We start from the raw sequence: 72089 nt of genomic DNA, 5'->3' as shown, positions 1-72089 counted from the left end.
CACTAACTCTCACAGCGCTTACCCACACCCTCCACCAAAGCAGAGACACACACCTCAGTGGGATGCAGATCTAGAGCAGGCTTGGGGTCACAATCTGGTGGTCACCGCACCAATACGTCCAAAGCAACAGGAGGCAGGTTCATGCGAGATCCCCAACACTGCTGGAGAAGAGACATCTGTGAGGTCTGAGACAGATGAGCCTTGAGATTTGGCTTTCCAACTCATCCTGGAGAGTCAGCAGAAGGCTGGGGAATATCATACAGAGATGTTGGAAGCCCTCAACAGAGTGACATATCAGTTGGAGGAGTGCGTCCGAAGGCTCTCTGATGAAGTGGTGCCCACATGTGCAAGTATGGAGGACTCCATGGGGAGGATGGCGGGCGCCATGGAGACCCTGGTCCAGCAGAATGTGGAGATGTGTGTAGATCTGTACTCCATCACAGGAGCCATGGGTGTGTTCCTACCGTGGTAATGTGAGAGGGAAATGTTGCACCTCGATGTCCCTCCAGGTGCTCCTTTCCCTTAAGGAGTCAGGCTGGGCCCCTGGACACCTGAAAGGAGGGAGAGGGGCAGCTGGACACCCCTGGTTCATCTATTCAGGGATTTCAGAGGCTGTCCTCTCCCTCCGAGTCCCCTTTGCCTGTGAGCCCCTCAACCTCGTCCTCTGTCACTGCAGAGGGGACAGCTAGCCAACTAGTGATTCAGGAGTGAGAAGTGTGCATGTGGCAGGGCCCTCGGAGTCTTGTGCAAGCACTCTCCCATGCATGTGGATTCTTCATGTATCATACTCACCTCAACATCCTGAGCATTTTGAATACTGCGTGCTGGGGTTCGCTTTCAGTTGTCCACCTGAGCTGACCTGCATCTCCGCTCACCCAATGATCACACTCCCATGCAGCACCTGACCTCGCCCACAACGACTCTCGTTTCACTTTCAATTTGGACAGCATGGTGCTCCTTCAGTTTCACTTTTGTTCTTCAGTCCTTTACACTCCCCCCAGTCACCCATTCCCTTTCCCTCATCACAGTTGACCCCCCTGGCATTACCGTTCACCTCCTTTCTGTGACTTATCAGCTACAACCCTTTTCCTTCAGGCATGTCCTGATGAATGTGCACTTTCCCTTCCTTCCTGAAAATCCCACCCCAATCCACATTCACCTCCCCGATCTGCTCCTTCCCATCCCCAGGGTCCATGTTTGCTTCCGGGGCCCCACCAACCACACTCACCAAACCATTTATCACTACCGGCAAACCCTCACTCTCCCACTCTACTGCCTCATTCTGCCCTCGGTCATTCTCACTCTTCCTCCATACCACATCCACCCTCAGTTCGCTCCCCAGGAGGCAGACATGGACTTATCAGGCCCCTCCCTTGCATGTTCGCCTGGACACCCCCACCTCCAGGCCGCTTCCCCTCACCCCCGGAATCTCTTTCGCTCTCTGGACCCCTTCCCCGCTCTGGACCCCTTCTCACCCCGCCAAACTCGTTCCCCCCTTGGAATCCCTTCCCCTCCCCCACTTAATCCTCCCACCCAGCCCCCCACCGGACTCCCCTCCTACTTAGCACCCCACTTTCCTGACTCCCTGAGACACCCTTACTTCTTCTGCCACCCTTCATTCTTCCTCCCCTCCCAACTCCTTCCTCCAGCCTTACCCCTTCCTCCAGCCTTACATCTTACTCCAGCCATACTCCTTCCCCCTTCCTGACTCCCTCAGACACCCTCACTTCTTCCTCCAGCTATATTCCTTCTCCATTCCCATCTCTTTCCTCCACTCTTACTTCTTCCTCCACCTTTACTCCCTCGCCTCTCCGCACTCCTTCCTCCCTTGCGGACTCCTTCCCCTCTTCGCACTCTTTCCTCTTCTGGGCTCCTTCTCCTCTCCGCACTACTTCCCCCCTTAGAACTCCTTGCCTTACATCTTTCACCCCTTTACATCTACCTCCCCAGTTGCCATTTTCTTCCCCGTTACCCCCTCCCCCATAATTCCTCCTCCTTCCCAACCTCACCTCCCCTGACACCTTCATTCCCCCCCCACCAACCTCACTCCCCAACACCTTCAATCCTCCCACTTCACCCCTCCAACACCTTAATTCACCCCTCTCAACCTCATCCACTGATACTTTCTCTCCCTCCCCAATCTCACTCTCCCCCGAAACATCTTCCTCTCCCAGTCAATCGTAGCCTCTCCCACCCTCTCGACCATCATCAGTTGTGAGCATCAACAGTGGCTTTCCAACTTCTGTTCGCTGCTTCATGACAGAGACATGTCCATGAGAATCCACCCAGCTTGCCATGGACATTCCTCCAGGGTCCTGTTGGTGTCGAGTTCCAGCATGTTCTGTTGCTCAGATGTCCGCGATGTGAGCAAGGCCCTGGCAGTAAGTCCCGATTTCTGCACATCACACTTGTCAAGATATGTTCTGCACTGATGTGTTTCCCCGATCCAGTGAGGAGGTTTGATTCCACCAGGCTGTCCTTATAATGATATGTGGATGTGTTACAATGAAATTCCTGATGTCCAATGGTGGGAAAAGCGGCCCGCCATTGATGGGCAGAGTGGATGATTGCAAACTGGTTTCACAATGTCTTGAAACCAATTTTTGGCCTTCTCGCCATATTGTCCTCTCACACTGCCAAACACGCTCGATGCCAGTGGGCACGGAAAATTATGCCCTGAGGTGTCCCTCTAGATTCGTAAGGACAACATAGTCATATCCCACCCATTGCACTGCATACCTGGTGTACCAGTCTGTGTCTCCCATCTTGCAACAAATCCCCTGATCTTGTCATTGGATTCACTTAAATTCTAAGCACTTTCACGCGTGCTAACAGTGTCTAGTGTGAATCTTGTGAGGAAAAACAAGCAAAATTAACCCAGATTATGCTTCTTCCACCTCAGCAGAGAATACTGCTGGTATTTCCTTCGACACAGCCACTGCATGTAAATTATGCCAACGAGATGGGGCCCAATGTCCCATCCAATTACCTGCTCTCTGACATTGATGTTTCTGAATCAGGAACCACTAGGAGAAAAGTGGCGGTAATCTCTGGCACCATGGCAACAGGCTGGCTAGTTCATTTACTGGAGCAAGAAAGCCTTGGAGTGTTGGCTCTCCCTCATTAAAGGCCCCAATCTCCATCCCCTGAAGGCCCAATCTTGTGCAAGGTTTTCATTAAAAATTTTCCCCAGTCTGCAAAATTTTTCTGCTCCCATCAAGATCAGCCTCGCCTCTTCACAGTGCTGCAGCAGTATCCCACTGGAATGCAGCACCAGCCCCATCCTCCTCGTCAGAAGCAACATGGTCCCTATGTGTGGTGGAGCCCACCCTGCACAGGTAATGCTTTCTCAAATGTGGAAACTGGGTCAGGGGCTCAGCAGGGTCAGGTTGGCAAAAGGAAATTAAGCTTCATCTATAATGAGAGGAATGAAATCCATTTCACTGCATTCCAGCTATAAAATAATAACATAGACGGCCCTATACCACTGTATAAACATTTCAAGGTTTCCCCTCCACTAAAACTACAACAATTCTGCTCCCCTATATTATACTTAATATTATACATGTTAATGTTGTTACAATCCCTGTAGAGACTGATAACTTTTAAAAATAAATTAATTTCCCAGCAGCGGACAGAAAGGGCCAAATGACAAGATTTCACGTTTAACATGTCTACTTTAACAAACAAACCAAAACCAACCTAGATCAAACATTTCTTGACAGGCAACTAATCCATCGAACTAAAAAAAAGATACTTTTGCATTAGCTAACTAACACAACTGAAATACATCTTCTGAAACACTTCTATGCAGTACCTCACTTCTGGCAGATATGTAGCATAACAAGAACAATTGCACAGTCCCTCCCAGCTCCCCTGCAGGCTCTCTCCTTCCTGCCACCCCAAGATTAGCTTCCAGTGTACTTCAACAATCTTTCCACTCAGCTCGAATTTTTCAGATCCAAACATCACCAGTCAGGCACATCTTGGTGACTCCCTTCCTTAAATCCCCAAGAGTCCCAGCTGTTCTGTTCCCTTCCTTTTTAACAGAAACTGAATTCACACCAATATCCTACTTGGCTGTTAAACAGCAGTTGACCTTTATTGAAATATTCCGAAACTGGCACCCAACAATTCATTGGATTTCAGTTTGAGTTTCTCTCCCCATGGTCACTGGATCACATGGGTATGTCTCCAAACAGGTAAACTTCCTCATCCTTGGAACCATTTTTGTGAATCTTTTCTTCACTTTCTCTAATACCTTTGTATCCGTCCTAAAGAGTGGCACCCAGGACTAGCTGAACCAGTGTTCTATACAAGTGTAACATCACTTCCTTACTTTATTACACGATGATCCTGCCATAACGTGGGAGTGGCTCTTCAACAGCTGCAGGGTTGCTTGGGTAAGGGGGAGAAGTGGCCTCAGGCAAGGGAAGGGGGTGCAAGGTGAAGGCTATCCTGGGGAAGGGGGGTATCCAAGGATGTGTGTCGCGGCATATATTAATCTGTGCAAGTGGCCTCAAGATGGTGATGGCTGAGGATGCAGTCTCCAACGGAGATCAGGCCAGATGGACATGTGAGGGTGTGTGCAAGGGAGTGAGTGATGATGTCCCTTGAGCTGGCAGTGAGTGAGATGCCAGTGAATGTGTGATGGGTTTGTGAGTGTGTAGGTTTAGAGTGATAAGATGGTTGCCTTATCCTGGCGGCATGGATGAGATCATTCATCCTCTTTCTGAACTGGATGTACAACCTATTCCATGCAGCATTGGCACTGATCACCACTGCCTCCACCTCCCAAGCCGGAATGATGAGTTTGCTGGACCTCCTGCAGCCACGGCAAGGGTAGAGAACATCCCAGTGGGTCCACAAAGGCATTGCGGTGATGAGTCACTGAACTCTTCTTGGCTTTCAGGGCCATGTCTTCACTGGAGCAGTCCTGGGCTTCAAGAATTGAGAACTGTGTGGACGGCTGCAGTTTAGATATGACACCCAGATTGAGGAAATGGTGAGATAACTTCGTGGTGGGCGATTCAGAGGCCGCCCTCCAGCGAGACAGCGTGCTTCTTGTGTCTGCATAATTAATGAAGCAGCATTTGGGCGATACGGTGTGAAAAGCCACTGTTGCGGCCGTTGGGCAAAACATCCTTTTTCCCACCCTCTACCGCACTTGGTGCAAATCTGGGATGATTCCGCCCACATTCACCTTAAGTTAAAGGGGGCATTTTCACAGAATTACAGGATAACAGAATCTTAATGGCACAGAGGGAGGCCATTCGGCACATCATGCCTGCACTGGCTCCCCAAATGAGCATTATGACCTTGCCCTGCCTTTTCCCGGTACCCCTGCACATTGTTTCTATTCAAATAACCATCTAATGCCCTCTTGAAAGCTTCGATTGAACATGCCTCCACCACACTTCCAGTAAAGCTTTTTCTCACATCACAACTGCAACTTTTGCAAATCATTTCAAATCTGTGCCCTCTTGTTCTTGATCCTTTTACGAGCAGGAATATATTCTCCCTATCTATTCCGTCCAGCCCTCTCATGATTTTGAACATCATTATCAAATCTCCTCTTAGCCTTCTGCTCTCCAAGGAGAACAGTCCCAACTTCTCCAATCCATCTTCATAACTGAAGTTTCTCATCCCTGGAAGCATTTTCATAAACCTCTTCTACACCCGCTCTCCAATGTGTTCATATCCTTCCTATAATGTGACACCCAGAACTGTACACAATATTCCAGCTGAGGTCTATCAAGTGTCTTAGATAAATTAGGCATTACCTCCTTGCTCTTGTTCTCTATGCTCTTATTAATAAAGTCCAGGATACTATATGCTTTATTAACTGCTCTGCTGACCTGTCCTGCCACCTTCAATGATCTATGCACATATACACTCAGGTCTTTCCACTCCTGCACCCCCTTCAAAATTTCACCCCTCATTTTATATTGTCTGTCCATGTTCTTCCTACCAAAATGCATCACCTCACACTTCTCCGCATTGAACTTCATCTGCCACCTGCCTGCCCACTCCACCAATTTGTCTATTATCACGAAAATATAATAATTCTCATTTTTATTGTGAATTATTGTAAAAAGTAGGTTAATAGTGGGGTTTGGATAATTTTTGTGTGTGTGCGTGTGTATGTGTGTGTGTGATTTAATTGAATTGGAGACAGCTGGTCTGGAGGCTTTGACTCATCAAAAGAAGCTAGGGGCAGAATCTTGCCCTTGGATGGCAAGCAGGCCCCAGCGGCTTGACGGCAGGCAGGCAGCTGACCCCCAGCACTGAAACGGGACCCGCAGCCATTTTAAATGGGTGGGCCAATTAGCTATGCGCTTCCTGTGCTGGGGGGGTTGGGGGGAGGGGGGGGGGGTGGGGAGTAAATTACGGTAGTTTGAAGTTCAAAGAGATGGTAGGATGTTACACCTAGCCAGAGAAGTTAGGCCAAGTAGAGTGTTTATTTTCCCCAAAGGTTACGGATAATACTAGCACCATGAAATGATTTATATTATGAGAAAGACAAAGTTCCAAAGACATATGGGAACAATGGGATTTATATTAAAAGGGAGAACCATGTATAAAGGATTGAGGCTATGTGTTAGCGAAGACATTGTAATATATATCAGAAGTATGAAAAGCCTCCAGTATTTGTGCATCAAGCTTGCTGTCTACAGAAACCAAAGCTGGGAAAAGCCATTTTGAATTCTACTGTCCAGGGTAATGTGTTGACTTGCCTGGATCTGTTTAAATCTATTTGTTTTAACTGTTGCTTAACAGGGCTGTAACTGGAAGCCAGATTAATTAGGGGTTTTAGAATTTATTATAGTAGTATGTATGTGCTTCAAATCTTTTCTTTTGTTCATAAGTGTTTTATTTAGTTTCGTAAAAATCTCTAGCGTCTTGGTGGACTTATTACTACTGAATTCAGGGTGCATCTCGAAATGAAGTGCAAATTGCAAAATGTTGTGTCCGCGTGATCAAATATCCCATGTGGATTTGATCTGCCTGGCAGACATCATCTGATGCATCATAACACTACATTCTTTTGAAGTTCTACACTGTCCCCCTCACAGTTTACAACACTCCCAAGCTTCATATCATCCACAAACTTTGACATTGTCCCATCCATGCCAAGGTCTAGATCATTAATATATATCAGGAAAAGCAAGGGTCCCAATTCTGACCTCTAGGAAACTCCACTACAAAACTTCCTTCAGCCTGAAAATATCCATTGACCATTACTCTCTGCTACCCATTTTTCAGCCAATTTTGTATCCACATTGCTACTGTCTCATTTATTCCATGAGCAATAACTTTTCTCACAAGTCTGTTGTGTGGCATTGTACCAAAACCCTTTTGCAAGTCCATGTACACCACATCAACAGCATTACCCTCATCGACCTTTTCTGTTACCACTTCAAAAAACTCCAGAAAGTTAGTTAAACACAATTTTCCCTTTAGAAATCCATGCTGGCTCATCCTTGTCAACCCATATTTTTCCATGTGACTACTAATGCTGTCTTGAATAATTGTTTCTAGAATCTTGCCACCACTGAAGTTAAATTGACTGCACTGTAATTGCTGGGCTCATCCTTACAACCTTTTTTGAACTAGGGCGTAGGGTTTGCAATTCTCCAGTCCTCTGGCACCTCCACTGAGTCTAGGGAAGACCGAAAAATTATGGCCAGTGCCCCTACAATTTCTACTCTCACTTCCTTAATATCCTTGGATGCATCTCGTCAGGTCTTGGTGTCTTGTCAACTTTAAGTACTGACAGTCTATTCAACACTTCCTCCTTATCAATTTTGAACCCTTCTAGTGACAGAGTTTCCTTGTCTGTCACCATGGCCTGGGTAGCATCTACCTTCTTGGTAAAGGTGAATGCAAAGTATTCATTTAATACCTCAGCCATGGCTCCTTCATCCATGAATAAATTCCCTAATTGGCCATACTCCTCCTTTTACCACTTTTTTACTATTTCTATGCATATAGAGGGCTTTGGGATTCCCCTTTACGTTGGTTGCCAGTTTTTTATCATAATCCCTCTTCGCTTCGCTAATATGCTTCTTCATCTCCTCTCTGAACCTTCTGTATTCCTCTTGGTTCTCGATTGTGTTTTCCACATGACACCTGTCATAAGCACACTTTTTCTTCTGTATCTTCATTTCCATCTCCCTTTACATCTGGGGTGTCTGGATTTGTTTGCCCCACCTTTCCCTTTCGAGGGAATATACGTTGATTGTGCCCAAACCAATTCTTTTTTGAAGGTTGTTCAGGTACAGTTTTTTCCACCAATCTTTCATTCCAGTCTATCTGGCCCAGCTCCATTCTTGCCCCATCAAAGTTGGCTCTTGTCCAGTTAATTATTCTTGCTCTGGATTATCTACCATCCTTTCCTACCATCATCCTAAAACGTACAATACAATGATCACTGTCTCCTAAATGTTCTCCACTGACACTTGATCTACTTGGCCCACCTCATTTTCAAGAACCAGGTCCAACCATGAGTCCTTTCTTATTGAATTGGGCAAATACTGCTGTAGAAAATTCTCCTCAACACAATCCAGGAACTTCTGCCGCTTTCTGCCCTTTACACTATCATAGCCCCAGTTGACATTCAGGTAAACAAAGTCACCCATTATAACTACTCTATAATGCTTGCATTTCTCTGTAATTTCCCTGCAGATTTGTTCTTCTGCTTCCTTCTCACTAGTTGGCGGTCTATAGACTACACCAAGCAATGTAATTGCACCCTATTTGTTCCTTAGCTCTAGCCAAATTGATTCTGTCTTTGAGTCCTCTGGGACATCCTCTTTCTCCAGCACTGAAATGCTCTCCTTAACCAATACTGCCACCCCATCCTCCTTCCCTTCCTTTCCTATGTCTTCTGAATGATTTGTATCCAGGAATACTTAACACCCAGTTCTGCCCTTCTTTTAGCCCGGTCTCTGTTATCGCCACAACATCATATTTCCACGTGTCAATCTGTGCCTGTTATTCTCCAATCTTATTTACTATATACCGTGCATTCACATTCGTGCATAGTAACCCTGATTTAGATTTTATTACTTTCTTCCTTACCCAGATTTTATCTATTAACTTACTATTCTCTATACTAGTGCTATCTGTCCCTCCCAGTATCTTGTGCATCCTGGTATTACTCTCTAATATTTTCTCTTGGTTCCCACACCCCTGCCAAGTTAGGTTAAAGACCTCCCAACAGCACTAGCAAAACGGCCCACAAGGAACTCAGTCCCGGCTCTGTTCAGGTGCAACCCGTCTGGTTTGTATAGGTACCATCTCCGCCAGAGCTGGTCCCAGTGCCCCAGGAATCTAAAGCCCTCCCTCCTGCACCATCTTTCCAGCCACACATTCATTTGCCTTACCCTCTTATTTCTATACTCACTGGCACGTGGCACTGGGAGTAATCTGGATATTACGACATTTGAGGTCCTGCTTGCTAATTTTCTACCTAGCTTCCTAAATTCTGATTGCAGGACCACATCCCCCTTGTTACCCAAGTCATTGGTACTAATGTGGACCATGACCTCTGGCTATTCACCCTCCCCTAAAAGAATGTCTTGCAGCCATTCTGTGACATCCTTGACCCTGGCACCAGGGAGGAAACATACCATCCTGGCGTCACGTCTAAGGCCACAGAAATGTCTGTCTGCACCCCCAACCAATGAATCCCTTATCACTATTGCTCTTTCTTTCTTCTTCCTCCCTTCCTGTACAGCCGGGCCACTCGTGGTGCCACAAACTTGCCTCTGATTGCACTCCTCTGAGGAACATAACTGTCTTGTAAAGTTCAGTGTTCATGACAATGTTAGTACTGATCATTATTTGTGATGTATCTTTGGAGGACAGTGCAGTATTTTTGTGCAAAAGTAATCGTAAATATGATTGAAAATGTTTGTTTCAAACAGAATTTTGCAAGTATATAAAAGATTGTGTAGTTTCTTATTCTGATTATCTGCAAAGTACTGATTGAGTACTTTGAGGGTTGAGAGGGAGGTCAGGAGGTCAGTGTGAGTGACTGGGGTGGAGCAGGCAGGTAGGGGTCAGTTGTACAGTTACCCAGGAGTGGACTAGAATATTTCTAACATTTTCAGGGTAACTATTCAGGCAAATAAGTCGGAAACTTCTGAAGTCTCCGGCTCTAATTCAGAGTCGGAGACCTTTTCAGAGGATCCTGGGAAGCAGGGGGATTGCCCATCAGCAGTTCACACTTCCTGAGCAATTCCCACAGAGACTGCGAGTTCCGATGTGCATCTTGGATTGTATGTCCAATCTCAAAGATCTGGGCCATAGTTTGTAAAGTAAACATAGCATGCATAGTTTGCATATCACTGATCTTTTGTGCAGCTATTGCTAAACCCAATGCAGCTGTAATGAGACCTTGCGGCTAAAAACAAATTTGTATCTGATTAAATGTTTGACCACCTTAAGGTTCACTGAAATTTCACCATTCGGGCATTATGACTGTATATCAGAGGTGAAAACCCTCAACTCTAAAAAACTATGCATTAAGATTAAAAACTGTGCCTGTATAAATCATACTTCAAATGCCTCTTAGCATTTATAATCAAAATTAAAACAACATCTTAATTCTAATGCTTGGTCTTCGATGGAATGATCTTGAAGGTACTAAGCCTCTTCAAGGTACATAGGTCTCATCTGTGCTTAGGGGAGATTGTTGTGTGGGGAACGTAAAAATGCAGTTTGAAAAATCTTAACAAAAACAATGAAAAATTTAAACCTCATTAAAAGTTGTCAAAAGGATTGTTTAAATTATATCTCTCAGCACGCTTGTTACAAGACTCACTCATGAAGTCCTGGATAGTGGGTTTGGTGGGTTTCTTTATAACTGGAATGTTTATCGACAGAAAGCATTGAAAACCACTTGCTATCTAACATTGTATGATAACTTAACCAAGTGATATTTTATGGGGTGAGAAACAGTGTAAACAACTCTGAAGAGGTTTTCCAACCGAAAGAGTGACTCATCGTTCTCTTTCAGCGATAACAGACTTGCAGTGTAGTTGAAGCATTTGCTGGTTTTATTTAAAGTTTCTTCTACTTTGTGTTTTCCTTTAGTCACTGAAAATTATTTTGAGGTCACTAAATAACTGATACGAGCTTGGCAAAAGATATCACTAAACTCAGTAGCTTGATGGAATCATTTTTAAACTATGGCCGGGATTTTCCAGTCCCCCCAAAGTTAATCGACTTCCCGTCAATGGCGGAGCTGGAAAATCACGGTCTGGGCTGAATTTTCCCAGAATTGCACCAATTGTGATAGCAGGCGGGTAAAATGGAGTCCTACCCGCCGATGAAAATGATGGGTTTTCACGCTGTATCTTCCTGAATCAGCCTCATTATTTATTCACTCCCGTGAAACATGCCGTTTCCATGGCGGGCGGGCTTTCATTTGCCCACTCACCATCACCTTGCTGTTGCATCACACCGGCCACCATCTTTAAAAGGCAGCTGCCAGCAGAGTGCTCATCATCACCAGCTCACCACCGCTGCCTGGGAGACATGGTCAGCAAAGGCTAAATGACTGCAGCCCCCCACTTCAACGACGAGTCCCTCGAGTGACTGCTGGATGTCAAAGAAGCCAACCAGGATGTGCTCTACTCCCGCTCTGACCACAGGATGGGTAGCAGTGTCACCAGCCCAGCTTGGGAGGCAGTGGCAGTGGTGGTTGGTGCCAACGCCCTTCAGAGGAGGACAGCTACCCAGTGTCGAAAAAGGATGAATGATCTCTTCCGTTCTGCCAGGGTAAGTCTCTCTTCACATCACTCCCAACTCACACACTCACAAGCCCATCACACATCCACAGGGCCCTCACTCACTGCCAGTTCAAGGGGCAGCACCATTCACTCTCTCACATACACCATCATTGTCCTCATCACGTCCATGGGACCACTCATCACCCACACAGGCCAGGCATGCTTATCATCTGACCCAGCAGGCGTCCTGATACACTCACCTCATCTCTATCCATGCAGGACAAACTGGCTCACAACAGGAGGGAAAGGTCGCAGACGGGTGGAAGGATGCCGGAATTCAAAGTTCTGACAGAATTTGAAAACAGAGCCATCCAGCTGGCCGGCGATGACTGGGACCGGTCCTGTGCTAATGGTGAGGTCAGAGCTCCTCTACCAAGTGAGGATCCAGCAGTGCAGCATCCATCAGACAACCATGTTGTGAGTGATGGGTCCTGTTTCACAGGCCACTGCCATGCACTAATTATCTCCCCTTGCTTTCACAGGCACATCTGGGAAGCAGCAGATGGAGTCCATGACTCAGCCTCCAAGCAAGCTCTGAAGAAACCTCCAAAGAGGAATCTGAAGGCAACCTCCCTGAATTCCCATCACAGCACTTACTCACACCCTCCACCAGCACAGAGACACACACCTCAGTGGGACTTAGCTTGAGAATAGCCTCGAGATCAGCCTGGTGAGCACTTCGCACTGTCTGATCCACAGCAGGCAGAGACAGGAACTTCCCTGGTTCCCAGCACTCGGAGGACTGCTGGAGGCCAGAACATTGCTGAGTCTGAGTCAGATGATGAGATTCTGGACTCGGTCATGTCACAGTTGATGGAGCTGCAAAGGCAAGCTCGGGAACATCAGGGAGGGATGTCCGCTGCACTCCTCAGATTTCAAGGCACGATGGGGGAGTCCATCCATCTTCAGGCTGAGGTGATAGTACCGGCAACGCACTGAGGTCGACACTTGCAGGATGGCAGCCGCCATGGAGACCTTGGTCCAGGATGTCACTCCTGCACTGCTGCGCAGGCATAACTCCATTGCTGATGCCACAGTTGGCCTCCAGCAGTGTGTACATGAGATGAGTGCTGGGCAGCTCAATCTCACTCCAGCTACCCCTTCCATTCACGGAGCCAGGCAGGGGCCCTCCAGCACCCATAGGCAGGAGGCCATCTGGGCAGTGCAGGAGTGACATCCTGGACCAAGGTCTCCATGGTGGCTGCCTTCCTGCCAATGTCGACCTCAGTGCATTGCCAGTGCTATTACCTCAGCCTGAAGTTGGACAGACTCCCCCATCGTGCCTTGAAATCTGAGGAGTGCAGTGGACATCCCTTCTTGATGTTCCCGAGCTTGCCTTTGAGAGTGACTGGCCCATCTGACTCCCCTCTTCCTGTGATCTCCATAGATCCAGCTTCATAGGCCGAGGAGGGTGCCACTGCCACACAGCAGGAGCCTGAAAGCAGGCCGGGACCCTCCAAGTGTCGGCTCTCCTGACGACGCCTGCCAAAGTCATCAAAGACAGGGCGTTGCAGTCAGCAGCCCTGCTGTGGATGTCTGGGGAGCACCAAGATGTAGCGGCAGGGTTAGGAAAGTTAAGGAGATTGAGTTGCACAGACTGGGCATGGGTGTTAATCACTTGTACATAATGTTCAGTATTGTCAATAAACTCCCAAGAATATCACCCTGCCCGTGGCTCCTTTTTGTGATGAGCAGTGTTCTTGTCACTCAGATGAAAAACCTTTCTGCACAAGATAAAAGGCAGGAGTCTCAGCCCAGAGCCTCTTCCCTGTGCTCTGTGAGGCCTTCAGATCACGTTGATGGCCCAGTCTCATACTCCATTGAAACATTACTGATGCCTGCACCTAGGCAGTGCTGGTCATTGCTGCTATAATGTAATGGGCAGGCACCACAGAGTTCTCTCATTCTCTCTGTATGCTCTCAGTACCTTTAAGGTGGGGCTGGCCCCCATCACACCAGCATCTGCCACCAGTGACGCTGTGCACCAGCTCCTGAAGGGCTGAGGTGCTGAAGGCGGACACAGAATCAGATGCATGGCTGCGTCTCTGAGCTAGCCTTGATCATGGAGTGCAAGCGAGCTGCCCTCGTCCAGACAGGAGCCAGACATTCTCAGAGGCTACGTGAAGATCTCTGGAGTGTCCTCACTGCATGTTGTCATCATCTTCCTGCGATCGACTGACTATCAGGGTCTCCACTGCATCCCCATGACAGGAGCATTCTCACAGAGGGTATTGACCCTGTCAAAAGCCAGACTGGAGTCAAACATTCACAACTGCGATGTGAGGATCTATGGGGACACTTCACTGCATATCGTCATTATCCTCCACAAATCTGGCAGCTACGAGAGCCTCCCGAGCATGCCTACCTCATCTAATCAGTGTGAGAGCTTATCTCCATTATCGTCACCACCAAGGACCCCCTCACCCTCATCCCTGTTGGCGTCCTCCTCATCGGAGGAGACATGCAGGTCCTCCATCCCCTCCTCATGGAATACAAGTGACAGTAGCAACATGGATACAAAGCTGTCTAAGTGGCAGGGAGCAGTGGTTAATGAATGTGCTTGGACTGGAGGAAGTTTATGGTGCAGTTTCCCAGGGGTCAGTGTTAGGACCCCTGCTCTTCCTAATATGTATTAATGACCTAGATCTTGGCGAACAAAATTCAAAATTTGCAGATGATACAAATGTTGGAAGTGTTTTGAATTGTGAGGAGGATAGTGTGGATGTTGAAAAGGGCGTAGGCAGGTTGGTGGAATTGAGGATAAGTGGCAGATGAAATTTAATCAGAGAACCATGGTGATTTATTTTGGAAGGAAGGAGGCAGAGAGACAATGCAAAATAAAGGGTACAATTCTAAACGGAATGCACGAGAAGAGAGACCATGGTATATACGTGCATAAATCATTGAAGGTGACAAGGCAGGTTGAGAGTGTGCTTAATAAAGTACATAGCATCCAGGGCTTTAATGATAAGATCATAGAGCACAAAAACAAGGAAGTTATGTTAAACTTGTACAGAACACATATTCAGCCAGTTCTGGCTGCCACACTTCAGGACTGATGAAGGTATTAGAGAGAGTGAAGAAAAGATTCACAAAAATGGTCCCGGGGTGAGGAACTTCAGTTACATAGATAGATTGGAGAAGTTGGGATTGGTTTCATTGCAGAAGAGAAGGTTGAGATTTGATATCGGGTTTCAAAATTATGAGGGGCCTGGACAGAATAGATAGAAAGAAACTGTTCCCATTAGTGAAAGGATCAGAACCAGACAGAACAGGTTTAAGATAATTGGCAAAAGATACGATGGCGACATGAGGAAAAGCTTATTCACAAAGCAAGTGGTTAGATCTGGAATCTGCCTGAGAATATGGTACAGGCAGGTTCAATAGAGGCATTCAAGAGGGAATTAGATTATTATCTGAAAAGGAAGAATGTATAGGGCCAAGGGGTGAAGGGGGGGGGAGAGGCATTAGGTGAATTGATCCTTCAGAGAGCCAGCACAGACATGATGGGCCAAAAGGCCTCCTTTTTGCTGTAACCATTCTGTGATTCTGCGTGATGCAAAACCTAACTTATTTCCTATGTATCCAAGGTATCCTGGGCCTGAATTTTTCCGTCGACGTGTGGGGGTGGGCCTGACATACTGGTGTGTAGAATGACGCATGATGACATCGGGCATGTGTCCCAATGTCATCGCGCTGTCTCGCAACGTTTTGTTCGGCAGGCATGCACCGGAGTCGGCTGCGCACCCGCTGATAACTGATAGGACTATTAAGGCCATTAAGGGAATAATTGATCTAATTGTTAACAGTGCCATCCAACCTTAAGGTTGGTGGGCAGGCAAAAAGGCCAAGCGGCCTTCACGTTTTTTAGGAAACCTCATCCATGAGCGGGATGAGGTTTCCTAAAGCTTTTATTAATTAAATTTAAAAAGTTTCTGACATATAAAAACATGTCATACATGACACAGTCACATGAGGGGACATGTTTAATTAAATTTTTAATCCATTTATTTTTTTTTAACAATCGCTTCAATCTCCCTGAGGCAGCTCCGTACCTCAGGGAGATTGAAGCGCTCTTTCACACACGTGTGCTGGCCCCAGCTTTCCCTTCTCTCCCTGCCCGTACAGGTAGCGCTGAGCACTACCACTCACCCGATGTCATCGCATGTCATTTTACACGCCACCGTGTCGGGCCCACCTCCACACGCCAACGGAGAAATTCAGGCTCATGATACCTTGGATATACAGGAAATAGTTTAGGTTTTGCATCATGCAGAATCATAGAATGGTTACAGCAAAAAGGCCTTAATTGGCACGCTCGCGTAAAATGGCAGCGCAGAGCAGATCGCGGGCGGCGATCAGCTTCACGCCCCTCCCGCTCCCACTGAGCCCGCCCGCCAACTGAAAAATGTCCAGGACATGTACCCATTCTAATATTTTTTGGTCAAGAAAGTGCATAGGAACATTCCTAGTAACCACAGGTCAGTCTGATTAACATCTGTATTGGATAAGGTTATAGAAACAATGATCAGGGAAATTTCAACAAGTACTTGAACAGGTCGGAGTTAATTAATGAGAGCCAGCATGGATTTGTAAAAGGCAGATCGTACTTGACTAATCCAATTGAATTTTTTGGTGAAGTAACAGAAAAGGTTGATGAAAGAAATGTAATGGATATTGTTATGATCTTTGTTGTGACTAACAACTTTTTAAAAAAGAAATTTGAATTTCCAGTGAATTGCTGGAAGGATCACCCAACAAGCAGCATTGACTAAACACTCTTTCTGTAGGCAACTTATATTCTAACTACAGAACAGAACTTTCCCCTTTTACTTTTAACACAACCAAAAGTCCCATTTCACAATTATACTTTACACTGTCCCTAAGGTGTACATTAAATTCTCCCGGAACAAGTCCAAATAGATTCTTAACTCCTGAAAGTTTACTTCTGTTCTTTTCATTTCCCAGTCTGGTAACTTTTAGCCCCAGAACTGTCTTTCACCTTGAGGGTCTTTCCTGGAAATTCTCACTCCAGCACAAGCTAGGGGAATCTTCCAGCCTCATTTCAAATACGCATGAACTTTTCAAGCCAAATGCAAGCTCCCCTCTGCATTCCTGCATTGTGAACTATAGAGAGTTTTGGTTTCTAGTTGCACTCTCCCAAATCATGGTAGTCCAACTTGTCTTTGAAATATTTTAGGAAAGCCTGAAACTCGATCCTTCAATGGTTTCCTAAGGGCCCTCCCCTTCTCAAAGCCCATCTCCATGACAACGTGAATTACATGGGCATTGTATCAAGGTAGAAATGTTGATTAGCTATTCTTTAGGCCCCAACTCTATTCTTTCTTTGAAGTAAATGGAAAGAATAACCATTTACAACCTGACATTCTCAACACCTTCCTGAGACTTTGGAGACAAGCAGTCTAATCACTGTAAACACAGATGCTGCTCCCATTGTCTCCAAGTGTGAACACTTTATACCATATTTCCAGCACAACAGCCTGGGCTTTCCTTTAATCTTTAACAACCACATCTGCCAACATGTTGCCAAGCAGAATTCAGAACAGTTCACACTGTCATTTCATTTTACCTTAAATTAAAGACAACATCCCAAAACATAATAATCTTATAAACTTCACATAGGTAATAATTGCTGCAAAGCTTTTCATCTTGCACTCATCAGGACAATTTTCAAAAATACCAATGTAAGGGAAAACAACAAATATTTACTGTATGAGAAGAGAGTGCTGTTTGGTCGGCAAGTGGACTCTGATTGATAGAGGAGTTGCCATGGAGATTGCACCATGCGTAACTGACAGTTAGCTGCCAAGCATTGTTTAACATTTAAACCAAGCAGCTTGACTCTGGTTGGCCAGGACATTGCCCTGAGGAATGAACCAGTGAATGGCCATCACTTAATTTGTTTAGATGAAACAGGTGCAATGCGTGTACCTGTTCTTTCCATCTGCAAAAACAAGGTCATGTGTACTAATATATGTAGCTTCCAGCACACGCAAAGACACTACATTGCGAGCCCGTCTGACAATCTTAAATTGGTTGTCGGTGTAATTCTTAGCACCCTGAGGGTTGTTTAGCAAATGTCCAGTCATGGAAATTAGTAACCCTATTGCCAAGCATTATTTGAAATTTAAGCCAGGCATTTAAGTCAACTGGTACATTCTCCATGGCAATACCTCTATCAATCAGAGTCTTTGAGAATTGTCCTGATGATTGCAAGATGAAAAGCTTCACCAAAAACATTTCTTTTATCAGCAACACTCAATTTGTCTACTACCAAACGACTATTTGTAACAATATTGTCCGTATGGATTTAAAGAAAACATATAACAAAGGACCACATTTAAAAAAATGAACAAAATTGACGCTATTGAATTGGAGGCTCAATGTCAGCTTGGATAAAAAAATGGGCTGAAGAACAGAAGATAGGGTGTCATAGTAAATGGTTGTTTTTCAGAATGGAAGATGGTCGACAGTGGTGTTCCCCAAAGGTCAGTGCTATAAGCACATATATAAATGATTTGGATATTGGAATGCAGATCAAAGTTTATAAATGTGCCAATGATACCAATTTTTTTTTATTTATTCTTTCACGGGATGTGGGTAGGCCAGCATTTATTGACCATCACCAATTGCCCTTGTGCAGGTGGTAGTAAGTTGCCTTCTTGAACCACTGCAGTCCATGTGGTGTAGGTACACCCACAATGCTGGTAGGGAGGGAGTTCCAGGGCTTTGACTCAGTGACAGTGAAGAAATGGCGATATAGCTCCATGTTGGGATGGTGTGTGACTTGGAGGGAAACTTGCAGATGGTGGTGTTCCCATGCATCTGCTGCTCTTGTCCTTCTAGGTGATAAAAATCCTGGGTTTGGAGGATGCTATTGAAGGAGCCTTGGGGAGTTGCTGCAGTGCACCTTTTAGATGGGACACATTAGTGCCACTGTGCATCAGTGGTGGCGGGAATGAATATTGAAAGTGGTGGATTGGGTACCAATCAATGGGGCTCCAGTCTTTAAGGATGTTGAGCTTCTTAAGTGTTGCTGGAGCTGCACTTATCTAGGCAAGTGGAGAGTATTCCATCACACTCCTGTCTTGTGCCTTGTAGATGATGGGCAGGCTTTGGGAAATCAGGAGGTGAGTTAATTGGTGCAGAATTCCAAGTCTTTGACTTACTCTTGTAGCCACAGTATTTATATAACTAGTCCAGTTCAGTTTCTGATCAATGGTAACCCCAGGGTTTTGAAGTGGGGGATTCAATGATTCAGCGATGGTAATGCCATTGAATATCATGGGAAGATAGTTAGAATACCTCTTGTTGGAAATGGTCAGATTTTCTAGGAGACCTTTATTCCTTTACTCAGTCAAATGCTCCCTCGATCCCAAGGACAGTCACTCTCACCTTACCTTTGGAGTTCAGCTCTTTTGTCCATGTTTCAACCAAGGCTGTAATGAGGTCAACAGCTGAGTGGCCCTGGAGGAACCCAAACTGAGCGTCAGTAAGCAGGTTGTTTCTGATTAAGTACTGCCTGATAGCACTGACATCTTCCATCACTTTCATGATTGAGAGTAGAGAGATGGGGTGGCAATTGGCTGGGTTAGATTTTCCTGCTTTTTGTGGACCGGACATTCCTGGGCAATTTTCCACATTGCTAGGTAAAGGCCAGTATTGTAACTATGCTAGAAAGCTTGGCTAAGCGTGCAGCTATTTCTAGAGCACAAGTCTTCAGCACTATTTCCAGTTTGTTGACAGTGCATTCAGTCATCTCTTGATATCACATAGAGTGAATTGAATTAGCTGAAGACTGGTACCTGTGGTATACGTACCTTAGGAAGAGGTCCAGATCCACTCGACACTTCTGAATTATGGTTGCAAATGTTTCAGCTTTGTCTTTTGCACTGATGTGCTGGGCTCCCCATCATTGAGGATGGAGATATTTGTAGAGCCTCCTTTTCTTGTTAGTTATTTAATTGTCCGTCACCATTCACAACTGGATGTGGCAGAACTGCAGAGCTTTGATCTGATCTGTTGGTTGTGGAATTGCTTAGCCGTGTGCATCGCATGCTGCTTCAGCTGTTTGGTACGCATGCAGTCCTGTGTTGTAGCTGACACGTCATTTTTATGTATGCCTGGTGCTGCTCCTGGCATGCCCTCCTGCACTGCTCATTGAACCAAGGTTGATCCTCTGGCTTGGTGGGAATGGTAGAGTGGGGGATATGCCAGGTCATGAGGTTACAGATTGTGGTTGAATACAGTCCTGCTGCTGCAATTGGCCCACAAGACAAGACTTCATCTCCACAAGGACTGTGCAGTGGTCACTCTTTCCAATGTTATCATGGACAGATGTGTCTGCAGCAGGCAGGTTGGTGAGGATGAGGTAAAGTAGGTTTATCCCTCTTGTTGGTTCCCTCAACACCTGTCGCAGACCCAGTTTGGCAGCTATGTCATTTAAGACGCAGCCAGTTCAGTCAGTATTTGTGCTACTGAGCCACTCTTGGTGATGGACATTGATGTCCCCATCTTTTAACATCCAGAGCACATTTATTGCCCTTGTCACCCTCAGTCCTTCTTCCAGTTGGTGTTCAACATAAAGCAGTACTGATTCATTAGCTGTGGGTGGTGGTGGTGGTGGTGGTGTTGGCGGTGAGGGGAAGCAGTCAGTGGTAATCAGCAGGAGAGCGGCTGACAGTGAGATGATACTAAACCACTGCAACTGGACATAGGTAGGACAGTAGAATGGGCAGCCGTGGCACATAGAATTTAATGTAGAGAGGTGTGAAGTAATGTATATTGGCAGAAAGAATAGGGAAGAGAAACTTAGACTAAATGCCACTGTTATAAAAAGTGTACAGGGGACAGAGTGACCAAAGGGTTCATGTGCATTGATCTTTGAAAATACAGGATATATTGAGAGAGAAGTTAACAAAGCATATGGGATCTTGGGCTTCATAAATAGGGGTATTGGGTACAAAACAAAGGAGGTTATGCTGAACCTTTATAAAGCTCTGGTTGAGCCACAACTTGAGCATTGCCTCCAGTTCTGGTCACTTCTTGAAGAATGTGAGGGTTCTTGAGAGGGAGCAGGGGAAATTTACCAACAAGGATCCTGTGATGGGAGATTTTGGCTGCAAGGTTAGAAGTTGGGCATGTTTTCTTTGGAGCAAAAGAGATTGAGGGGAGGCTTGATAGAGGCACACAATATTATGACAGGTTTAGATAAGGTAAACAAAGAAAAGCTGTTCCCATTAGCTGATGGTACAAGGACTAGGGGACTCAGAGTTAGAGTTTTGAGCAAGAGGTGCAGGGGGAATGTGAGGAAGAAGTTTTTACAAAGCGAGTGGTAATGACCTGCAAATTGTTGTCTACAAGGATGGTGCAAACAGAGACAATGAATGATTGGAAAAGGAAATTGGATGGGCACTTGAGGGAAATAAACTTACAGGGATAACAGGGATAGAGCAGAGGATAGAGCAGAGAGAGGGGACATATTGGGTTTCTGTACAGAGATCTGGCAGGGATTGAATAGGCCAAATAGTCTGTGTCTATGCTGTAATTACTCTATGGGCTGCATTTTGGCTACTGAGGCAGATAGCTCGAGTCGTGAAATTTCCCAAATTGCCATACCTGCCTCCGTAAAACATGTGCTGACTCGCAAGATTTTCACTCGGGGTGGGGGATGAAGTCAGGCCTGCTGACCCCGGAAGTCGATGCTAGGAGATGCTAGGCAGGCAAGTGCTAATACTTGCTGGTTAGAAGGCGCACCCTGGTTCTTTGGAACTTGGTCCCAATCGTTTTAGAAGATATTAGGCCCTCCAGCCCTCACCCATGACAACCTCTCACCCACACACCCCGCCGAACCCACCTCCCATGGCCCCTCATAGCCCCCATACCAACTCAATACAAACTCACCCAGTATCCACCAAGAGCAGACCGTGGCAGCCATGTGGAGATGAAAAAAAACTTCTAAAAATCTAATATAGTTCTCGCTATACGGACATGATAGTAAAAAAAGTCTCCCATTCATGAAAGCATCAATGCTTTTGAATCTCCTCAAGTGGTTAATCTCTTATAAAAACAAAACACATTTCTGCTCATAGCTCTAGTCCTTTAATAGCTTGTTTAAGCAGTCAATCAAATTATCCAGATCCCCCACCCCCACTCCTCAGATAACTGCAGCTCAATACCCTGAGAGTATTAAGACAAACTTCACACAAAAACAGAAAATGCTGATGAGAACACTCAGTTTGTCAGATAGCATTTGTGAAAGGATCAGGGATTTAATATTTCAGATGTGAAAATTTCGATAGAACAGAAAAAAATTTATTAAAAAACTGGAACAAAGTGAAGTAAGAATTCAAGAGAGAAGTAGAATGGCCTGTCAAGTGCTTAAATGGAAAACTGGGGATGGTTAAATGGCTGAAGTGATATGAACATAAGGCAATAGGGTCATCCCAGTGCAGGCAGGAAGCTACTACAATGTTTTTAAAAACTGTTTTGTTTTAGGTTGGACCCTGATGATCTGTAAGCTGGTTGCCAAGGGGTCACCTGACTTTTGCAACTTCAACAGCCTAGCAAGCTTTCTGGAAAGTTCCAAATTGGATTATAATGTGCAGGGGTCTCCCTTGAATGGACAGCCCTAAACAGCACCCTTCAGCGGAATTTCACACCTGCTATTTCCAAGGCTTGGGGGAGATGGTGGTGTAGTGGAAACGTCCCTGGACTAGTAATCCAGAGACTCTGATGAATTGTCTTGTGGCATGGGTTCAAATCCCACTATGGCAGCTGGTGGGATTTAAATTCAATAAATTTTTTTAAAGTTCTGAAATTGAAAGCTAGTCTCATTATTGGCCCCATTGATTGTTGTGAAAAAAAAGAATGTCCTTTAGGGAAGGAACTCTGCCATCTCTATCTGGTCTGGCCTACATGTGACTCCAGATCCACAGCAATGTGGTTAACATTTAACTACCCTCTGAAATGGCCTAGCAAGTCACTCATGGATGGGCAACATATGCTGAGTATTTATAATGAAGTGCGAAAGACCACCTTCTATTGTTAATCATTGGCTTTCGGCCATGTGACTAAAGCTCCTTCACTATGAAAGACCATCATTTGCCTTCTACCATGTATCAATGGCCATTCATCATGTGATTGAAACTGCCCTCTGATTTTGAAATCCATTTCTCAAAAAACTGAGAGTGAGGGAGACCAGGCAGTCTGCAGAACACTAGCAACAACATCACAGCTGCAAAGAAAGATTGTGTCATCTTGCGTTATCAAAATTAAACTTCTGTACACTGATTATGGACAGAAGGGAAAGGGACTTGGGGGTTTCTGTCTATCCCTCTCCCTTGTCCATTACAATAGAAAGAAGCATAATAAATAAATTAGTATAAAACACACAGAGAAAATGTGAATAACTGAGAAATGAGCAGAATAAAAACAGGAAAAGATGACAAAGCTGAGCATATTCCAGCAGACCAGGAGCTTAAGTACTCCAGGTAATAGTTCCAGTGATGTTTGTTTTTCCAAACTGAGAGAACCTTCCCCGGCTTGATCAGCTCGATAAAGTGTCAATGTCCAATCTTGATGCACCCAATTAGAATGACCTGCTCCATCCACTTCATGCTCGCTTGCTGCAAAACGCTTGTGGTGTCAACAAGAAACGAATAAAATGTGATGCAATTATCCCATATCGAAGAATGGTTTAGTGCAATGATTGTTGACCAACAATGAAAAGTAAGTAAAATATTGATTTTGCAGTGCACAGGGAAATCTGCTTATTTTCTGAACACCTTTCAAGGTCAGAGGTGAAGCATTTTACACATTGTCAATCAAATTGCAGCGAATAGATGGACATATCATTTTGACGTTAAATTGACAACCCCATGTTAAGAAATCGACCATATCAGTTTGGAACATCACACTTGCATCACCAAAAAATACTTCAATATTGGGGATTTATGAATTAACACATTTTAGAGGAGCTCTCTATTGCATATGACTTTTGTTGTTACAGCTGATAGTGGGAAGGTGAGGCACTATTACTTGGGTTGATGTATGTGCACGTGCAATGCTCCAGTAATCTTGACTCAACCGCCATAGGTAAAATTCTACGGTCCGTGGACGGGTGTGCGCCCAACCCGATCGGGCTTACAATCCTGCGAGATATTTTGCTTGGCAGGCGCACACAAAAGTCAGAAGCACGCCCACCAACAATTAATTCGACAGTTAAGCCCATTAACAGCGCAATTGTCTGCGATTTTTCATGGCCTATCCAAGCTTACCAGGCGGCCTTTACCTTTTTTATCAAACATCATCCAAGTGTGGGATGAAATCCCCATTATGAAATAAAATAAAAATAAATATCTGTGGACAGCATTTTTATGAGGCATGCTTTCAGGTGCCTGATTGTGCTGCATGGACATTTTATTGCACCTTTATTTAATTATTTTCACGTCTGCAGCTTCCTGAGGCTGCTGTCTGCCTTCAGGGAGCTCTCTCACGGTGCTCATCTGCTTCTGCAGTGACATCATCACCCACTCTCTTCCCGCCCCCACCCCAGCAGCGCTGAGCTATTCTGCACGTGTTTCATGCTGGCTGGCCAATTAATGTCTAGTCAGCGTGAAATTGTGGTCAAGGGCCAATCGCAGTCCGCTGTCCATTTCCCGGCTGGCCACAGGCCCGCCGATTGCACGCACCCGCCAAGGGTAAAATTCAGGCCCATGTCACAAAAATGCCACCTCCAGCTTTCTTGCATAATCTTAGTATAATAGTTCGACAACAGTTTGCAATTATATAATGATTTTAATGCAAAAGATGTGCCAAGGTACATGAGATGAAAATAAAAGAGTCAAAGAGGGAATATTAAGAGGGGCCAAGGGAATAAGGGGAGAATTGGAAGGATACAGAGTTCTTAGTAGCAGGACTGGAGAAGGTTACTGAGATAATCAGGGGCATGGCAGGTGCGCAAAACAGAAAGATGAGAATTTTAAATTTGACACATTTGGGAGCACAGGGTTGACGGATGAGCAGGATTTGTGATGGATTGAGTACTGGCTATTGGCAGAAAAATTTTAGGAGAATGGAAGATTCGCCAGGAGAGCATTGGAAAAATAAGGTCTGGAGGTAACAATTTGCACAGCAGCTAACCTGTAGCTGTTGATGGTGATGGATATGGAGTCAGCAGCTCAGCTGGGGGTCAGGTAGGATGCCAAGGGTGTAAAAAAACAGGCTCAACCTGAGACAGTGACTGTGAAGAGGATGCAATCAGGCCGAAGAGGGCCCTGGTCTTTCCAATATTTAGTTACAGTAGTTATAAATCATCAAAGAAGCATTCTGACAATACATAGACAGTCGTGGGGTCAAGAGAGATCGGGCAAGGTAGATCTGCATGTCATTAATAGATACGTAGAACCTGGCCCAATTCTTCAGATGATGTTGCTGCAGAACAGGATCAAAAGGAGGCAGAGGCATGTGCCAAGAATAGATCCTTGGGAGGTTCTGTGGAGTTAATGATGCAGGAGTGGGTGATGGAGAGAAGCTAATGTTGGAGATGCGCTGAGTATGATCTAAGAGTGGAAGCAGGTATGGGCAGTCTCACTGACCTTGACATTGTTAGGGGGAAGAAAGTAAGTAAGAATTTATGGTAAGGGAGAATTTATTGAAAGGGAATGAATTACTTAAAATCTCCAGGCAGCCAGGGCTACCAAGCACATTAACAGTTAAAGGTTACCGGATTAACCTTGAACAGCCTTAGGGCCTGTAAGCAACGGAAAGGCTTTGGGAACCGGACTGGAGTCAGAGGATGGCAATAGATTAAGTGTGCTCTTCAACAGACAGGAGAAGGACAGATGGTCCCAGCTTAGATAGGAGGGAAGGTCTCTGCCTGGGTGAAAATAGGGACATATGATGCATGTTACCAGAGATGTCTACTTAATGTAAACCTATATGTTGACGAGACTGGAATCTGGAAACTGTTCTTGTATGTGACCAATAATCTATAAATATGTTGAACACTTGTAATTTAGCAGAATGCTATCTCAAGCTGCATTGAGATGGTTCGCCCCTTGCAATTGCTCGAATAAATGATTGTGAACTGTACCTGAGACTCCTGTGGCCCATTTGTCAAAGTGACCACAACAACATAAAGGAGATGTGTTGGAGGAGGATGGAGTGGTTAACCATGTCAAAGCATGCGGAGAGGTCATTTGTGACTTTAATTAGGGCCTTTTAAGTGCTGTAGTAGTGGTTGAAACCTAATTGGAGAGATTAAAATCTTGAGTTTCAGGCAAGGATTTGGAAGGCAACAACAGGATCAAGGACTTTGGAGAGGAAAGGATGGTTGAAAATGGAGCGGCAGTTTTCAAGGACAGAGGGTCAAAGGTGAGTTTTCATGAGCTGTCGACATGTTGGAAGCTCACATATAATCTGAAACATTTGCAGTAGGAAATCAGAATTTATGGCATCAAAACAGAAAAAAAAGGATACTCGCTGCCAAACTGGTTAAAATATAAATGACTTAGCTTTGAAATACTTTATTGGCACTGAATATGATGAAGGCACACCCAGTTCACTCGATCCTACAAAGTCACCTTCAATAACGTTGAACCAAAATTGTACTAAAATTGGAAGAGTTATCCCACAGACAAGCCAGGCAACAGCCCGACATGGTCACACTCATTGAAACATACCTTACAGACAATGTCCCAGATCCTTCATCACCATCCCTGGGCATGTCCTGTGACACCAGCAAGACAGACCCACCATAGGCGCTGGCATAGTGGTATAGAGTCAGGAGGGAGTGGCCCTGGAAAGACCATAAGACCATAAGACTTAGGAGCAGAATTAGGCCATTCGGCCCATTGAGCCTGCTCCACCATTCATTGAGATCATGGCTGATTTAATAGTCCTCCACTTGCCTGCCTTTTCTCCATAACCCTAGATTCCCTTGCTGATTAACAATCTGTCTAACTCGGCCTTGAATATACTTAACAACCCAGCCTCTACTGCCCTCTGCGGTAAAGAATTCCACAAATTCACTGCCCTCTGAGAGAAGAAATTCCTCCTCATCTGTTTTAAATAGGTGACCCCTTACTCTGAGATTATGCCCTCTGGTCGTGGACTCTCCCACAAGTGGAACAACTTCTCAGCATCTACCCTGTCAAACCCCCTAAGAATCTTATATGTTTCAATAAGGTCGCCTCTCATTCTTCTAAACTCCAATGAGTACAGGCCCAGCCTTCTCAACCTCTCCTCATAAGAAAATCCCTCCATACCTGGGATCAACCTAGTGAACATTCTCTGGACTGCCTCCAAAGCCAGTATATCTTTCCTTAGATAAGGGGACCAAAACTGTTTACAGTATTCTAGGTGTGGTCTAACTAGTGCCTTGTGTAGCTTTAGCAAGAATTTAGAAAGCCTCAACATGAACTCTGGACTCCATGAACATCAGGTTAAACAAGGGCACGGAAACCTCCTGCTTATTACCACGTACAACCCTCTCTCAAAGGATGGACCAGAGCTCCTCTATGTTGAACAAGACAGGAAGAAACCCCTGAAGCAAGGGAACAACATGTACTCTGGGTGGGGAACTTCAATGTCTATCACCAAGAGTGGCTTGGTAGCATTACTACTGACTGAGCAGGCTGAGTCCTGAAGGGTGTATCTGCTAGTCTGAGCCTGCAATGGCCCAGATCTTCCAGTCAGCGGCATTGCTGGGCACATTGCCACTGCCTGCACCCAAAGGCACTACCCATTTTCAGCTGGGGCTTTGATTCTGGCTGAAACAGAAATGGCGCAGTACAGTCTTTCCAAGGTTTGTCCAACAAGTGTAGAGAGTTGAAGGAAGGAGAGGACACAGCCACTTTTTACAGTACTAGCTGCCTTAGTCAGATAAGTTTTTAAAGGTCTCATATTTTTCATGAATGAGTGGGAGTTAGTGAATGGATGAATGAGTGGGTGAGTGAGAGGATAATAAACAACGCAAGAACATGAAAAAATATTGGCAAGTAAATCAAAGAAAACCCAAAGATAATTTATAAACACATAAACAGTGTAGTAATTATTGTTTTGGGAAATGTAGGACTGTGGCTTTAAGAATACACCTGTGTTGTAAGATCACATGATCTGTGTAAACCAATGTGTTAATAGCACAGGGAACCTCCACAAGGGAGTTCTCCTTTAGTCATGGAGTTTGATGCATAAATGTAGTTGTTGCCGTTGTCTTGGAAATAAAGGACAGAATTTTCTGCTTGTCGGGCGGGCGGTGCAGGAGCGGGCACAGGCGGGCAGCCTGCAATCGGGTCTGCGCTGCTATTTTACGCGGGCGAGCCAATTAAGGCCCACCCACATGAAACACGACTCCCGGGGACAGCGGGAGTGGGCGGGCGGCGGTGGGACAACTATGACTGCCGGGTCCAATGGCGACCCGGGGGCCTGTTTAAAAAGCTGCTGCAGCCTTTCAAAGGCTGTGAATCACAGCCAGTGGAAGGGCTTCCCAGAGCGCTGCTGGTGAGAAGGCCAGGCTGGAGGGTAGGGCAGGGGGGCACTGTGCCCCTCATTTTTGTGATGATTGCCTTGCTGCCCTCCTCGAGGAAGTAGCAGCACAACGGGAGGTGCTTGTACCCCAGGATGGGAGGAGGAGACCCCCCCAACATGGCCAAATGTGCCTGGGAGGAGGTGGTGGAGATGGTGAGATCCTGCGACGTGGTGCAGTGCACCTGGATCCAGTGTTGCAAGCGCTTCAACGACTTGTTGTGCTCTGGAAGGGTGAGTACCATCCAGCAGGTAGGCCTTCCCCCCGGCACCATGTCCCCATCCCCCAAGTCTGAGCGTAGTTACTGCATTGAATCATTGACGGCATGTGTCCTTCGCTGGATGGGCCAACAGTTAAGTATCATAGGTTACCTAGCTATGGCATATGAAGGATTGGATTGTAGGCATGAGACCCAGAACATCAGTTTGTGCAAGTGCCTGAGGGCATCAAGTCTAGCTCTGGACACCATACCATGGGTCACCCTGAGAGGGTGGTGAAGAGATGGGCTCTGCCCCAGCAGCATTTGGTACACTAAGACCCACATGACTGTTTTGGGTGCAACCTGGAGGAGCTGCACCTAGGCGCAGTGCTGGAACTCCAGGACATGTCAAAGTCAGGGTGATGACATGCTGGGAGGGGAGCTTCAAGGTAGTATGGCAATGAACCATCTGCTGCCCTCTGCACTCCACGTGCTTGAGCCTCCTTGCAATGGAAGGTTAGACCATGTGGTGCCTAATGTGATGCAGGCTGCATTTGGTCAAGGGGCGGGGAGGTTGAGGGGACAGGCCTAGCATCTTTGTGTAAGTGTTCAGCTTGCAGTCTGTCATCAAGCATGACCCACACCTCCCTATCGCTTGCCATTTCCAACACTCTACCACGCTCTCATGCCCACATGTCTGTCCTTGGCCTGCTGCAATGTTCCAGTGAAGCCCAACGCAAACTGGAGGAACAGCACCTCATCTTCCGACTAGGCACTTTACAGCCTTCTGGACTGAATATTGAGTTCAATAACTTTAGATCATGAACTCTCTCCTCTATCCCCACCCCATTTCCGATCCCCCTTTTCCAATAATTTATATATATTTTTCTTTTCCCACCTATTTCCATTATTTTTATATATATTTCCATCCATTGTTTTATCTCTACCTTTTAGCCTATTTTGATCCCTTCCCCCCAACCCACCCCCACTGGGGCTATCTGTACCTTGCTCGTCCTGCTTTCTACCCTTAGTGTCACCATTAGCACATTTCTTAGCTAATATCACCACCGTCAACACCTCTTTGTCCTTTTGTCTATGACATCTTTTGGTTATCTTCACCTATCACTGGCCCTCTATCCAGCTCTACCTGTCCCACCCCCAGCCCCCCACCCCCCCACCCCCCCTTAAACCAGCTTATATTTCACCTCTTCTATTTTTTCTTAGTTCTAATGAAGAGTCATTTGGACTTGAAACGTTAACTGTGTTCCTCTCCGCAGATGCTGTCAGACCTGCTGAGTTTCTCCAGGTATTTTTGTTGTTGTTATTGTTTAGTATGTGGTGTGCAGGAAGACAGTATTCAGCAAAGATTGCTGGCTGAAGTAAATCTTGATTTTAAGAAAGCGTTAGAAATAGCGCTGGCGATGGAAAGCGCTGTAAGGGATTCTCAAGCAATTCAAGAGGTGCAAAATGGCGCCTTTCTCCTAGTCAGGTGGGACCAGTCAGCCGAAAGTGGTGCGAAAAGCCGGGACTTGGGAAACAGTCCCCGCTAACCAAAAAATGAGAGGAAACAGCTTAGCATCTAAATCAAAAAATAACTTTCATTAGCATGGAAACAATCAGTCTTCTGGCGATTGGCAGTTTAAAAAAGCCGAATGTGGACACTTACTGAGACAGTGCAGAGTGAGATTTAAACAGGCCTCCAAACAACAAATGAAGTTCAATAAAGTCTATAATGTAGAAGAGCCAGAAGCAACCAATTCTGACATTTATTCATTATTCAATGTGTAAGTTGGGAAGACAGAGCCAATATTTGTTACAGTGCAAGTGAATGGTAAACCATTAAAAATGGAAGTAGACACAGGTGCTTCTACCACTGTAAAGGAGAACACACTTTCAGATCTTTAAACAAAGATGATCAACAATTAAATTTGGAACAAACATCTGCCAATTTGAAAAAGTACACAGGTGAAAAAATCCAAGTAAAAGGTATCACCAGAGCAACTGTTCATTATAGACACCAGTCAGCTCAGCTACCAGTCATGGTATTAAAAGGTAGAGAACCAAGCCTTCTAGGTCGAATTTGGTTGAGGGAAATTAATCTTGATTGGCCAGTGCAATTTCAAAAGGAAGCTGGAAGAGTTCCTGTCTTGAAAAAGGAACAAGGCAAAGTACTTCAGAAAGAGCCTGGAGAGTCCAAGGACTGCAACAGGATGAAAAGGCAGCATGTAAACATTCAGCAACCTGAACAAATGGAGAATGTTTTAAACAATGACATGAAAGCACAGCAGAAGAAACACAAAGAGCTTCTGCTGAATGAGAGAGTTTAAGGTGAGGTGAGTGAACTTCTCAAAGAAAAGGAAAACCTGTTGAAAGGCCTCCACACACAATAAGGATCCCTCCAATCAAAATTTGTGCCTCTAAAAAATTTTGAAGAGAAACACGAAAAATTTAACACCTCTCTGAACAAACTAAAGAGCCAGTTGGCAGAGAAGACGCAGCAATGATCAAGGCTCCAGGAGGAAGCCAACAGATACAAGAAGAAGACAGAAAAGCTGAAGAATCAGCTAAATGAAGCTAAAGAAGCTCTGAAAGCAAAAGTGGAAGAACTTTCCGAGATGCGAGTAGATAATGAAGTCATGGGTAGCTCAACTACTGAACTAAGACAAGTTGAGATTGCATCTGAGAGAAGCCTGGCCAACAATGAAGTCAAAAAGAAAGCCGGTACTAAACTCTGCAGTGAAAAGAAGACAATGCTTAGAAAGAGGATGCTGAATAAAGCACTGAGTAAAAAAAAAGTCATATTGTGTGGCTTTCAGCATTGCTCAACATTCTGATTTTGTGAATCATTCTAGAACTCTATATCAGAGGCAACCCATGACTGTCCCATTTGTTCACTTGCAACCACTGGAATTACCATATAAGAATGCTGGTCAAACACAAGTCAATCCAGCAATACAAGTACCAGTTTGCATCATTTGCTTACCCAGGGGTTCTGAAAATGCCCCTGTCTTTTTACCAAGGCGCCGTCTTCAGACAAAGCTAAGCCTAATACTTCCCAATTTGGGGGGAAAATGGGGTAAAGTCAAGGGAAAAGCAACTCATGATTTGTATAGTCATGAGCAACAATTTACTGTCGGAGAAGCAGTATATGTAAAGAATTTCGGTGGAGGACCGAAATGGTTACCTGTTAAAGTGAGTTCTGTGACCGGTCCATTGTCATACCATGTGGAAGTGAAGGGCCGGGTCACCCTTAAGCATGTGAATCATTTAAGAAAAAGAGAGATACCCCAACAAAATGATTTTCCACCTGTAACCATTACTGAACCAGTAGTTCCTGTTGCAGTTGCTCAACCAAGGACAGACATGTCTCTGTCAGAGTGCAAGACACTGAACTGATTGTGCCTAATGGGGTACCTGATGTTTCTGAGGTTCCAGAGAATGTGTTTTCTACAGAAGAATCTGAAGTTGTGGAGCTGCAATGTTCCACACGGATCAGGAAACCACCTGAAATACTGAACTTGAAATTTCATGACCTGTGTAAATATTGTAATGCCATGAGATAAATATCCTTGTAAATACAAAATATACAGAAAAGTTAAAAGGGGAGGAATATAGTAATTATAGTTTCAGGAAATGTAGGACTATAGCTTTAAGAATAATCCTGTGTTGTAATATCACATGACCTGTGTAAACCAATGTGTTAACAAGGCAGGGAACCTCTACAGGAGAGTTAGAACCATAGAACCATAGAACACTACAGCACAGAAAACAGGCCATTCGGCCCTTCTAGTCTGTGCCGAAATATTATTCCGCTAATCCCATTGACCTGCACCCAGTCCATAACCCTCCAGACCTCTCCCATCCATGTATCTATCCAATTTATTCTTAAAACTTAAGAGTGAGCCCACATTTACCACGTCAGATGGCAGCTCGTTCCACACTCTCACCATACTCTGAGTGAAAAAGTTCCCCCTAATGTTCCCCCTAAACCTTTCCCCTTTCACCCTAAAGCCAAGTCCTGTCGTGTTTATCTCTCCTAATCTAAGTGGAAAGAGCCTACTCGCATTTACTCTGTCTATACCCCTCATAATTTTGTAAACTTGTATCAAATCTCCCCTCATCCTTCTATGCTCCAAGGAATAAAGTCCTAACCTGTTTAATCTTTCCCTGTAACTCAACTCCTTAAGACCCGGCAACATCCTAGTAAATCTTCTCTGCACTCTCTCAATCTTACTGATATCCTTCCTGCAGTTAGGCGACCAGAACTGCACACAATACTCCAAAGTTGGCCTCACCAATGTCTTATATAACCTCACCATAACATCCCAACTCCTATACTCAATACTTTGATTTATGAAGGCCAGTATGCCAAAAGCTTTCTTTACAACCCTGTCTACCTGTGACTTTCAGGGAATTATGTATCTGAACTCCCAGATCCCTTTGTTCTTCCGCATTCCTCAGTGCCCTACCATTTACTGTGTATGTCCCACCTTGGATTGTCCTTCCAAAATGCAACACCTCACACTTTTCTGCATTAAATTCCATCTGCCATTTTCTGGCCCATTTTTCCAGTTGGTCCAGATCTCTCTGCAAGTTTTGAAAGCCTTCCTCGCTGTCCACAACGCCTCCAATCTTAATGTCATCAGCAAACTTGCTGATCCAATTTACCACATTATCATCCAAATCATTGATATAGACAGCAAACAACAATGGTCCCAGCACGGATCCCTGAGGCACACCACTAGTCACAGACCTCCAATCTGAAAAGCAATCATCCACTACCACTCTCTGTCTTCTCCCACACAGCCAATTTTGAATCCAGTTTACAACCTCTCCATGGATACCAAGTGTCTGAACCTTCTGAAATAAACTCCCATGTGGGACCTTGTCAAAGGCCTTACTAAAGTCCATGTAGACAACATCCACAGCCTTTCCTTCATCTACTTTCTTGGTAACCTCCTCGAAAAACTCTACAAGGTTCGTTAAACACGACCTACCACGTACAAAGCCATGCTGACTACCCTTAATCAGCCCTTGGCTGTCCAAATAATTGTACATCCGATCTCTCAGAACACCTTCCAATAATTTACCTACTACTGACGTCAGGCTCACTGGCCTGTAATTACCTGGTTTATCTTTGGAGCCTTTTTTAAACAACGGAACAACATGAGCTATCCTCCAATCCTCCGGCACCTCACCCGAGGCTAAGGACATTTTAAATATTTCTGCCAGGGCCCCTGCAATTTCTATACCAGTCTCCCTCAAGGTCTGAGGGAATATCATGTCAGGCCCAGGGGATTTATCTACCTTTATTCGATGTAAAGCAGCAAGAACCTCCACCTCTTTAATCTCTATATGTTCCATGACACTACTGCTTGTTTCCCTTCCTTTCTTATACACTATGCCAGTTTCCTGAGTAAATACTGATGCAAAAAAACTGTTTAAGATCTCCCCCATCTCATGAGGCTCCACACATAGACAAACACTCTGATCTTCAAGGGGACCAATTGTGTCCCTTACTATCATTTTACTTTTAATATGCTTGTAGAAACCCTTTGGGTTTACCTTCACATTATCTGCCAAAGCAACCTCATGTCTTCTTTTTGCCTTCCTGATTTCTTTCTTTAGTATTTTCTTACATTTTCTATACTCGACAAGTACCTCATTTGCTCCTTGTTGCCTATACCTGCTATACACCTCTCTCTTCTTCTTAACCAGATCACCAATATCCCCTGAAAACCAAGGTACCCTATGTCTGTTAACTTTGCCTTTAATCCTGACAGGAACATGCAAAATCTGCACTCTCAAAATTTCGCCTTTGAATGCCTTCCACTTACTGAACACATCCTTGCCAGAAAACAACTTATTCCAATCCACTCATCCTAGATCCTTTCTCATTTCCACAGAATTGGTCTTTCTCCAATTTAGAATCTCAACTCGAGGACCAGACCTATCCTTATCTATAATTAACTTAAAACTAATGACATCGTGGTCACTGGACCCAAAATGTTCGCCTACACATACTTCTGTCACCTGACCTGTCTGGTTCCCTAATAGAGATCAAGTATTGCATCCTCTCTCGTTGATACCTCTATATATTGATTTAGAAAACTTTCCTGGACACATTTGACAAACTCCAAGCCATCCAACCCATTTAGAGTGTGGGAGTCCCAGTCAATATGTGGAAAGTTAAAATCTCCTACTATCACAACTTTCTGTTTCTCACGTCGGTCTGCTATCTCTCTACAGATTTGCTCCTCTAATTCTCTCTGACTATTGGGCGGTCTATAATACAACCCTATTAGTGTGGTCACACCTTTCCCGTTCCTCAGCTCCACCCATATGGCCTCTGTAGACGAGACCTCCGGGCTGTCCTCCTTATGCACAGCTGTGATATTTTCCCTGACTAGTAATGCCACTCCTCCCCCTTTCATCCCTCCCCCCATCACGTCTGAAACAACGGAACCCCGGAACATTGAGCTGCCAGTCCTGCCCCTCCTGCAACCAAGTCTCACTAATAGCAATAATGTCGTAATCCCACGTGCCAATCCACGCCCTATGCTCATCTGCCTTTCCGACAATACTCCTTGCATTGAAATAGATGCACCTGAGAACATTTCTATCCTATACAAACCTTTGATTTCTGTCTATACATGCATTCCTCACTTGACCTTTATCCTCCTCCACCTCACTATCAGCTCTAACACCCTGGTTCCCCTCCCCCTGCAAATCTAGTTTAACCCCCACCGGAGCAGCACTAGCAAACCTACCCGCAAGGATGTTAGTTCCCCTCCAGTTCAGGTGCAAACCGTCCCGTCGGAACAGGTCCCACCTTCCCTAGAACAGAGCCCAATTGTCCAGATACATGAAGCCCTCCCTCCTGCACCATCTCCTTAGCCACATATTTAGCTGCATTATCCTCCTATTTCTACCCTCACTAGCATGTGGCATGGGTAGCACTCCTGAGATCGCAACCCTGGAGGTCCTGTCCTTCAACTTTGCCCCTAACTCCCTAAACCCTCTTCGCAGGACCTCCTCCTCCTTCCTAACCACGTCATTGGTCCCTACATGGACCACGACATCTGGCTGCTCACCCTCCCTCCTGAGAATACTGAGAACTCGATCCGCGATATCGTGGACCCTGGCACCAGGGAGGCAACAGACCATCTGGGATTCTTGATCTCTGCCACAGAACCTCTTATCTGTCCCCCTAACTATTTTATCCCCTATCACTACTGCTCTCCTCTTTTTCTTCCATCCTTTCTGAGCTGAGGGTCCAGCCTCAATGCCAGAGACACGACCACTACAACTTGTCCCTGGTAGGTCGTCCCCACCAACAGTATCCAAAACGGTATACCTATTGTTGATGGGAACGGCCACAGAGGTGCTCTGCTCATTCTGTCTATTCCCCTTCTCTCTCCTGACATTCACCCAACTGCCTGCCTCCTGAGTTTTAGGGGTGACTGTCTCCCTGAAACTCCTGTCTATTACTGCCTCTGTCACCCGTATGATCCGAAGTTCATTCAGCTCCAGCTCTGGTTCCCTAACTCGGCTTCTCAGGAGCTGCAGCTGGATGCACCTTTTGCAGGTGTAGTCATCAGGGACAATTGTGCTGTCCCTGACTTCCCACATGCTGCATTCGGAGCACTCGACTGCCCCAACTGCTACCTCCATTACCTACTCCTAATTTACTTAAAGGAACTTACCTGGCCCTATCCCACTGGGAGCAAGCTCGTCCTCAGCCTCTGCTCGCCGCAGCCTCTCGAGCCAAAGCCTTTAAGCTCCAGTCCTTCACTGGGCCACTCACACACTTCAACTCCTCTTCAGCTTCCCCTCCTTTTATTTTCAATCTCCGCACTCTTTTTAAAATGAACTCCCCTCGCTCTCCACGCTCTTTTTAAAATGAACTCCCCTCGCTCTCCACGCTCTTTTTAAAAAAAAAGTTATGGATTTTGATGCATATGTGTAGTTGCTGCTGCTGTTTTGTAAATAAAGTTAAATGTTTCCACTAAGAAAAGTTGCCTCAAGATCAACTCTATAACAAAGAGCAAAATGATAACCAAGGAAAGGGTGAAGGAGGAACATATTCTTAAGGAATAATTTGCAACTGTCTTCACAAAAGAGGAGGACAATGAAGGCATTATAGTCAAAGAGAAGGAATATTGGACGAGATAGGCATAGTGAGGAAGGAGGTCTCAAGGGATTCAATAAAACACCAGGCCCAGATGAAATGTACCCCAGGTTACTAAGAGAAGCAAGTGAAGAAATAGAGGAGGGTCTGGCCATCATTTTCCATGCTACAGGCATGGTGCCAGAGGACTGGTGGACAGCTAACATTGTAATTTTATTTAAAAAAGGAGGAAGGGAGAGCCTGAGTAATTGCAAGACAATCAGTTTAACCTCAATGGTGAGCAAATTAAGGGAAACATTTCTGAGGGATTGTACAAATCCTCATCAGAAAGACACGGATTAATAAAGTACATTCAGAATGGATTTGTTAAGGAAAGATTGTGTCTGACTAACTTAATTGAATTTTTTGAGTACATTAACAATGAGGGCTGATAAGGGTAGTGCATTTATAACCTACATGAAGCTTAGCAAGGCTTTTGGCAAGCAGAAAATTCAAAGTTCATGGGATCCAAAGGCAAGTGGCAAGTTGAATCCAAAATTAGCTCAATGGAAGTAAGCAAAGGGTAACGGTCAATTGGTCTTTTTGTGACTAGAAGGTGGTTTCCTGTGGGATTCCACAGGACTCAGAACCTGGTTCCTTGATTTTTGTGATCTGTATCACTTAGTAAGACTTAAATGTAGTCTGGTTAAGAAGTCTGCAGTTGACATGAAAATTGGCCGTGTGATTGATAGTGAGGAAGAAAGCTGTAATCTGCAGGATGATATCAATGGACTGGTCCAAAGGACAGAGAAATGGCAAATGGAATTCCACCTGAAAAAATGTGACATAATGCATTTGGGAAGGGCAAACAAAGCGAGAGAACACACAGTAGACCATGAAAAGTTTAAAGGAACAGAGGGACTTTGGAGTGTATGTCCACAGATCCCTCAAGGTAGCAGGACAGAGAGATAAGGTAGTTAAGAAGGCATACGGGATACTCTCCTTGACTAGCCAAAGCATAGAATATTAGAGCAGGGAGGCAAAAAGCACTAGTCAAGCCACAGCTAGAGTACGGTGTGCAGTTCTGATCCTTGTGTTAGAGGCAGAAAGTAATATGCTTTAGGGATGTTATAGAGAAGATTTATAAGGATGTTGTCAGGAATACAGAATTTAAGCTATGAGGAGAGATTATATTGGCTGGGTGGGTAGGTGGGTAGGTAGGTAGGTAGATAGGTAGGTAGGTAGGTAGGTGGGTGGGGTGGAGGGGGGGCGGGCGGGGTTCGAACAGAAGAGGCAGAGGGAAGTTTGAATTAAGGTGTATAAAGTTATGGGAGGCCTGGATAGATGGGTAGGAGAGGGGTCAATAAACGGGGCCATAGATTTTAAGAAAGTGCTTAAAGGATTAGAGAGAACTTGAAGAGAATTATTTCAGGCAAAGGGTGATGGGGGACGGTCTGAGAGGATGTAGAAGCAGAAACCCTCACCATATTTAAAAAATACTTGGATATGGACTTGTAGCCTACTGGGTTACAGACCAAGAGCTGGGGAGTGGGATTAAACTGGATAGTCCTTTCTTAGTCATCACAAACACAACGGGCTAAATAGCCTCATTCTGTGCCATAGATTTTCTATGTTTCGAAGGTGGTGTTTGTAAGGAGAAGCTGCTCAGTTAAGGAGTGGGTGATAATTATGTTGGGAGAGAGAGGTGAGATTTGAGTTGAGTGGGGGAGGAAGCTGTTGGGTTGTGAAAGGTAGTTGGTGTGTATTGGGAGACTTGAAGGCATCCTTAGTCATGGTATTGTGTGAAGAGTTAGTAGTATGAGTGTTGCTAGGATGAATTGTAGTCATGCCTCGAGACTAGGCAGGAAGAATAAGGAAGTGTGGTGGCATGCTTTCTTGCACTGTTGAGGGAGTTGGGAGACAGCACTAGTGCCAGAACCAATGCTGAGTTACCTTCCTGGAGGCACAACCTGTTCATAGGGACTAAGGGCTCATTTACAGGAGTGGGTATGGACTGATACAAGAGAAAATCTACCAGATTGAACACACTATCACAGAATTTTGTTGCAGAACATTGATTGCAAAAATTCCATTGATATAACAGAATCTCACCTGAAAATGAATGCAAACAAATAACTGAGAAACATTCCTGTATAACAAAAATTACTGAATAAAATAGAATTCAAGCATGTGCTGATATGATTCATCTTTACTGTGGTAAAATTTAGGAAGATAGCAGAATAACTCATGTGTCATAGCTTGCTGCAGAAAGTAAACCCAAGGCTAATGACTTATATGAGAACCTACTAGCCTTCTTGATGGAAAGCTTTATGTGGATTCTATGGGTGAAAGAAAAGGGTGGTTCCTTACTGAGTATTTAACAGTTGTATGTTCACCAGCTTTGATGCAACAAATTAGTCTCATTGGCTATGATTGATGATTATGATTCCAGTCAATGACTTGCAAAATCTTCCTTCAAAAAGATGTCCTATGTGGTTGAAGGACATCTTTTTGAAGGAAGATAATCTTTTTAAAAGATTATCTTCCTTCAAAAAGATGTCCTTCAACCACATAATGCTAGAGAAATAGTTGCTTTCATTCATTGAAAAAAACAAGCATATTTGTCCTACTAAAAAAACCTAATGTGGTAATTAAATTCAACCCAATCAGACCCAACTAATTCTCAAATAAGCATTTAAAATACTTAACTTCACTCATCACAATTCATCTCACCCTGTTTAGCTCATTCAATGTCTCGGTGTTATTAGGTTAGATCTTAGTTTATCTTTGAACTTAGAAAGATCTATTATACTTTTTACCTTGAGAACGTGGTGGTGGGCTGCCTTATTGAACCACTATAGTACTGTTAGGGAAGGAATTCAAAGATTTTGGCCCAAGGACAGTGAAGGCAAAGCAATATAATTCCAAGTCAGAATAGTGTATGATTTGGAGGGGAATGTGCATCCTTGTCATTTCAGGTTGTAAGTTTGGAAGGTGCTTTCGGAAGCCACTTGGTGAGTTCCTGCAGTGCATCTTTTATATGGAACACACTGCTGCTGCTATATGCCTGTAGTGGAGGGAGGGAATGTTTAAGCTGGTGGATGGGATGAAAATCAAACAGGCTGATGTTTCCTGGAAGGTATCAAGCAGCTTGAGTTTTTAGAGCTGCACTCATCCAGGCAAGTGGAGAATATTCCATCACACTCCTAACTTGTGCTTTATAGATGGTGGACAGGCTTTAGAGGGTCAAGAGATGAGTTACTCGGCTCAGATTTCCAGCCTCTTACCTGCCTTTGCAGCCCTAGTATTTATATGGCTGGTCCAGTTAAGTTCTGATCAATGGTGAGCCCCAGAATATTATGGTGGAAGATATGACAATGGTATTGCCATTGAATGTCAAGGGGAGATGGCTAGTTTCTCTCTTGTTAGAAATAGTCATTGCCTGGCAGTTATGTAGCATGCATGTTACTTACCGCTTATCAACCCAAGCCTGAATGTTGTTCTTGCTGCATGTGGACACAGGCTTCTATATCTGATGAGTTGCAAATGGGAACACTAAATATGTCAAGTGTGTCATCAAAATATTTCATTGCAAATTCAAACTATATGTGATGATAGATTCAAATATTTTTAAATAACCTCAGTGAAACCATAGTTTCCTCTTACAGATGACTTCATTTTGGTTACAATACTCCAGTCAACTTTGGGTGCTGTCGCGTGGCTTGCTGTAAATGGAATAGATTCACAATAGAAAAGCTTCAGCTTCTTAGAGATTACGTCAAAGGGAACAAACCACATCACTTTGAATTTATTATAAATTACATGAAAACTTCGCTTGTAATCACAAGAGAATCTACAATGAAATCATTGCAACCTACTCTGTTCATTTCTTTGACTGCGGTTTCCCTAACTCCAACCTGTAAGTAACAAAACATTCATCTTTTATATATAGATTTATATTGGGATGTATTGGAATAATCTTTAAGTAGTAACCAGTATGTGTCAAGAATTTTTATCACAATTAAGCTAAACTCTCAATGAGTGACATATTAATCAATTAATAGTTATTCCTTACTATATTATTATAAATATCTAGAGTTAATGCTTTAGGTTGAGATGACGCTGTGTTTTGAGTCCTGATGAAAGGACATCTCAGCCTGAAACATTAACTCAGTTTATCTCCACAGATGCCTCTTGACCTACAGAGCATTTCAAGCAATTTTTGTTTTTATTTCAGATATCCAGCATCTGCAGCATTTTGATTTTGCCTACTTGCCTACCTTTTCCTGTACTTTTATTTCTTAATTTTATTAAGTGCTAAAGTATTTTTCAAACTAAGTAAAATATCTAAAAGTTTTGTAGAGAAGTAATATGTTTTACCACCAACTTGTGTGATAAATTGATGAAATGATAATATTCAACAGAAATAGCTTTGTGTTGTTCATTGTCTAGAGTGACTACGGCACAGAAGGAGGCTACTCGGCCCATAGCAGTGCAGCCAGTTCTACTCCCTGCTCTATGTCCAGGTTCTGCAAGTTAGTTTACCTCAAATACCCATACAATTTCCAGATTTCAGTTTCATGGATGTTGAACTTGCACATTTTACATCTCATCTCAGTGGTGCTGAAGGGTTTAAAATTGATAAAGATAGGATTTCTGTACTTAAAGTTGATAAGGCACGAGGACCACACGAGATGCATCTAAGTATACTGAGGGAAGTGAGCGTGCAAATTGCAGAGACACTGGCCATAATTTTCCATCCTTCCTTAGGCTCAGGGGTGGTGCCAGAGGACTAGAGAATTGCAGTTGTTATATCCTTGTCCAAAAAAAAGGGTGTGAAGATAAGCCTGCCAGTCAATCTAGTCAGTTTAACCTTAATGATGGGGAACTTTAATTCAGGACAAAATTAATAGTCACTTCAGAAATGTGGGTTAATTAAGGAAAATCAGTGTGGATTTGAGAAGGGCAAATCATGTTTAATTAACTTGCTGGAGTTTTTTTGATGTGCTAGCAGAGAGGGTTGAAGAGGGTAACGCTGTTGATGCGGTGCACATGGACTTCCGAAAGGCATTTCATAAAGTGCTACACAATAGACTTCTGAGTAAAGTCAGAGCTCATGGAATAAAAGGGACAATAGCAACATGGATACAAAATTGGCTGATGAAGCAAAGAGTAGTGCTTATGGGTTGTTTCTCAAACTAGAGGAAGATTTATAATGGAGTTCCCTAGAGGTCGATGTTAGGACCCTTGGTCTTCCTAGTAAATGCTAATAACCTGGACATTGGTGTACAAGGCACAATTTCAAAGTTTACAGATGATACAAAACTTGGAAGTGTGAACTGTGAGGAGAATACTCTAGAACTTCTAAATGACATAGACATGTTGTTGAAATAGACGGACAAGTGGCAGATGCAACTTAATGCAGAGAAATGTGAAGTGACTCATTTTGGTAGGAAGACTGCAGAGAGACAATGTAAAATAAAGGTCACAATTCCAAAAGGGAAAGAATGACCTAGGTGCATATGTGCATAAATCATAGACAGTGGCAGGACAGGTTAAGAGTGTGGTTAATAAAGTATACAGCATCTTGTCTTTACAAATAGGTGCATTTTTATGACACAGCAGATGGTAAGCGCTGAGCTTTTCAAATCCCAGAGGGAAACTTGAAACAAATGTCACAACTAATTTTCAATTTGTGTAAATTTCGAGATGCGCATCTTGAATTCAGCAGCAGTAAGACCACCAAGTCTTTGGTTTTTACAAAACTAGATTAACATTTATTAACAAGATAAATTATTTTTAGATACATTCATAGGTCTACAAATTATGATAACTTCTAAATCCCCTAATCAATCTAACTCCCAGTTACGCTTCTGTTAAGGCAACACTAAGACACAGATTTTTTAAGGCCCAGGCAAAGAAACATGATACCCTGAATAAGTCGAATTCAAATTGAGTTCTCTTAACTTCCTTCCTTTGAAGACAACAGCTTGAGGCAGTGATGCTGAAGGCTTTTTCACACTTGTAAAATCCTAAAATGCCTTCCCTTACAAACAGTCTTTTCTCCTTTATTTCCTTCTTTAAATGCATATACCCATTGTTTCATTATGAGCTGAATCTTCAGTCAGCAGACAAAGGCGGCTTCTGCTCACCGAGGCATAAAATGATGCGGGGTGACCTCAGGTGTGCATCCCGACGTCACCGCGCGTCATTTGGATTTTCAGTTCGGTGGGCGCACAACCAAGCCGGCTGCGCAGCCACTGAACTGTCAAAGGCCTGTTAAGGCCATTAATTACCTAATTAAGGCTATTGAGGAAGCTGCCTGTTGAACCTTAAGATTGGTGGGCAGGTGAAGAGCCCAGGCAGCCTTCGCATTTTTCATGGAACATGAAGGGTTTATAAATTAAATAAATTTTTTCATTAAAGTTCATTGACATGTCCCAGATCATGTGACACTGTCACATGATGGGGCATGCCTTAAACCTTTTTATCTCTATTCAAATTTTTAAAACTTAAAACTTATCTCCCTGAGACACCTCTGTGCCTCAGGGAGATTTCTGTGCTCTTTTGCACACATGCACAAAATAGCGCACCCCCAACTCAGGGAACCACCACCCAACCCCCCACCCCCCACCCACACAGGGAGTGCACTGCGCTTCCGGGTGTGCATCCATGTAAAATGGCGACATGGACCCGATCGGGGGCGCTGATCGCATCTGCGCTCGCCTGCGCCTGTCCCTACAACCCCCCCAGCGGGGGGGATAATTCTCTCCTATACCTTTGGACTTTAGCTTCATGATAATAAAGCACTGTCATGGCACTAAGTTTTACCAGTAATCTTTGGGAAAAATAACACACTCTATCTAAATTTCACCTGTCTATGTGACACATTTCACTCCCACTTTTGAAAATAATTTGGTCTGGTTTATTTAAAAATGTAAACATTTCCCTTGACACCTATGTTTTTAAACTTCCCCACATTTACCTAATTAACATTTCAAACATAATTTCTCTTCTTACCTCAAAGCACCCGGTTAAATTCAATTAAGTCTCACACACATACACAAACACATAGACACATCCCATATTATTCTATTTTACAATAAATTCCAATAATATTACGAGAATGATTATTTCTTCCTGACAAGCATAGAGAACAAGAGCAAGAAAGTTATGTTAAACCTGTACAGAACACTGGCTCGGCATCAACTGAAGTACCGTGTCCAGTTCTGGGCACTATATTTTAGGAAGAATGTGAAGGTATTGAAGAGAGTGCAGAAAACATTCACAAGAATGGTTCCAGGGACAAGGAACTTCAGTTACTTAGATAGATTGGAGAAGTTGAGACTGCTCCCCTCGGAAAAGAGGAGGTTGAGGAAAGATTTCATAAAGGTATTCAAAATCATGAGTGGTCTAGACAAAGTAGATAGGGAGAAACTGTCCCCATTGGTGGAAGGATCGAGAACCAGGTGACACAAATTTATGGCAATTGACAAAAGAAGCAATGGCATTGTGAGGAAAAACATTTTCAAGCAGTGAGTGTTTAGGATCTGGAATGCAGTGTCTGAGAATGTGGTAGAGTCAGGTTCAATTGAAGCATTCAAAAGGTAATTGGATTATTATCTGAATAGGAAAAATGTGTAGGGCTACAGGGAAAAGGCAAGGGAGAGGCACTAGTAAATTGCCCCTTCAGAGGGCTAGCACAGACATGACAAGCTGAATAGCCTCTTTCTGTGCTTTAACCATTCTATAGTCCTGTGATTTTATGATCAATTGACCCAACTGCAATTTTAGGCTGAGGCCTGAGCCTGGAAGCAGTGACAGCTTCCTCAGCCAAAGGTGAATTGTGGGGCAGAAAAGGCCCTGGCAAGTAGGTTGTTTTTTAGATTTCCATTTGTGTTATTAGGATTACGAGCGACTATCTTTACCAATTGTGATCCTGCACATGCCCCCACCAGCAATCCCAGCCAACCCTGCCCTCCCTCCACAATTCCACATCACTTGTGACTGCCAGGGGAGATTTCCTTGGATCTTCAGAGAATAAAAGACCAATGGCTGCCTTTCTGCACCTTCTCACAGCTGATTTTATAGCTGGTTAAACAGCTAGAGGTAGCTGAGTGTTGGAACTAGAACAGCAAAGGGAAAAAATTGACAACTAAGGCTTAGCAACTGGCTTGTTGCATCCAAAGTCTGACCTGTCTGATAACATTTTTCTGTTGAATATTATCAATAGATAAATTTGTGTTATCTATTGGTCTATAGAACCATTGAATGAATACAGCATAGAAGGAGGCTATTTCGCCCACAGCAATTCCATTCCCCACTCTATCCTTATAGCTCTGCTAGCTTATTTACCTCAAGTGCTCAGCCAATTTCCAGATTTCAGTTTTCAACTGGGTTTGTTCTACCCAAAGTCTGACCCAATTTCCCTCACTAGTCTTCATACTCTATATCATGAACTAAATTATCATTCTGAACTATAAATAACTCACTGTGACCTTTGAGCACTGAGAATGGGCAAATTTGAATATTCTAGAAGGATTTACTTTTTTGTACTCATTAACAGTATGTGGTCATCAATGGCAAGCCCAATATGTATTGCTCATCCCTAATTACCCTTAGAAAGTGGTGGTGAACTGACTTCTTGAACCAAAGCATTCTGTGTAATGATGGTACTCCCACAGTGCTGCTATTTCTATGTCAATTGTCTCACTTGAAAGGGAGCTCGGAAGATGGTGTTCCAGTGCATCTGTTGCTCTTGTCCTTCTGGATTCAAACTTGTCTAACCTTTCTGCTTGGGTGGCCACATTTCCATTTTTTTGTCACTCAAGGAAGGAGTTGATGAGCAAGTTTCATAAAGCTGAGGTTTGGCACAACATTAAACATTACATTTTTTTAAAAAGTTGAGGTATGAATGGATGAAACAACTTGCTGAGCAAAAATAAAGAAATGTCATGGCAATAAATGGTTCAGCTAAAAGAAAAGTCATTAATAAAAGTGACCATTAGAGTGCGAGATAGTCACAGTGTATGTATCTGGCTCACGCCCAGTCTCAGGGTGCTCAGTCACTTACACTCATCCACTTTGAGTGGGTGTGAGTACGTTTTAGTTTGTGAGGATGAGGATGAGACTGGGAATAAGGCAGACACACACACACTCACTCTCTCACTCTCACTCACTCTCACTCACTCTCACTCACTCTCACTCACTCTCTCTCACTCTCTCTCACTCTCTCTCACTCTCTCTCACTCTCTCTCACTCTCTCTCACTCTCTCTCACTCTCTCTCACTCTCTCACTCTCTCTCACTCTCTCACTCTCTCACTCTCTCACTCTCTCACTCTCTCACTCTCTCACTCTCTCACTCTCTCACTCTCTCACTCTCTCACTCTCTCACTCTCTCACTCTCTCACTCTCTCACTCTCTCACTCTCTCTCTCACGCACCCATACTCACCCACAGACTCACATTGTCACGCACGCTCACTCACTTTCTCACACTTTCTCTCCCTCACATGCTCTCACACACACTCTCGTACATCAGCCAGCCTCTTTCCCACTCTACCCCAATCCCCCACCCCACCGACACTGGGCCCCGCAGCATCTCACCCCCAGGCCTGGCAGCAAGCGTCTCATGCCAGGCCCTGGCAGCATCTCCTCCCAGACCCCAGCAGCCTGTCCTCCCCATGGCCCCAGAAGCCTCTCCCTCCAGCCCAGAAGGGGAAAACAGTTCGGACCAGTACTCTTATTTCCCAGATTTCACTGGTGCTCCATTTTAAGGTATACAAAACCAGTTGGGAACCAGTATTCCTATTTCTCAGTTTTTACTCATTTTTCCTTCAATGGGGAGAGTGCCAATAACCTGTATGATGGTCTAAGTCAGGGATCTGTAACCTACATCTCTGGAGCCATTTGTAGCTCCTCAATACCTCATTTGTGGCTCCCAACCTTCTCCAGTTGGATCACATTAATATGTAACTACATAAAATAAGCAAAATCAAGGAAAATAAGAGTCGTGCTTTTATTGTCGGAATAAAAAGTTAATCATTATATTGAGTTTTAGAGTTTCAAATGATTATTTCAACAGAAAACATAATGATGCTCTAAATGAACCTGTTTGTATGGTATAGCTGCACCATGGGTAGGAATATCACCTTTGATTCGAGGTACAGGTTTTATGGTTGCTACGCTTATCATTTCTAACATACCTGAGATCATAAATTATTCCGAATGTGTTATTATAATCTATTTTTATCATGAGAATCAATAGCCATAAAAGCTGTTAGTTCTATGCATCTTAAGTTGCGGTTTGTTTCAAATATGACTTTACTGACAAGATTCAATGCATGTATTTTCTTCATGATATGTGTAAATTAAACATTGTACCTGAGACACTTGATAATTTGTCGGTTATTTGGTTTAGAAATGCCAAATATTTGTCTTACAGCTCTCAATATGCATCTCAGGCCTTTTTTTAAAAAAGGCTCTTCAGGTAAATAAGTTTCCCTAGCCATGGTCTAGGTCATGTGTTTGGGCAGTGCTGTCAAAGAAGCCATTATGAGTTACTGCAGTACATCTTGTAGCCAGTCTTCACCATTGGTGGAGGGAGTGAATGTTTAATGTGGTAGTTGGAATGCGAATCATGTGATGTGCTTTGTCATGGATGATGTTGAGCTTCTCAAGTGCTTTTGGAGCTGCACTCATTCAGGCAAGTGGAAGATATTCCATCAAGTGCCTGATTTATGCCTTGTGGGTGGTAGAAAGGCTTCAGGTGAGATGAGTCACAAAATATCCAATCTCTGACCTGTTCTTGTAGTATTTGTGTAGCTGTGTTATGGCGAGCGGATGGTAAATGCCAAGCTGCTCAAATCCCAGAGAGAAACTTGAAGCAGCTGCCACAACTACTTGCAATTTGTAGTTGTTTCAAGATGCAGGCTCTGAATTTAGTAAAAGGAAGGCCACCGAGGCTTAGAGGTTTTTTACAAAACTAAATTAAATGTTTTTTAATAAAAGAAAAAGATTTTAAGCACATACGCATGTCTATGAATTACTGCTATAATAACTCTAAATCCCCTAATTAACCTCACTTCCAGTTACACATCCGTTAAGTCAACAAAACACACAGATTTAAACAGACTCAGGCAAAGCACACATCCTGGGCAGTCAAATTCAAAGAGTTTTCCTCAGCTTTGGTTCCTTGTAGACAGCAACTTGAGGCTTTTCACACTTGTGTTAGCTCTTAAAATGCCTGCCCCTTACACATAACCTCATTCCCTTTTTACAGATTTCTTCCTTTTCAATGTAAATCCTATTATTTCGATATGTCTTTTCAACTCTACCTTTCTAATAATAAAAATCTTTCATAGACAATTTTTATCAGTAAGCTTTGGGAAAAATAAACACACTGTTTGGCTTTGCCTCTGTTGGTTAGGTGTAACACCTTACCACCTCTTTGAAATTCACTTTTCTAATTTATCTAAAAATGCAAATGTTCCCTTTACACCTCACATTCTAAAACTTCAGCCAAGTCTACCTATTTAAAATTTGAAACCTAGCTTCTCTTCTTGATACACCAAAGCCTCCAGACCAGCTGTTTCTAATTCAATTAAGTCTCTCTCTCTCTCTCTCACACACACAAACACAATTTCTAACTTACAATAAATTCCAATAACATTATGAAAATTATTACATCTTCCTGACAAGCTGGTCCAGTTAATTTCTGGTCAATGGTGACTCCAGGATGCTGAAGATGGGGGATATGAGGATGGTAATGTCATTGACTGTCAATGAAAGATATAATAGCTAGATTCTCACTTATGGAAATGGTCACCACCCATGTGCTCCATGACAAGAAAGTTACTTGCCATTTAACAGCCCAATCTTGGAAGATGGCCAAGGCTTGCTGCATGTAGTCACTGACTGCTTCATTATCAGAGGAACTGGAGTGAAACTAAACATCGTGCAATTATTGTCAAACACCCCCACATCTGACCCTATCAAGGAGAGAATGCCTTTGATCAAGTAACTGAAAATGGTTGGGCCTAGGACATCATCCTGATGAACTCCTGCATTGATGACTTGGGATCAAGGTGATAGGCCTCCAACAATGACAATCATATGCCAGGTCTGACTGCAGCCAGTGAAGAGTTTTCAGCTTGACCCAGATTGACTTCAATTTTACTAGGATTCCTTGATGCCACACTCAGTCAGATGCTGCCTTGATGTCAAGAGCAGTCACTCTCACTTCACCTTCATTAAAATACTTCATTTACATTACAAGTTAGATAAAATCATGTTAAATTTAAATATAGGATTACCTCCATAATCACCTATATCATGATCTTACTATAGTGATTCAATATCCATTTCAAATTATCAAATAGCCTTTCAATATCTTTTTTTAATACAGATCATGGTGTGGAAATTATTGGAGGCCATGAAGTTAAACCCCATTCAAACCTTATATGGTATCTATCCAAAAAGATGAACGTGGAAAGAAGAGCAATACACATTATTGTGGAGGAGCTTTGATCAGAAGTGGATGGGTACTGACTGCAGCACACTGTCAATCGTAAGTTATAGTGTGTACATTTATTAATGAAATATTACAATGGTTATTAACTCTAGGTTACAAACAGTTTAACTCCCACAACTAACCCATATAAAATAATTACTTTCTAACACTATAGCCACACCATTAATGTTACATAAAGCACCATATTCCTGTTTTTATAATCTTTGAAATGATAAGTCTAATTATTTACTTTCAAAGTGTTATGGGGTATTGGTTACAGGTCGATATTCCTTAAAGAAGCCTCTGTAGTCTTCCATAAGTTAACAGTAAGTCTTTATTAACTATGAGAACTATTTACACATGTGCACTAGAGAGTACAAACTAAGACCTGTCTCCATGCTTAGGTCTCCACACATCTGTGCTCAGCACCACACTGACCCCTGGGTCTGGATCATGCACCTTCTTACATCACTGTGTGGATGGTACTGTACTCAGTCCTGCATTAACCCTGTATGTGTCAGACCCTTATATTACATCTCCCCCTAGTCTTTATCCAATGCATTTAGAGTTAAACTAAGTTTACTTCATGTCTTACGTTGTCATCAGTCCCCTACACTCACACAGTTGTTACTACATTCTCGCCATTGCTACATAATCACCACTCCATCTCCCCTCTTAAAGTCCTTGAATTTAAAGGTTCAGGCAGTCAGGAGACCTTATAACCCTTCTATATCTCATTTGCAGTTCTGTCAGAGGAATGGTAATCTCTGTTATTGCTGGTTCTTCCTGCTGGTCTAGCATCTTGATACCTTTGTCAATATCTCCTCACTGTGCAGTGGGAGTGTTCAGTCAAGGGATAGAGACTCCTCCTGTTTTGCCTGATCATGCCCACGTTAGTCTTCTTTTAGAGGTTAGTCCTCTTTTTTTAATGACAGTATCTTCTCTCTCAGTCTTTAATTCACCATGTCACCAATGCGTAGTTGTGGTAAGCATCTGGTACATTGCCTTCTGTATATGAACTTCTTTATTTGTTCGTGGAATGTGGGTGTTACTTGCTAGGCCAGCATTTATTGCCCATCCCAGAAGCCATTTTTAAGAGTCAACCACGTTGCTGTGACTCCAGAGCCACAAGTAAGTCAGACCAGGTAAGAACAGCAGATTTCCTTCCCTAAAGGGCATTAGTGAACCAGATGGTTTTTTATGATAATCAACAATGGTTTTGTGATCATCATTAGGTTTTTAATTCCAGATATTATTGAATTCAAATTCCACTATCGGCCGTGGTGGGATTTGAATCGGGGTCCCCAGACCATTACCCTGGGTCTCTGGATTACCAGTCCAGTGACAATACCACTACGCCACCCCCTCCCCCCTGGCACTGTTTTTGTGATTGGGTGTCCAGGTAATCCTTGTTAACCAAACCTGGCATTAACTTTTTCAGCAGGAATGGAAGTTGTGTGCAGAGTTTCCTGTCCATCAGCAGTTCAGATGGGTACAGGCCATATTGTAAGGAGGTAGACCCGCATGTGAGCAGTGCTGTGGGAAAGTCCTCATTCTTCTTCAGGAGGGCATTTACTGTACGGACCCCTATTGCAGCTTCTCCATTTGACTATGACAATCATGGCAAACTGGTGCGTTGGCAAAAGCTGTAAGAGGTGGTGAACTGTGCAATGCATTTAATGGAAAACTGTGGGCTGTTATCAGACACAATCTCATCTGGAACGCTGTGGCTTGCAAACATCTCTTTTGGCGCCTTAATTACTGCTTCTGTGTTAGTTGCATGTAGTTGCTTAACCTCCACCCATCTGGAGAAGTAATCCGCCACTATAAGGAACAATTTGCTGTTGAAGACAAACAGGTTGATGCCCAGCCTTTCCCAAGGCCTGTTAGGGAATTGTGTGGGGATGAGGGGCTCTCTTTGGTCCTGCCTGTGCAACGTGCAAACCTGGTAATTCCCGCTGGTCTCTTCGATCGCCTTGGAGATGCCTGGCACCTGACAGCGGATTGGGCCTGTGCTCTGCACTTGGTGATGCCCAGATGGCCCTGGTGTATTTTTTTTTTTTGAAGGATCTCTGGCCAACAGATAGATAGGCTGGGTGACCAGCTGTTCAATGTAGACCAGGTGGTCATCTATAACTGTGAAGTACTTCTGTAGCTTGAACCAAGTTTTTGTGGTCCTTCCATTCAGTCTCTGTTGACGCCATCCTTGTTGGCAGTTTTTGCGGATACAAGCATATTCCTCATCGCACGTTTACTCCTGATGGATCTGTTGGAGTTTACGTGTGGTCGCTAGCAAATGCCTCTTCATTCATTGGGTGCAGGCTTCCACTTCTTCAACAAAGACATCCTGTTTTGTTAGGAGGCCCAATGTGGCCCTTGAAAGTGTGCCTGCTGTTGTCTGGTTTTTACCTTGGACATAAATCATCTCATAGGCAAACCTTATGAGGCAATAAGGCATAGGCAAAACTTCTGAATTCTGGGAGGCATCTTTTCCAGCTCCTTCTCATCCAATAAGGAGACCAGTGATTTGTGCTCCATTTCAGTTGTGACCTTGAGGCCAATGATGTAGTCAGAAACCATCATGCATGCCCATGTGACTGTGAAGGCTTTCTTTTCTATGACAGTGTATCTTGACTACATGTCCAACAGCCCTCGGGAAATGTAGTAAGCCAGTTGGTGACTTCCATCCAGATGTTCCTGAAACAGGACCACTCCAAGGTCTGTGGATGAAGTATCTGCTGCTGTGGTGGTGGGCAGGGCTGGGTTGTAGTGGGCCAGAAATTTAATGGAAAGCAGCATTGTCTTAATGCAAGTGAATGCTTGCTCTTGATGTGAGTCCCAGCACCATACTTGGTCTTAAGTGCCTCAAGGGTTCTGTGATCTGTGCCAAATTTGGTAAAATCTTTGCCAGTTGGTTCACCATCCCAGGAAATGCTAGAGGTCAAGGACTGAGGATGGGGTGGGGAACTTGCTTGATAGCCTTGGATTTTTGTGGGTCTGCCGTGATGCCTTTGTTGCTGAAGATGTGACCCAGGGATCAAATTGATGTTTTGGAAAACTCGCACTTGTCGTTCAGCATCAGCCCTGCTTCCTGCAGGTGCTGTAAGACAGCTGTGAGTCTTTGTCATGTCCCTCCACTGTTGCACCATGAACCAAGACATTGTCCATGTGGCAAATGACCCCTTGAAGGCCTGTAAAATGGCCAACATCATTCATTGGAATATTTCTGAAACTGACGTGATTCCAAACAGCAGGTGGTTGAAGCAGAATCTGCCGAAGAGGGTAATAAATGTTGTCAGAGACCAGGGTTCCTCATCAAGAGGAGGTTGCCAGAATCTCCTGTTTGAATCCAGTTTTGAAAATACCGTGGTCTTAGAGTTTAGTCAGGCTTTCGTCTGCTGAGGACAAGGGATGGACTTCTCTGGCTACGGCCTTGTTAAGCTGGGTCAGGTCAGCGCAAATTCGGAGGGACCGTTCGGTTTTGGGACTGGGGCCATTCAGGAGCACCATGCGGTCGGTTGTGTGGCTGTGGAGATGACTCCCATGTTTGTAATTTCGTCCAGCTGCTGCTGTACATCCTTCTTGAGAGAGTGGGCTAAAAGGTACACAGGTTTAGCATTCTCTCTGTATGATCCTGTGGGCGTTTTCCAGATGCCCCAGTCCTGCAAAGAGCTTTGGGAACTCACTTTTGTATTTGCAGCCAGGCCCTTGCTGGCTGACCTCATCAGTCTCATGTAGGAGGTTCTGCTCAACACCACTGGTGTTGCAGCTTAATAGTGAGCTGACCTGGTTATGGATGATGGACAGAGACCCTCGGATTGCTTTGTCCTTACACCTCAGTGTCACCTGCAGGGTGCCTTTCACCAGCATTTATAATCCTCCTGCTGTGTACAGAGGTGCCGTGGGTGGCATCAGCCTTTGGGTTGCCAGCCATGGTTCTTTGTCTGGCAGAACTGTCACGCTGGCTGCTGTATCTAATTTAAAATTTCTCGGATGGCCATTGACAGAAATGTCTGCATTCCAAACTGAGAAACAAAGATCGATGACCTCATGGCTCTGTCTTCTGCATTTGCAGTCTTGACCTTATGGATAATCTTTAGGCCTTCCATGCATTTCAGAGGTTTTGCCTTGCAGTTTGCCATATTTTCCATTCCTGTTACATTGAAAGCATTGTGCTACGCTTGCAAGATATTGATCTCGCTTGTGAGGGTGCTTCATTCCACAGCGCTGACATGGTCGCTCTGCTGGACCCTTGGTCACTCCTTGCTTTCCTTGACTAAGTGTCTCTGTGGCTTAACTAGCTGAGCTGAGGGTTGGCTTCTGCACCATGTTTTACTCTCTCCTATTAAGATTATCCTGTGCTGCTCAAAGTTCTGTCTATCTGGATTGCCTTTTCCAGGGTTAGGTCTTCCTTTGCTTGCAGGTCTTCTAACTTTTCATTTAAACCTGAAGCAATGCTGTATCTTAAGAATATTTTCCTCCAAAGTCCCAAATTTTGTGATTGGCCAAACAAATTCTGACTGTGACTGTTGAGAGCTTTCCAAACAGCGAAAGATCTCTGAGAATTCCCTCTACTATTGGTACCATGCAGCCCTGAAGATCTGGAGATCTTCAACTCTCAAGCCAGAGCCTGTGTGGAACAGCGTCGAGGGAAGGTGTAATGACACGACAAGAAGCAGATTGTTAAATGTTTAGAGAGATCATGGGCAGAATTTTACATCCCAAGGGCGGGCACACGCCCGACCCGATTGGGCACAAAATTGCGCAAGATGATGTCGGGCGAGTGTCCCGATATCATTGCACACTCGTGCTACATTTTGCTCGGTGGGCACGCACCAAAGTCAGAAGCTCACCAGCCAACAATTAAGAGGACAATTAATCCCATTAATGGTGCAATTGTCTCCAATTTTTTCATGGCCCGTCCAACCTTAAAGTTGGCAGACAGGCAAATTGGCCAGGCAGGCTTTGCATTTTTCATTAAACCTCATCCGAGAGCAGAATGAGGTTTCTGTTATGAAATAAAATTTTTAAAAGTCTGGGACAGCATTTGTATGACATATATATTTTCAGGGGCTTGATTGTGATGCATGGACATTTTTTGGTAGCTTTTTAAACATTTACTAAATCATTTGCAGGTCTGCAGCTCCCTGAGGCAACCGTTCCTTCAGGGAGTTCTCTCACAGTGCTCGGAGTTCAGTGCTTAGTGTTAAGGGTCTGACTCAGGAACCAGTTTTTAGTAACGTTTTTGTTCAAACAGCACTTCTGACACTGAATTATTTAAAGATATCTCAGGACTTGCTGTAGCCTGGGATTTTAAAAGATTTAGCTCATCCTTGCATGTTCTTCCAACTCTGCGCTCTGAATTTGGACTTCCAAAGGAGGTTCAATGGAGTTTCCTGTTGCAGTAAGAATTTTTAAAACTCTGCCTTCAGCTTCCAAGCCTTTCTCTGGAGCTCCGTGATTTTCCCTCTGCTCCTCTGCCTCTCCTGGATCTTCTTTTAGGTCAGAATGCTTTGTTGTAATTTTCTCAGTCTTCCAGCACTTTGGCTTGTCTCTGCATTTTAGCAAGTTTCTGGGTATTTATCTTCTAGCTGCCAACATGTTGTTTGGGGTTTTGTTAACAGGTCGGTATGTCTTAATGAAGTATCCCTATTCTTCCATAAGTTAACAGCAAGCCTTTATTAACAACTTGAACTATTAACACATGCAGTAAAGGTACAAGCTAGGAATTTTCACCATGCTTAGGTCTATATGTGTCTCTGCTCAACACTGCACTGCCCCTGGACCTGGGTCACATGCCTTCTTACAGCACTGTGTGGGCAGTACTGTACTTAGTCCCACATTAGCTCTATATGTGCCAGACCCTTATACCACACGTAGATGACCTGGTTGTTAAATGGCAAAAAATATGGTAATCTGGTTGTGTGCATGATTTGATTTGATCAGCCAGTCATCCGACATCAATGCAAACCCAAGGCTGTGCCCTCAGGAGTATTTCTGTCCCCCACTGCTTGCCCAGCTAGGAGGAACGTGCCTGTTAGATCACTGGCTTGCAGGATTATATGGATCAAGTGGCAGGAATCATTGTCCTTAATAATAGTTCTATCCCTGCAGGTCCAAACAATGAGCTCACCATGTTCTCACATGTCAACATTGTAAGAAACAGGATCACTTTAATAACATCTTGAGCACTTGTAGGAGAAACAAAACAAATTTAGAAGAACCTATGTTTTGATAACTTATACGATTTAATGCTCTGGTGACACCATTCCTCTTGTCAAATTAAAGCCTGTCAGTAAGTATTCAATAAGGCTGATTTTCTGAATATGTCCTCCTGGTAGGGAGCCTTACTGCAGGCTGCAAGTATCAGGAAAATATAAGTAAGGCTCCCTGACTACAGTGTGCAGTTAGAAAATTGGCCAGAGCAGAACTGAGCATAAGAGGGTAGAACTTCTGCAACCCTTCACTAGGAGTGCACATGGAGAGCCAGAAATGGACTTAGGAACTGGATATATTGGGCTTCATGTTGGAGATACTGTGGGGCCGTGTAATGGATAGAACATCTGTTTGCTTTTTGCAAGGCCTTTGAGGTAGGAGGATGTTGACTCCACGCACTGGGAGTTTCTGTGATCCATCAGTGTGAACAACTATGCACCTCGCCATCCACCAAATGGCATGTGTGACCCATCTGAGAGTCCAGGTCACAGAACAAAAAGGACATTTGTCAATATTATTTAGCTGAAACCTATTTAGAAAGGGGTATTGGAGCACTAGTGCGACCTTTCAGAGGGACGGGTTCCTACCTCTCCCCTGCCCCCCAGTAACCCTGTTGTTGGCCACTCTTCTACAGTATGTAGCCTCTGAAGAATGACAGGTACTTAAATGTGCCTCTAATGCAGTGGGAGAGCACCAGTGGCACAGGCATTAAGGAAGGACCATCTGACCTTGCAAACTTTACATAGTCAATGATTGGATGTGCTCCCTGACAGTTGTTTAAACTCACTTAGATTTTTAGAATGAATATTTTTCAAATGTTTTGAATTTTATTTTCATCCGCCAGTTAAAAGCCGCACCTCCATCTGTCTGCATTTTACTTTGTAAATAACTAAACTACTGAACTTATACTGGAGATCAGAAGAAAAAATGCAATGACTGGAAATCTGGGGTAAAATTCTAAAAATGCAGAACAGATGAATAGATGAACAGATCAGTCAGCATATTCCACTAAAATGCCAACTTTACAGATATTGACTGAACTGCTATTGATTTCCCATAATTTGTGCTTTTCTTAATATGCTAATCTGCATTACTGTATGTTGGCATGAAATGCAGAAGCTTTGCATTCATGGAGGAGAAGGGTATAGGGAGTATATGGAAACAGGGAGAGGAGAGAAAGATTGGGAGCAAGTTCATGTGGAGCATTAACACTGGCATAGACCAGTTGAATCGAGTGGCTTTTTCCTGAATTGTCGACTCAATGTTTGATTGGGAATGTAAACAATAGTAAATGGTAAGGGTCTTGGTTAACTTTGCTCAGCTTGATATTCTTACACTGTTTGTGATCTTGATTGTTCTTTGATTGACTAATTTCTGAAAATTGCTGTCTTTAATGGAAGCAAAGCATAATTAACTCTTTCTAATGAAATACAAGAAAGGGTCTATTCGAGTAGTTCTTGGAGCACATTCGCTTTCACGGAATGAGAAGAGTCAACAAAAACTTCAGGTCAAGGAGCAACATCCCCATCCACAGTTTAACAAGAAAACTAAAGAAAACAACATCATGCTACTTGAAGTATGAATTTTATTTTTTTCATTCTGGTTTGTTCGTGATGTTTGAAACTTGCAATTTAGAAAGACAGAAGTTTTTTATTTCACAGAAAAATAACAGCTTTACCTTTTCAATTTCTTTGACTAAAGCTTACAAAAAAAAATTAATGAGGTCCGCTAATAGTTTTGTTGGTTCACCTACTGCCAAAGATTGAGAATCAGGCACACAAGATTACAGTATTTGCTATGCAATGTCATGTAACTCTGAGGTAACATCAACAGAATTTTTTTTTCATTCACGGGATTTGGGTTTCGCTGGCTGGGCCAGTATTTATTGCCCATCCGTAATTGCCCTTGAGAAGGTGGTGGTGAGCTGCCTTTCATGAACCGCTGCAGTCCATGTGGTGTAGGTACACCCACAGTGCTGTTAGGAAGGGAGTTCCGGGATTTTGACCCAGTGACAATGAAGGAACGGCAATATATTTCCAAGTCAAGATGGTGAGTATCTTGGAAGGGAACTTCCAGATGGTGATGTTCCCTTTTATCTGCTGCCCTTGTCCTTCTAGATAGTTGTGGTCATGGATTTGAAAGATGCTGTGTAAGAAGCCTTGGTGAATGTGCTCCAAGAACTACTCGAATAGACCCTTTCTTGTAGATAGTACACACTGCAGCTACTGTGTATCAATGGTGGAGTGAGTGAATGTTTGTGGATGTGGTGCCAATCAAGCTTAAGTGCTGTTAGAGATGCACTCATCCAGGCAAGTGGGGAGTATTCCATCACACTCTTGACTTGTATCTTGTAGATGGTGGACAGGCTTTGGGGAGTCAGGAGGTGTGTTATTCGTCACAGAATTAGTGAAGAAAGAGTTAGGTAGCAAGAAGGAAAAGAACCTTTACAATGGAGGCTTTTGTGTTCATCTTGAGCATCTTATCACCATCCACGCAATAATCATTCTAACTGATTGCCAATATTTTTCTTGCCCATTGGTTAAGCTTCGGTTTGACACCTTTCATTTTGGTAAATTTTATTTCCTGTTTACTTCTTTTATAATCATATTGTTAAAAAATCTTTCAACTAATTTAGCTATGGTCCTAAAGACAGTCTATCAAAAGATTCTTAAATAACATCGACCTGAATTTTACCTTTGGTGGGCGGGCCCGGGATCGGCCGGGATACAGACCCCGCCAACCGCAATCGGACTCCGACCACAATTTCACGCTGGCTGGCCAGCTGAAAAGCTCAGCACTGCTGGGGCAGGGGCAGGAAGAGGGTGGGTGATGATGTCACCACTGGTGCAATTGAGCGCTGTGAGAGAGCTCCCTGAAGGCAGAGGCAATTTTCCCCTTTAAGGTTCTTGTTGCCATTCTGGGTTGTCATTCATTCTCACTGAAGACCTTCCCAATATTCTTTGGCTCGCTCTTGGCAGCAGGATTTCTGACATGACGAGCCAAGGAAATGGCCGGTGGGGTGGGAGAGAGAGGAAAGGACAGATCAAGGTACTTTTGGTTGCAAACAATTGAGAGATGATGGAAAGAAAGAGTGAACACTTTTTAGGGTTTAGGGGAAAATAAGGAGGCAAACAGGGGGAAAAAGAGAGAAAAGTGCTGTTGAGCAGGGGGAGAGAGAAGGATGCTCTGTTGCTGAGAGAAGAATGATGAAGGGAGAGACAATGCTAAAGCATAGAAGAGAACAAAATGCAAGAATAAAAAAGTTCCAAGACCTCTTGCTCTGCTGCTAGGATTGCTATCAGGGCTCCCTTAGCAAGATTGTAGAAATATTTGTAAGTTACAACATGGAAACAGGCCATTCAGCCTAACCAGCCCATGACAGCATTTCCCGCTATTTCCTTACATTTTTCAGTGCAACAACAATGTAACTATGGTGTTACGTCAATTTTCAGTTCCGAGTGTTAAGAGAATTTGTGCACATGTGCTACAGTTTGTAAACTGGACTTGTTACTTGCAGCTTTTACAATGAAACTGAAAAACTTCCATTACAGCCCTCTGCTGCTCATTAACATAGCTTCACCCTCACGCAAAAGGCTCAAGAACGAGAGCTTCCTGCAATTCCTGTTGTTTTGAGCAAGATATGAATTTATGCCCAAAATATTTATGGAGTTTTGTGGTGATGTTTTAAGTGTTTTCTATATTTCTCCTCAATGTTACTGGCATTTTTATACTGCCAAAATGTTATGTTAAAGTTTCCATTATTGAATTTTCTTCAACTTTTTGTGCCTAATGTGCATATATGATAGTTTAATGGCTCATAACTTTAATTTTTATACATAAAAGGGATTTCAGAGAAGGAGTATGGCATACATTCTTACTATCTTTGAACACATATTGTTTGGTATTTTTTCCTTGCTTATCGGATAAGCCTCTGTTTTTCATCTTTCCATTTAAGAATTTTTACTTTCTTTGTTTACCAATCATGTAGTTTAAAATCTTTAAATTAGTTTGGCTATGCTCATAATCAGAAAATTCTTCAATAACACAATCTCCATGACTGGATAGTAATGAAAATTCTTCTCTCTCTCTCTCTCTCTCTCTCTCTGGTTCCCTGTCACATTCCCACCCTGACTTAAATTTCTCTCCATTGCTCATTCCAAGATCATTGCTGGTCACCCCTTCCCACCCAGTGCAAAGGATTCTGGAAGGGGACATGACCAAGCCACCTACTGCACTTCACTGCTTTTCACCCGGTTACCACCACTCCTCAGGACTGCTTTGGTGGCAGCAAAGATGTCGATGTTCTCAAATGGAGGAAAGGACCCAAGTAGAGGGGAGCTTTGCTCTTTAAGGTTCTTACTGCTACTCAGGGTGCTTTGTAGATATTTCCACTGATGCCCTGCCCAATGACATCCGACTCCCTCTTGGCGAGCAGACCTTGTGCTACTCAGGGGAGAAGGTGATTTGGGAAGAGAAAAGGACAGGTTAAGGTTGTTTTGGAAACAATTGCGGGTGATAGAAAGAAGGAGTAACAGCTTTCCAGGGTTAAGGAACATAGGAATATAGCAACAGGACAAGGCCATTTGGCCCTTTGAGCCTGCTCCACCATTCAATAAGGGAAAAGGAAGAAGCAATCAAAGTCTGTTTGAAAAGAAAGAGTTGCTCAGGAAAGAGAATAGGGAGCGAGAAGGATATTCTGATGCTGGGAGAGGATTAGCGGAAGAAGAGCTGCAGCATGGATGAGACCAAGATGCAAGAAGAGATGCATTATAGGATCTCTTGCTCTGCTCCAATGATTACTATCAGGTCTTCCTCACAGAATTGTAGAAATATTTGGAACTTACAACACAGAACAGATCATTTAACCAAACCAGCTCATGTCAGCACTGCCCCATCATGGACTTTCCACAAAGTTTTCAGTGCAACATCATTAGGTAAGGCTTTATACTGACTTCAGTGCCAAAGATCAAGAAAATATGTGATGCTTCTTAGTGCAGTTTTATACCAAGGCCCAATAAAGTGAATTGGCAAATTAGGCAAAAGGATAGGTCAATAGAGATGCTGTGGTAAACATTTAGGGGGATATTTCAGAATACACCAAATAGATACATTCCAACGAATAAGAAAAAGCCCTAGGTTCGGACACACCATCCGTGATTAACTAGAAAGTTTAAAGATGTATCAAACTTAAAGAAAAAATATATTATTATGCCAAGACAGGTGGAAGGCCAGAAGATAGGACAGAATATAAGGAACAGCAAAGGATGACTAAAAGATTAATAAGGAGAGAAAAGTTAGCACGAAAGAAAGCTAGACAGAAACATAAAAAAACAAAGTAAGAGTTTCTATGGGCAGAGTTTTGCCCTTGGCCTGCGGGATTGGTGGGGGCAGGCGGGGGGGTGTTAGGAAGCCGACCACTGCCTGCATTAGACAGCGCACCGCAATTTCATGCTGGCGGGCCAATTAAGGCCTGCCCAGCATGATCTGCAAGCAGTGGTGCTGAGTGCTGCCTGTGTGGATGGGGGAGGGAGGCATTCTCCTCATTGGAGGAGACATGCAGCTCCTCCATCTCATCCTCAGCCAGTTTCTTTCCCCGTTGCAGTGCCAAGTTGTAAAGGGCGCAGCAGACGATGATGATGATGCGTGACATCCTCTGGGGACTGTATTACAGAGCTCCCCCAGACCGGTCCAGGCACCAGAACCGCGCCTTCAGCATCCCAATGGTCTACTTCACCAAGTTGCGAGCTGCTGCATGAGCCTCATTATAGCATCGCTCTGCTGCAGCCTGAGGCTCTAGCACAGTGTCATCAGCTTCAGACTCTGTGGGTAGCCATTGTCCCCAAGGAGCCAACCCTGCAGCTTCTGTGGACCCTGGAAGACTTCAGGGATACATGAGCAACTCAGGACGTAGGCATCGTGCACACCTGCAGGATGTGTTTCTGGTGGTCGCATACCAGCTGCACGTTCAGTGAATGGAAGCCCTTGTGGTTGATGAAGTCCACTGAGTGCAGCAACAGAGATCTGTGTGCCACATGAGTTCAGTCAATCGCACCCTGCATCTGTGGGAATCCCGAGATCAGGGCGAATCCAATGGCCCTTGCATCCTGGCTGTCCCAGTCCCGGGTGAAATGTACAAGTTGTGTGCCATGGAGAAGATGGCATCCATGACCTCATGGATACACTTGTGGGTGGCAGCTTGTGAAATCCCACAGAGGTCACCTGTGGAGTACTGAAAGGAGCCACTGGCACAGAAATTAAACGCTGTGGTCACTTTTATAGCCACTGGCGGTTGATGCTCCCTATGTCCCCTTGGCACCAAATCCTGCAGTAAGTGGCAGATATTAGCCACCAGTACTCTAGACATGTGCAGTCATCAGTGACACTGGCTGTCAGTCATCTGCAGGAATGGCAGGTGGTGTCTATAGACTCTGGGTGTCACTAGGCACCGACCAACCACGGCTCACTGTCACTCCTGGGCAGCGTGTGCAGGAGCCCCTGCTGCCCCTTCTTCATGAGGTTGCTGCTCCTTTGCGCGGCCAGGTGCCTCAGTCGCTCACTCCTCCATCTTCTACAGTCTCTGTTGGCCATCAGGCAAACAGCTAGGTCACCAAGATCCATGATCCTGACGTGGTCCTCCTGCAGCATGAGAGAGAGAGAGAGACGTGGTTATCATGGGTGTACTTAGCACCTTTCCTGGCCCTGTGTGACTGCCCCTTAATGCTCGACGGAGAGTGCTGGTCACCCCTCGGATGGCCAGAGATGAGTGCGCTGCATGGCTGCCGTGTCAGCCTGTGACATGGGGAACACTGGTCCAAACCAGGATGCTGAGATTGCAAGGGGCTGTGAGCGCCTCCAGCAGTGACTGCTACATGGCCAGCGTTGGTGAGGAGATTGTACGATGTGTGCAGTCCAACTGCTCCATGGTCCAATAAAGTGGTAGCGTTCTCGAAGTCGGTGCCAGAGGGGTGGTGGGGTGGTGGTGGGGTTGGTGGGGGGGTGGTAAGGTATGGAGAGCTTGGTGATTCTTCAATGCCTCTGCATTGCTTGTATGAGAGGGCAGGCTAGGAGCCCGACCCCAATCATATCACTACGGCTGTGCCTGATCTGTCTTAGTGGCAGAGGCATGGACAGTTTATACAGGTGTCCCTAATGCATGGCCATTTCATTCGCTTACCCTCCCCCATCTCGATCACCTGTGCACAGATGCAGCGCCAGGGCAGCACTCGACCCCCCACCGACAATTGTCATCTCCGAGGCTGACCAGCACTTTCACGCGGACACTACCCCCCCAACCTCACCCCCAGCAATCGCCTCCGGGGCCAGGCATCAGTTGCCCCCGCCCACGGCTACCCTGTGGCCTGTAAACAACGGGCGAGCTGTGGAGAAAGCTGCTGCTCACTCGCCTCCGTTCCCCCAAGTGAAGGCCGCCAAGTGCACATTGCCTGCATGCTGTTGTGAAACATGTCAACGTTCTTTCCCGCCAACGAGGACGGACGATACGGTGGGGTTCCAAGAGCCTGATGGGATGGCCTTTTAGTTATATGCTAATGTATTACAATTAGCTCCCCACTGACCGATGGCAGGAAACGTGGCCTGCCGTTGGCGGGCTGAGCAGACAATCGTGGCCCGCCTTCCTGTTATGAAGATCGTGCCATATTTTCCGCGCACACCGCCTATCACACCTGCTGCCAACGGGCTCGGAAAATTCCATCCTATGATTCTTCCACTGGATGTTCTATAATACGTTTCCACATTATACCCTTTCTAAAGGCCCAATATCCTTCCTATAATGTGGACATGGATTGCAATGATTCAAGAAGGCAGCTCACCACCACCTTCCCAAGGGCATTTAGGGAGGGGCAATAAATGCTGGCCCAGCCAACGACGCCCACATCCCACAAAATGAATGTAACAAAAGCTCAATTCTGCATCTCTAATTGAAGCCTCATCAAGGTCTTATGTTGATTTATTATTACCCCTTGGCTTTTAATTTTATACCACTTGTGATAAGACCTAGAATTCCATTAACTTTTTTAAGCATTTTATCAATATTACCCAAAGACATGTCATGCTATGTGAACCATATCCTTCCATTCTTCCACAGCTATGTGTTTGCATAGTTCCCACAAGTTTTTTTTTTAAGCCAAAACATAGCACTTGGTACTTAATCAACATTGAATTCTATTGAATGTTTTTTCCCAGATTCCTGCATTCAGTGTTTGGTTTTCCAAAAATAATTAGAAAATCATAGCTTTTCCAAACTATCAAATGTAATGTCAAAGGAGAGCCAAAGCTTGATGTTAAAATTCATATACATGTAGATGAAAAGACTAAATACATCACACATACAGATCAGAAACACTCCAGGTTCAAGTTCATTACTGCCAGCTGGGACAGTGGTTGGTAATCTATAATTGGCTTCAAGCACCGTTCAAAATATGATCAGCTGGGAATCCTGCTCCAGATTGGCCAGTGCTTCCTGCTGTGCAGATGTTTGATAAGAATTGTGCTGGGCTGTGTTGTGATACTCCACATAACAACAACCACCATCATCATAAGACCATAAGACAGAGGAGCAGAAATTAGGCCATTCAGCCCATCGAGTCTGCTCCGCCATTCAATCATGGCTGATAAGTTTCTCAACCCCATTCTCCCGCCTTCTCCCCGTAACCTTTGATCCCCTTACCAATCAAGAATCTATCTATCTCGGTCTCAAATACACTCAATGACCTGGCCTCCATAGCCTTCTGTGGCAATGAATTCTATGGATTCACCGCTCTCTAGCTAAAGAAGTTTCTCCTCATCTCTGTTCTAAAAGGTCTTCCCTTTACTCTGAGGCTGTGCCCTTGGGTCCTATTCTCTCCTACTAATGGAACCATCTTCCCCACGTCCACTCTATCCAGGCCTTTCAGTATTCTGTAAGTTTCAATCAGATCCCCCCCTCATCCTTCTAAACTCCATCGAGTATAGACCCAGAGTCCTCAAACATTCCTCATATGTTAAGCCTTTCATTCCTGGGATCGTTCTCATGAACCTCCTCTGGACCCTCTCCAGGGCCAGCACATCCTTCTTGAGATACGGGCCCAAAATTGCTCACAATATTTTAAATGTGGTCTGACCAGAACCTTATAAAGCCTCAGCAGCACATCCCTGCTTTTATATTCTAGTCCTCTCAAAATAAATGCCAACACTGCATTTGCCTTCCTAACTACCGACTCAACCTGCAAGTTAACCTTAAGAGAATCCTGGAGTAGGACTCCCAAGTCCCTTTGCACTCAAGATTTCTGAATTATCTCCCCATTTAGAAAATAGTCTTTGCCTCTATTCTTCCTACCAAAGAGCATGACCTCACACTTCCCCACGTTGTATTCCATCTGCCACATCTTTGCCCATTCTCCTAACTTGTCCAAATTCTTCTGCAGCCTCCCCACCTCCTCAATACTACCTGTCCCTCCACCTATCTTTATATCATCTGTAATCTTAGCCAGGATGCCATCAGTTCCTTCATCTAGATCATTAATGTATAAAGTGAAAATTTGTGGCCCCAACACTGACCCCTGCGGAACTCCACTAGTCACCGGCCACCATCCTGAGAAGGACCCTCTTATCCCCACTCTCTGCCTCCTGCCAGACAGCCAATCTTCTATCCATGCTAGTACCTTGCCTCTAACACCATGGGCTCTTATGTTATTGAGCAGCCTCCTGTGCAGCACCTTGTCAAAGGCCTTCTGGAAGTCCAAGTAGATAACATCCATTGGCTCTCCTTTGTCTATCCTACTCATTACCTCCACAAAGAATTCTAACAGATTTGTCAGGCATGACCTCCCCTTGATGAAACCATGCTGACTTTGCCCGATTTTACCATGCACTTCCAAGTATCCTGAAATCTCATCCTTAATAATGGACTCTAAAATCTTACCAACGACCGAGGCCAGGCTAATCGGCCTGTAATTTCCTGTCTTTTGCCTCACTCCCTTCTTAAACAGGGAGGTTACATTAGCGATTTTCCAGTCCTCTGGGACCCTCCCTGACTCCAGTGATTCCTGAAAGATCACCACTAACACCTCCACTATCTCTTCAGCTATCTCCTTCAGAACTCTGGGGTGTAATCCATCTGGTCTAGGTGATTTATCCACCTTCAGACCTTTCAGTTTTCCTAGCACCTTCTCCTTGGTAATGGCAACCATACTCACCTCTGCCCCACAACTCTCTTGAACTTAGTGGAAGACATGAGTGACATCCCCAGTGAAGATTGATGCAAAGTATCTATTCAGTTCCTCCGCCATTTCTTTGTTCCCGACTACTACTTCTCCAGCGCCATTTTCCAGCAGCCCAATGTCCCCTTTTGCCTCTCTCTTATCCTTTATATATCTAAAAAGCCCTTGCAATCTTCTTTTACACTCAAATTTAATCTTCTTCCTCCTTATTTCTTCTTTTTTAGTTGTCCTCTGTTGGTCTTTATGGGCTTCCCAATCCCCTGGTTTCCCACTGCTCTTCGCCGCATTATATGCTTTCTCTTTAGCTTTTATGCTGTCCCTGACATCCCTTGTCAGCCATGCTTGCCTCGTCCTCCCTTTATTATGCTTCTTCTTGCTAGGGATGAATTTTTGCTGGGTCTCCCAAATTACTCCCAGAAACTCCTGCCATTGCTGTTCTACTGTCTTTCCTACTAGGCTCATCTCCCAGTCAATTCTGGCCAGCTCCTCCCTCATGCCTCTGTAGTTGCCTTTATTCAACTGTAATACCGTTACATCTGATTCCAGCTTTTTCCTCTCAGATTGCAGGGTAAGTTCTATCATATTATGATCACTTCCTCCTAAGGGGTCTTTCACCTTAAGATCCCTTATCAAATCTGCCTCATTACACATTACTAAATCTAGAATTGCCTGTTCCCTAGTGGGCTCCACCACAAGTTGCTCCAAAAAGTCATCTTGTAGACATTCCACAAATTCCTTTTCTTCACGGTCCATACATGATGAACAACATCTGGAGAGCCATAGCAGAGGGTGGTCAGTGCCTATGGAACCCTTGCCTGATTCACGTCAGAGTATTCAATCCAAGAGGGGAGACATTTTTGAGGCAGGTTCCTTACAAGGAGAAAATTACAGTCCTTCTTTGGAATAGATCAATACTGTAAAACCTTCATGTTTTGAGGAGCAAAAATATTAATTTATTCTTATTGTACCACAGCTGTCCAATGAAGCAAAGATCAACAAAGACGTGTAACTGCTCCCACTACCAAAAGATAAGCATGCAGATGTGAAACCCGGAACACGTTGTACAGTGGCAGGATGGGGAGTAAGAACTGCAAAATCTAATTCTCCATCTGACACACTTCAAGAAGTGATGCTAAATGTGATAGATCGTAAAACATGCAACAGTAAGGATTATTACAATCATAAACCTGTCGTAACCAAGGACATGATCTGTGCTAGTGACAGCAAAGGTTGAGAAGATGCAGCCAAGGTGAGTGGCATTGTGTTAGTTGCTATCAGTGAAAGTAACCTTGAAACTTGTAGAATTTCTGTAAAAACCCATGGGTTCATTAACACATATTATTGAAGGAAACCTGTTCTCCTAACCTGGTCTGGCCTATGTGTAGCTCCAAGCTCTCACCATGGAGATTGACCCTTGACTGCCCGTCAAGTGGTCTTAAGCCCCACAACTATGACAAAATAGATATAAAACTGGCCAAAATATTTCAAGAAGGCCACTCACCATCACCACCTTCTCAGGGCATCTAGGCACGAGCAGTAAATGCTGGCCTTGCAAGCAATACCCACATCCCAAGAATTAATATAAAAACTAATAAAATGATGTGTAGTGAATGGTCCTCTGTGTTACATGTGTGGATACACTAATCACGGAGGAGCCATCTTATATGTAGCTCAGGTAACTTTCTAGAATTTCATGTCTATGCCCTGTATCAAGTTGGCTCCTTATCGCTATAGTAATGTGACTTCCAAGTTTTGGATACCATTAAATTCTGCCACTGGTAGCAGTATTAGATTCCAGTATTAGGTTTGAAACACCATAGGAGAGGTCCGGTGATCTCGATTGTTTGTGACTTCGTTCAAAAGTAATTTATTTACAGGCTGTAAGTGATTAACAGCTTAAAAAAAAACTTTAATAATTAAGATAATTCTTAATGGGCAGAATTTTACAGCCCCATCTCAACAGGCATGAACCAAAAAATGCAGAGAGCCATTCAAAAGTCCATTGCCTTCAGCGGGAACATAAAATCCCGCCAGTGTAAAATTCCGACAAATATTTTGCTGAGGCTGGGGAATGTTTCTGATCTTGTAGCAGGGCCCAGATGTTCAACTGTTTCAAATGGCCCCAGCTCAGCTCTCAAGCCAAGACTAAGTGACACCAACTATTGAAGAGCATCATAGAGTTGAGCAGGGAAGACAGCCTTAAAAGCTTAAAGAAGGCATTCAAAAAAGTGTATCTCAGGAAATTTGTTAAGAAGTTAGAAGCCCATGAGATTAAGGGGAGAGTGACAGGATGGATATGGAATTGATTCAGTAACAGGAAGAAAAAGTGGTGCGATGTTTTTCAGACTGGGAGGTAGTTTTTATAATGGCATTCCCAAAGGTTAGCTTTGAATCCTTTACTCTTGTTAAGATTTATAGATGACCTAGATTGAAGTGTATAGGAAGGCACGTGATAAAGTTTGCAGAAAGTAAGAAACTTGCAAATATAATCGATCTTGCTGAGGATAGTTGTAGAATGAGTAGGCCAATAGCCATGGGTCATAAATTCACAATCGTTGACAATAGATCAAGAGGGGAGAATGTTTTTCATTCAGAGTTGTTGGGATCTGGAATGTTCTACCTGAAAAGATCGTGAAAGCTGATTCCATAAATAATTTTGAAAGCGAGTTAGAGAGTTATTTGAGGTTGAGGAAGTTAGAGGATAACTGACCAAAAGCAGCTAGGGACCTCTTTCAAAGATGTGACAGACCAAATGACCTCCTTCTATGTTGTAAGTTTCTATGATTCCATGAAATGACAAGTGTTGATGAGTTTGTTACAGTTATGACTTTTATTTTTAGTATGTCTTGCATTTATTTGATGTTTTCCAGACAGCAATTAAATGAATATTTCAAATTTTTCTTCTACTTAAAATACCTTCTCCTGAATCCAATTATGAGCATGTGTTTGAACACACAAAATGAGATAATAATTTGCTCCCAAATGCAAACTCACCATCTTCTCAGACCAACTAAGGATGAATATGTGATGTAGTTTTGATGCCCAAACTCTGTGAGCAAATTTTTAAGAGTACTACATGCTTTCAGAGGCTGCTGGTACTGTGGAAAGTGCAAATGCAGGGACACAATGGTTGTGGACAAAAGCCATGGTTAATGGGGAGAGATAAGAGGCTTCATGATAGCCCAGATCATAGAGGAAGTTCTTCTACTGAATTGCAATTTTGTAAATAAAAGCCTTTTTTTCCTATTTCTAGAAGCAGCCTTCTGGTGGTGTAAAAATTATTTATTTTTAACTACATTAACAAAGAGAGGAATGGACTGTTAGGTGGCAAGAGCTGATTTATAGCAACAAATTCAAGAGTGGGTTGGTTAATGACTGGATAGTATATCTGATGGAGGGATAGTGGAGGTAATCATGGCATACGGTGTTTTCTGGACTAGCCAGAATAATTGCAATGGTGTTTTCTAGATGTCTACATTCTGACATTCTTGAAAGTCTTAATGTGTGTATAAATACTGAGTACAGCTCAATTTGGCATGAATATATTGCAAACTGAACAGGTTCAAATGTAGCCAATTCCACTTAATTGCTGTCCTTTTCATTTTTCTTCTTCCAGGGTGATTCAGGCGGTCCTTTAATATGTGGCAGTAAATACAAAGGGATTGTGTCATATGAACCTAAAAAGCCAACTGCCATAAAACCTGGGATTTACACTCTCATATCGAAGAAATACCTTGACTGGATTCAGAAAATAATTAGCGTCCAAACTTACAGTATGACGACTGAAGGAATTTACTGAGCATTGTCTTACTACCATTCTGTGTTGCTTTGATAACTTGCTGAATTGCTTTGCTCAGAGAAAGACCAGCATGCTTTTACCCATACCTTTAGTACATTGTGCAGCATTTATTACAAAATATAATAAAAACCTGAAATGTGAAATTCTTAATGTGAAATGGGTCACACTTCATTAACTAAATCCTCAGTCAGGGTTATGAATTGTGAAATGAAAAACCGCTGAAAATACTCAGGTTTGGCAGGACCTGTGGAGAGAAACAGTTAACATTTAAAGTCAAAGATGACTCTTCTTCAAAACTGAAGGAAAGTAGAAATGTAATGGGTTTTATGTCTTTGAATGGGGGATGGGGAGGAAGAACAAAAGAGGTCAGTTCTGCTGAAGGGTCATGAGGACTCGAAACGTCAACTCTTTTCTTCTCCGCCGATGCTGCCAGACCTGCTGAGTTTTTTCCAGGTAATTCTGTTTTTGGTCAGGGATAGGGTAGGTGACAGGAGAGATTAAATGATAAAGTGGAACAAAAGGCAATAGGAGGGATAATTGTTGTAGCAAAGAAACAAAACGCCCTGCACCAATATAGACTGCCCCCGAATATTATTGCTGCCCAGCAGCTGCATTTCATGTCAGTGAGGTGCCAACCAACTTTTAAGTTGGGGTGGGCAATCCATCCCCATAAAATCCACCCAATGAAAATCAGGATTCAGGCCAGCACATGACAAAAAAAAATAGGATAAAATGGAGGACAGAGTTTATGGTCTGAAATTGTTGCACTTAATGTTGAATCCAAAAGGCTATAAAATGCCTAATCGGAAGATGAGTGCTGTTCCTCAAGCTTGTGTAGTTCCTTACTGGTACACTGCAGGTTGAAGACATAAATGTGAGTGTGAGAGCAAAGTGGCGAATTAAAATGGCAAACAACCAGAAGCTCGGTTTTACACTTGCAGACTAAACAGATGTCTTCCACAAAGTGGTCAACCAAGTTACATTTGGGGCAAAATCTTTAGCTCGGCGGGCAGGCACACGCCCGACCTGCTCGATGTTAAATGTCGCCTGTAGACGTCGGCTGAGTGTGCCGACGTCAACGCACAGTCGTGCAAGAGTGTGGTCAGCGGGGGCACATCGGAGCCATCAGTGCACCCGCTGACATTTAAAAGGCCTGTTAAGGCCATTAAACAATAAATTAACTTAAACTTTTCACTGCCCCACCAACCTCATGGTTGACGGGCAGGTGAAAAAGAGAAATGGCCTTTGCATTTTTTGGAAACCTCATCCACGGGCAGGATGAGGTTTCCAAAAGCAAATAAAATTTTTTCGAAAGTTTTAAAATTGAATTAATAACATGTTCCTGCTCATGAGGCAGAGTCGCATGAGGAGACATATTTCATTGCATTTTTCAAAACTTTTTTTTAACAAAAATTCTTTGTCTCCCTGAGGCAGCTCTGCGCTCACTCGCACACATGTCCAAAGTTTACGCTCACCCTACTCACCCTCCTTCCCCCTACCCCATGCAGGCAGCACTGAACGCTGCCGCTCGTATTTCACGCTGGGTGGGCCTTCATTGGCCTGCCAGCGTGAAATCGTGGTCTGGCCCCGCTCACAGGCAGTGATCGGCTCCCCGACTGCCCCCACCCGCCCCTGTCAAACCTGCCTGCCAAGGGCAAAATTCCACCTTTGGCCTCTCCAATGTAGAGGATTCTGCATTTTGAGCAACAAATACAATATAAAAATTGAAAAAAGAGCAAATAAATCTCTGTTTCATGTGGAAGGGGTGCTTGAGGCCTTAGATGGTAAGAAGGGATCAGGTAAAAGAGCAGGTGTTACACACCTGTGATTGTATGGGAAGGTGCCATGGGAAGGGAATGGGATGGTTGGGGTCGATAGAAGAGTGGACCAGGGTATCGTGCAGATAATGGTCTCTTCAGAATGCTGACAGGGGACTGGGGGGAAGATAGGTTTTATGGTGGCATCATGTTGGAGGTGCAAAGATTGTGCAGTGTGATCCTATGAATATGGAGGATTTTGGAGTGGAAAATGGGCCCTGTCAACTAAGTTGCGTGGGAATCCTCAGTTGAGGAAAAAAGAAAACATTTCAGAAGTGCTGTTGTGGAAGGTTTTATCTTTGGAATAGATGCGATGCAGACAGAGAAACTGGGAGAATAGAACAGAGGCCTTACAGCAAGCAGGATGTGAGGAAGTTTAGTTGAGGTAGCTGTGGGAGTCCGTGAGCTTATAATGAGTATTAGTAGACCATCTATCACCAGAAGTGGAGACTGAAAAAATCAAGGAAGGGAAGGGAAATACCAGAGATGGACCATCTGAAGTTGAGGGAAGGGTGGAAATTGGAAGCAAAGTTGAAGTTTTCCAGTTCAGGGAGAGAGCAGGAAATTGCACCAATACGGTCATCTATGTATCAGAAAAAAAGTTGTGGGAGGAGCCCCTGAGTAGGCCTGGAACAAGGAATATTCCACATACCCAGCAAAAAGAGAGACAGGTACCCATAGCAACACCTTTTATTTGGAGGAAGTGAGATCAGTTAAAGGAGGAATTGTTCAATGAGAGAACAAGTTCAGCCAGGCAAAAGAGGGTTGTGGTGAACGTATATATGAACATATGAATTAGGAGCAGGAGTAGGCCACTTGGCCCCTCCAGCCCACTGTGCCATTCAATAAGATCACGGCTGACCTTATTTTA

At 44.0% G+C, this 72089-nt stretch overlaps 1 pseudogene; it reads left to right on the top strand.

Annotated features, from left to right (window-relative positions):
• The first annotated feature begins 23265 nt into the window (after positions 1–23265).
• On the top strand, positions 23266–69401 carry LOC121275688 (annotated as a pseudogene).
• Positions 69402–72089: the final 2688 nt, after the last annotated feature.

Source organism: Carcharodon carcharias, chromosome 1, assembly GCF_017639515.1.
Source record: "Carcharodon carcharias isolate sCarCar2 chromosome 1, sCarCar2.pri, whole genome shotgun sequence".
Taxonomy (NCBI): Eukaryota; Metazoa; Chordata; class Chondrichthyes; order Lamniformes; family Lamnidae; genus Carcharodon; species Carcharodon carcharias.
The sequence above is the reverse complement of the archived record's forward strand: the minus strand, read 5'-3'. Positions and strand labels throughout refer to the sequence as shown.